Source organism: Melopsittacus undulatus, chromosome 10 (genome assembly GCF_012275295.1).
Source record: "Melopsittacus undulatus isolate bMelUnd1 chromosome 10, bMelUnd1.mat.Z, whole genome shotgun sequence".
In the NCBI taxonomy this organism is placed as follows: Eukaryota; Metazoa; Chordata; class Aves; order Psittaciformes; family Psittaculidae; genus Melopsittacus; species Melopsittacus undulatus.
In genome coordinates this window covers 12,895,186-12,947,186 of record NC_047536.1, presented here as the reverse complement: position 1 = coordinate 12,947,186, position 52,001 = coordinate 12,895,186, and the positions used below count along the sequence as shown (strand labels likewise).

At 50.7% G+C, this 52,001-nt stretch overlaps 1 protein-coding gene across 3 annotated transcripts; it reads right to left on the bottom strand.

Moving 5' to 3' along the window:
- Positions 1-28,901: 28,901 nt before the first annotated feature.
- Positions 28,902-49,671, bottom strand: FGF1 (fibroblast growth factor 1). Of its 3 annotated transcripts, none has more exons than XM_031047503.2 (4): positions 49,531-49,671; positions 33,050-33,243; positions 30,599-30,702; positions 28,902-29,769 (listed from the first exon to the last, which is right to left on the bottom strand). In XM_031047503.2, the coding sequence occupies exons 2-4, from the start codon at positions 33,216-33,218 to the stop codon at positions 29,575-29,577; spliced, it is 468 nt and encodes a 155-aa protein (XP_030903363.1). In that variant the 5' UTR covers positions 33,219-33,243; positions 49,531-49,671; the 3' UTR covers positions 28,902-29,574. The 3 variants fall into 3 exon arrangements, with proteins under 3 accessions (XP_030903363.1, XP_030903364.1, XP_005147346.1); XM_031047504.2 differs by lacking the exon at positions 49,531-49,671 and adding an exon at positions 33,361-33,402; XM_005147289.3 differs by lacking the exon at positions 49,531-49,671 and having other exon boundaries at positions 33,050-33,390.
- Positions 49,672-52,001: the final 2,330 nt, after the last annotated feature.

Below are 52,001 nucleotides of genomic sequence, written 5' to 3'. Positions count from 1 at the left end.
TGGTTTTAGAGCCAGACTTTCAGAAGCCAATGTGCCTTGTGGTCTGGAACTGAGTGCTACTGGTAGCAGATTGGAATGGGCACTGCACAGCGAGAAAGGCAGTGCTAGCAGAGCTGCATGGTGGAAAAGCAAGAAAGCTTTTGGGCATCTCATTGCCTAGGGGAAGGCTGGAAATGGGAGGGGGAGAGATGGGAGAGGCAGAACCCAAAACTGAATTCCTTTGGGATTAATAAATCTGAATCTGCACACTCTCTTTTTTCCTTCACTTTTCTTCCCGGTGCATGGTGCTTGTCTAGAGCCTGCTTCATGCAGCCATCAGTGTGTGTTATGCAGTGTGGTCACCCAGTGCACCCAGGCTGCTGCCTGCCCAGCAGCATGTGGGCATCTCTTTCAGGAGCTCTTCAGCTCCATTCAAGCAGAGAAGCTGCCTGTACCCTGAGGACAAAGAAGAGAGCTGTGAAACAACAGTGGAGATGCTGGGGGAGCAAGCAGGCGTGGTTTTCCTCTGCCTGCTTATTTTACTTGACACTGTCCTTAAACATAAGGTCATTTTATAGCCTGCCCGAGGGCTGCCAGACAGAGGAAGCTACCTTGTGAAGGAAGGAACTAGCCCATACTGTCTAAATATTGTCAATTGTGTGCTGAATGGAGGCCATGGCTTGGGGAATCTCAATAGTAGCTCTTTGTGCCGCTGGCTGCCTCCTGCCAAAGTACTTTCCATAATTAGGCGTAAAGCATATTTACATTCCTGTCGTCCTTGGTCCCAGGCACACACCTGTATGTGTGTGTATGTACATGTATGAGGTGCAACCGCATGTATTCTACGTGTTTAGGATATGTGTTTCTGCCTAGTGCTCCTGACAACGGCTGCAGCGACCACTGGAGGTGATAGGGATGTGGGCTCTGAGACTGTCAGGGGGTCATAACTTTGAGAGGCAGAAGAAATCCATTGGCTTCATCCCTGTGCCAAGCAAGAGTGTAATCCCCATATAGACAGATACTATATTTTGTCTGAATCGGAAGGTCCGGACTGAATGCTCCCTTTTTATGTTCATTGACGTTTGCATGGAAACCAGAAAAATGGGCTTAAGTCAAGAATGCAATAACCTCCGTTGAAACTGCTCTCCATGGCAGACACTCATCCGCTCACAGCCTTTCTGCCTGCGTGGAGATAAATGGTGGAGTGAAACACTGGGAAGAGCTCTATTGCTTGCATATTGATAACCCAGTGCTTGATGCACAACAGCTTTTCCGTGTGTGTTTCTCCCCCAACCCTCTCCATGATATCCAGGAGCCAGACCATGGTTAGTTCAGTTTGGGGCTGGGGGGGAAAGGACAACTGGAGACAGCAGCAAAGAGATTCCTGAAGCGTGTCCAAGGGAGAGCGGAGCGGTCACGTGGCGCTGGCTTCATGCCTGCTTCCAGCTGCTGGGTTTCATTAAAAGACAGCCAAAATACATTAATTAGTCTTCTAACATAACTTTCCTGTGCAGGCGATGCTATAGCCTCCACAGCCGTGCCATTGGGACAGAAGGGATGGTCTGTACAATGCGTGAGTGATGGCCATGAGGCAGCCTCAGTGTTGGGATGCCCACCTGTGTGAGATGGGGCAGGGGAGGTAGCCTGCTCCAGGTCTGGGCTTTTCCAAAGTTCGTGGTGGCTCCAGATCCATGGCTGTTTCCATCCTGCCTCTGCATGAAGTCTCCTCCAACAGCTCTTCCTACCACTGACTTCAGGCAAATACTCTCCAATGGCTGTATCTGTATTCCTATCTGTATGGCAGTCGGGAGAGATGCTCTCAGACTTACCAGGGCAATCCCTGCTCCTATTGCAAAACCACTTGTAATAATTGTGCGGAAATCCAAGCAAAAAGTCCCACTCAGTCTAATCATGAGTTTACTTTTTCTCCGGATGCTTTTGGAGCTTTCAGGCACTTAATGGAAACACCAATGCTCACACTTGGAGGACAGGCTGGAAAGTTTGCGTGGGCTTGTGTGCATGCCAGGGAGTCACTTTTTTGTCTCTTGGAAGCCTGTTTCATTATGCTTTTGTCAGACTTTGTGAAGGTGAATTGGGACTTTTTGTGTCAAAGTGCTCTGCAAATATAACCCGAGACCTTTAGGTCTCTTCAGTGCTGTAGTTTGCCCCAGGAACACCTACCAGGGTTGGGCAGGAGCGGGGAAGGCAGGGCTCGCACTCTTGCCCTTTGAGGGAAATGTCTGATGATTTGTCTCTTTAATTCCTTCCTTCCTCTGCATTCACCATTTCAGATGCATGCTCATGCTCTCTCTAACAGCCTGTTTTTCCTCTAACCACTTCCAGCTCCAAAACCTCTCCACGTCTTCTCAATGTAAATACACTTCAACTTGCCCAGCGCAGCCTGGCCAGACAGGAGTGACCTTCAGCTGAGAGCAAAGCATTTCAGTCTGACCTAGTTTGCTGGAGAGTGGGTTTGTTTGTGGCAGGGAGGCTGCCGGGCTCTTTCCTTCCCTGCCCTCCTCTTGGGGAAGGTGCTTGGGAAGCCCTGGGAGCAGTGTGGGGGAGATGTCCCCTGTGAGTGGCAGAGCAGGACTTAAGGAGGATGAAAACCTCAGGGCTGGAGGTTTGGATGATGTTTGGGTAGCGAAGATGCGGGCAGGCTGGGCACTGGGTTTCTCTGTAGTGTCAGCTTTGATACTTGTGGCTTTAGATGTTTGAATGTGTCTAAAAAACCCCTACTGTAGGTTAGTTACACAGAACACCCTTCACAAAACACTTTTCCTTTTACTACCTAAAATTCTTCTCTTTGGTTGCTTTCCTCAAGCCTGCTTGCGTGAAGGCAGCTGCTGAGGAAGGCACCAGGCTGCTGGTGCCCAAGGGCACTTGGTTGCACCAAGAAGGGCTCTGGTTGCTTTGCCAGATCTCACTCATCCACATGAAGCACTTTGGAAAACACAAATGCAAGGTTTCACCAGCTGTGTGTCTTTTTACATTACCTGTGTTCATTACACACAGGTAGTGAAGCAGTGATGGCCAGATTTTACCTGCAGAGACCTGCTTTGGCTTAACTCATGGAGGAGAGTTTGCGCTCCGAGTGTAGCCAGCAGGTGCTTGAGGTGGACAAAAATCAAAGGATTTTCCCATGGGTATTTTGGTGTTGTCTTTCTCTAACAGCCAGTCAGGGAGGGGTGCATCAAGTGGGATCATTCAGTAACTGTGCACGAGAATCACAATAGCTCTTTAGAATCTGCTGGTTTCTGCAGTACTGGTTTCTCAGGAGCACTGTGGGCTGGCCCCCGTGCAACTGTATTTGCCTTTGGTTAGGGGACATGTGTCTTTAAAACAAAGTTCTCTCCTTATCTCAAGTTTAAAGTGCAAAATTCCCAGGTTGGAAGCGAGTTAAAGTTTCCTGTTCCAGCTGCATCTGTGCTCAGTCTCAGAGCAGATCCTTGGCTGTAGTGTACAAAAAAAAGAGGAAATAAATGGGTATTGCAGGTAAAAAAGAACAAGTGAGGAAAACCATTCCTCTAAAAGCCCCTCGAGCAGTTTTCAGGATAATTTCCACTTATTTCTGAGTAACTCCAACCACTGCTCAGCCTTTAAAACTAACAAAACCAAGACCAACCCCACATCCCTGCTGATAAACACCACGGACTCGCTCGTAGCTTATCTAATGCCTGAACATCTGTTTCTCCCTTGCCGAGAGGTTCTCTTGCGATGAGTTCATGCAATTCCCTACACAAAGGTTAAACAAAGTTGAGAGGCTCCGACCGGTGGCTTCGTGCCATGGAGGCCTGTGCTGCAGGAACAGCTTCGCTGCTGAAATGTCCCCTTCTAATTCAGAAAGGAACTCAGGAGGGGGGAAAATGTCATCCTCAGCATGGGCTGCAGCTCTGAGCTTTCTAGTTGGAGGGGAAGATACTTCATTATGGAAAGAGTGCTTTGAATCAGCCACTTCTCCTGGGTCTGAAGAGCTGCCACAGGTGGGAAGGGATGCAGGGTGACCCCATCGTTGCAAGGGATGGAATAACTTAGACCTTGGCATTTGGTTTTCCAAGTCTTGTTCCAGTTTTCCTCTTATAAGTAATAGTTATCTTGCATGCCGTGTTAGATTTTTGTGGGATTGGCACCTGACAACTTGCTCATAAGACTGCTTGTGGCATCGAGGCAAACAAGATCCTTAGGATTACTTCATGGCTTGATGCTGGGAGACACCAAGTGAGTGTGACTGGTGCAGCAAGCCCTGCCTGCTGTCAGGCCGATGTTGAAGGTGGCTTCAGTTGGGTTCTTTCTCCTTTTGTAGCTTTGATCACGATGAGTTACAGAGTCAGCTTGATCCAGGAAATACCAAACGTGTATAATCCTGTAGCACTGGTTCAATATTTAAGGAGTTGTAAATGCAGGATTATATGGTGCCATGTAATCCTTTCTTTGCTCTTTCTGCCTTTTCTCTGACAGGTTTTGGTTGGATGGACTTCCCAGCCAGCTGCCACTGTTCTTTATCCCATTGCTTCCCTCCTTGAGTTTTCCAACCCACATGCCCTTGGGGGAGCAGGTTGGGACATACAGCCCGGAAGTCAGCACTCTGGGTAAGGAGAGGGGCTGCAACGAGTTATTGACAAACACCACATCCACACTTTTACTTTTCCATCCTTTCCCTTCCGTCTCGGCTTTCGGCTCCTCGGGCTCCCACATCCTGCGAGGCTGCACTTCACACACAGCAGCAGGAGCATCAAAGAGGAGCTCCTGAATAAAAACACTGCTTTATGACATGCCTTCAAAGTGCCTTTTTCAAAGTTCAAAGGACACAAGGAAAGGAGGGGATGAAAATCAAAGGAAGACTCAGGGGGAGGGAAATTAAAGCCTCAGAGGAACTTTATGGCACGCTTTCTGTAACACTTTCAATGCCAAAATCACAAGTGCTGCTCCCAGCACTGGCTCCTCTCTTGCCATCAGACTCACTCGCACTGATTTCAGTGCAGCTCTGCAGTTACCAATAGCTCCTGCCCCTCATGCAGGTACAGAGCACCCACAACTTCAAATTCTCTCATGGATTTTATGTAAGGCCAAAACTTCCCATTCTGTTGCCTACAGGCTAAGGGGAGATACTTGTTCTGTACCAGCTGGGAAGTGCTGGGGCACCCAGTGCCCCCCCTGACAAACTGCAGCTCCTGGGCAAGGAGATGAATCACTGTCCTTGGAAACTTCCTTGGGAATTGGGCTCACCTCGAATGAAAAGCTCTTTTTCTTTCCAGAAATGCATCTTACTCTCATCTCTTACTGATTTCTACTGTGGGGCCAGATGAATTTGTCCGTGTTTGGGAGACACCTAATTACTGTTAGGTGTCCACCTGAGCAGAAGCTGTGAGCAAGAAAAGAGAAGCAAAGGATGTGCCTCTGTGTGACCCCAGCTATCATTGAGACTTTGCTTTATGTATGAAGGCTGGGAAGAAACTCAAATAGAGGACATTCAGTTAGCTCTCATGGTTTTATCATTTCCTTGCTTCTCTGTGTCTGTTTTTAAACAGCACAGAAAAAAAAGTGATGCATGAGGCAGGGGGCAGAAATCAGGCTGGTTTTGGCCCAGAATCAAACCCTCTTTACTGATGGACATGTGCCCATTGAGGTGACCTGGAACTGCTTCACTGCTTTAACTGGAGCTAAAAGGGACTGCCAGGCTGGGTTACAGTTTTGGGAGCTCTCAGCCTTGCGTGTTTAAATGGAAGTGGGAAGACTGAGAGTCCAAATGAATTGTCTGAGCAAAGGAAGCGGGAGGCTCATGCTCAAAGGAGCTGTGGGGAGTTTCCTCAGGGTTCCTCGAGCTGCTGAGGGGCAGACTGTGGATCCGTTTTGGTAGCCACATTTAAACCATCAGCCAACAAATATGTTTCCTCCATAGGGGTGATGATGGTGTTTCCTCATCCGAGTGCTTTTCCAGAGCTCATGGAAGCAACACATGTGTTGTTCCTGCAGCAATGCTCAGTCCTCATCCCAGGTGAGCTCACCTCAAATGAGAGCTTTTCCCACAGATGCTTTCCAGAGCTGCTGCTCAGAGTAAGTCAGAAGCCTCCTGCTGAGCACCCTTCTCCTGGTTGGTAACACCCTGAGCTGTGCACCTTGTGCTGTGCACTCTGCTTTAGGCAGGCATCCAAAACCAGTCAACAGTGGTGTGGATGTGGGAGATAAAATCCAGTGTGTGCCGTACCGTTGTGGAGGTCTCCAACTGTGGTGTGTGGATGGTGGTTGGGAGAACAACCAGTGCAAAGCAGCAAGTCAAAGTACTTGGCTTTCACCAGAGAGCTCTCAGTTTCACTGCATATCATGAGAGGGCAGCTCAAGGTGAAATTCAGTAAGTGGTTAACATATCTCGGCAAAAAGAATTGGCAGTTTTATTCTTTGGTAACTCAAAGGGGGAATTTAAGGCATGTGGAATAACTAATCAGATTGGAACTTGCCTTAGAGACCAGGGCTGAAACCTGGAAGGTTTGTTTACGAGAGAGGATTTGCATCTAAGTGAGATCCTTTAATATAAGCTCTTTATATTAATTGGCTTGCAGCAGGCATGTCTCAATGAACAAATGGCTTTATGTCCCTCACAGTCACTGAGGCCATGCTGGGGGATTTCCTTCTCAAGCACAGCAGTGGGGACAGGCACACAGAGACACATCCTGCGCCATGCCAGAGCTTGGGACCATCCTGGCAGTGCCTGGAAGGAGCCCTGTGTGCTTACCAGTGCAATGACTTCTCTCTCAGCATCCCATAATAGCATGCATGTTAAAGGATGGGACAGTGTTCAGGAGGTTATTCATGGCTTATCACAGGAACTGGGATCCTGATGATTTCCATCCACCTCACCCAGATTCCAGAAATAGAAAGGGGCTCTTCTATATTCCCCCATGTCTTACTCAGCTATGGGTCCACCCCTGGTAATGTGGGCTGCTGTGGGAAAACCTCATGATCCTTGGATGTGTTTTCCCTACCAGAGGAAAAGCAGTGGGCAGCAGAGATGCAGACATCTATGGATGATATCAGTGCTTCCTCCTGACTGCCACACAGCTTCTCCCTGCTGTTGCAGCTGGTGAAACCTTCTGCTGGGTACTTGGGCCATGGAACAGAGCTGTTTGCTCTTGGGACAGTAACCAAAGCTTGGTGCTCAATGGCAGCACCGTGGGGCACTCAGAAACTGGAAGGTAGATGAGGTGTTAAGTGGATAGACTTAAGGTGGTTGGGTAGTGCTCTATAGTGCCTGCTAGAGTGAGGTGGAGACTCACCTGCAGCCTACAAACAGGTTCAGACCCTTCAGGGTCATTTGAACCCTGCTTTGAAGAGGCAAGGGGATGACATCCAAAACATGTTGTGTGTCCCCTATGTGGGAAAGGGCACGGTCATTTTGAATGAGGGAATGTCTTTACTAGGTGTAATGTCTTCCAGCAGTAACCTGCTTCCCTGGACCATCGGGAGCAGCCTGATTTCCATGGCAGTGGTGCATCATGCCGCTGGCAAGATTTGTCACCATCCCTTTGGGCTTTCATCCATGGGCATTGCTCCTCATTTGGAAATTCCTGCCAGTGCTGCTTCCCAGAGCTGCAGTGAGTGTGGTGTGGGGATGGCACAGGGGGAATGCATCCAAGTGGGATGCACTTCCCTGGGATCTCCTCACCCTGTTCCTTGGGGTGACAAGGTCACAGCCAAAGGTGATGGTGTTTGTGCCCAGAAGAAACACTGAGACTACTGGCATCTCCTCACTGTTTGCTGTCAGAGTGAGTGCATTAACTCCATGAGGTGGGTACTTCAGATGTTCCAGCTTTTTACCTTCTCCTTGTCTGAAACCCCATGGCTGTCAGTGTGAATTCCCATGTTCCAGCTCTCCCTGTTGCAGGTGGCTGCAGCCTGGCCTCCAGCTCAGGTCTGTGCAGGGGTTTGTTTAATTTTAGTCTGGTTTTTGTGAGTGTTGCTAAGAGATGTTCCCCCACGGAAGCTGCTGAACCTGCAGATGCAAAACTGGTGGGAAAGGGAGCAGAGACTGCCCGAAACCCAAAGGGCAAGCATGGCAAAGGGAAATCTGCTTGGGAATCCTCAGCCAGTGACACACAGGCGCCTGCAAGAAGCAGTGCAGAGCACAGGGTATTGCTTTTCTCAGTGAAGATCGTGGCACGCAGCACCTCCCTCCTATTTGAAATGTTCTTTCATAATGAAACTGTTTTCCTGTGCTTTTCTTAGGCTGCAAATGGTTATGCAAATTCCTAAATATTTTCCTACTTCCTTTTTCAGATGTCTAACATTATGTATTATTTTCTGATACTTACCTAACCCGGGAAATCTGTTTTCCATCGCATTTCAGCCAAGGTTTTCTTTTTAACCAGCCCTTCCCAGTATTTTCTTTTAACACTTTTGGTTTGCTGAGTGAACTTTGCAATGTGAGGATAAATGAAAGTGAAAATGTGTTGCTTGTCATATACTCGCTGTTTAGAGAGGGTTTTTTTTTCCTCTCTGGATTTGGAGAGGGAGATATAAATCATTGATTTAAAACCAGGGTAATTTAACAAGATTATAGGAGAGAGAAAATCCACTTCCTACCCAAAGTAATAGTCTCTTAGCTTTCCCCACCTACACAAGCCATATGCATCCTCTGAGCTGCCTGAGATCCTCTTTTGTGTTTTTCTGGCAAGACTGTGGTATAATAATTAAAGTCCATATGCAAAGCTTGCTCTGTGGAGCCCATGAGGGGGCTTTTCATTACTTTGTAATTGGCCAGGGAGTGACCATCCCTTGGCCCCCAGCCTGTGCTGCTGTGTTTGAGAAGTCCCAGACCAGAAAGGCTGCTAAAAGCTCCATATCCCAAGTCAGAGTGATGTGTTCAAGGGATCCCCTTTCTTGTCATCTCCCTGTTAACAAACATCAGCAAACTGTGCTTTTCTTTGCTGGGAGCTAAGCTCTGGGATGGGGAGAGCAGAAGGATGCTGTATCCAAAGGGCTCTGTACCAGTGCAGAGGGATGGAGAAGAGGGATGGTGAAGGAAGCATGGATCCTGGCTGGAATTACTGGTTCCCAGTTGCAGGGACCCTTTGCAGGGACCTTGGGAGAGAATGCAGGATAACAACGCTCCTCTCTGGGAGCACTGGAATGCTTAAAACTCAGGCATCATTTGGGCTTGGTCACATTGTCCAGATTTACTTCGTCCTTGCAGTCCCCCTCTCCAGAGGGGTGTACCAGTGATAACTCCCAGTTGTGCAGGGGCTGTGCAAGTGCATACTGGTGTTTCTGGTGGCCAAATACTGAGTCCTGGAAGGAGGTATAGTAATAGCTGTCAGCAGTGCTGCCACATTGAGCTGGTGTATTGCACATGATACCGTCAAACTAATACATATCCTGTTCTTGTTATTCCTATTCTTATCGGGAGTCTCACCAGGCACAGGGGCTAGAGACAACAGGTATTTTTAACAGATGTGTCAAACCACACATAATCCTTTGATTCTGGGAGCTGGAACTCAAATCCTGTTCTTGTAACACAAGCAGAGGCTTTGCTTTGGTTGTCAGGTTAGCAGTGACATGTCACAGAAAAGGGTGCCTTGGAGCCTGCTAATGCTGAGCTGCAGGAGAGGGCTCCAGTAATGAATTTTCAATGAAACATCCTTCTAATTCTAGCAAATTATTTTTACAAACATTTTTCCTGGGAAGAGAAGCTGGAACTGGAGCCAGGAAGGTGGAAAGTCGAGACTGAGACAGTGCCTGACAAGAGAATTGTGGAAATGGACTGCAGGCTGGTTGTTGTTTATTGTCTGGCAGAATAGGTCTTCAAAACACAGAGCAGCTCCTTCAACAATGCTGCTGTTGTGCTGCCACCGGCCTTGGATGTGTGTCATAGAATCATCACAGAATCACAGCCTGATCACCAAAAGAAGTGTAAACCCCATCTCTGCATGTCCCATGCTGTACCAACGTGAAGGCAGCCCATGTTTGTGCTGATGGCGATGGCTGGGCTGCGGGCAGGTCAGTGCTGCCTGCTTTCCAAGAGAGATTTCCACCTCCTGCTGCACTGGAAGCACGGGGACCTGTGGTACTGTGCTGTTTGTGTGCATGCCTCTCTGCTCGTGGCTCTTGTGCTCAGCTGGGGAATTTAATTAGAAGTTAACCATGGAAAAATCCATAATACTTACGTATAGGTGGTGTGGGCTGCTTGTAACCGGGGAGCAATCTTAATGCAACCCTGAATGGAGGTTCCTGTTCATCAGGAGGGAGGCTCTTCATTATTTCTGAAACAGAAAGAAAGAAACAGGCCACCCCTCAACCGAACCCTTCAAAAATACACCCCGTGGAGGGTCTTATACTGTTAAACCCAGCAGGGCAGCAGCGGTGCTGGAGGATGGGTTGTGGTAGATGGTTTCGGTTGAGGGCTTTGCTGGGGTTTGAAGCACAAGTTATCGGCACAGAGGAAAGGTGGGCTTCGGGAGCCTTCAGTAATACAGGCAACGGATACTTTATGGCGGGCATTTATGTGCTTAATAAGGAATTTAAGATAAAATGGTCTCAGGTGGTAGAAACTCATCTGGAAGCCCATCGTGGCCGTGGCCTCTTGGCAAACCCTGCGGTATCCTGCTGCGATTGCTCTTATGAAAGCACCTAAGGGTTAAAGATGGCTGTTTTCCCTGCCCCCCAGTCAGTAAAGGTAATTACACCACCATCTATTTAGCAGCAAAAGAATTTGCCATTGAGAAGATAGGGCCCGGCTTCACCAGAGCCCTTCAGCCGCCCAACAATATCGCATTACCCAGATTGCATAAAGAGCGCGAGCGATTTCCGCTGGCGGGTCCATAATGGAGGTATCTCTTTACAAAGCCCCCACTTCAGGCCAGCTGAATGCCTCCGCCGAGCCTCAGAAATCCCGCAGCCCTAATCCCTTTAGCAACAAAGATCTGTTTCTTTGCTTAGCATGAAGTAGACCTCAGAGGCCGGTGTGTGCCTTGGCCTGTAGGCCAAAAGCCTCCTGTTTACAATTTCCCTATTCCTGTTTTTAATGTTGTTCTGAGAGCAGCCACAAAGGGCCGGTTTTGTCCAGCAGGAACAAGGGAGCTATTAGAGAGGGACGGAGGAAGGAAGGAAGGGAGATCCAAAAGGAGCAGCCCAGGAGGGATTAGCATACACAGCTGTTCCCTCAGGGACAGGAGCTTTATGCTTTTTATAATTTCCCTCTCATTTACATTTTTTAATATCTGGTTTCCTTGTTTCAGCCCCCCCTCCCCCAGGTCTTCAGGACCATCTGCCTGTTTTATTGGATTCTCTTGGCTGTTTCTCAGGCAGCGCATCCAGCCCAGCGTGCTCACCGGCTCTGGGGCTAAACCCTGCAATCCCTACCAACCAGGCTTCAGCCCTCTCTCCTGCCTTGCTCATCTCATACCGTGACCCTCCATCCACATCCCGATATCTCCCGATGGTGGGAGCCGCTGCTGGGTGCAGTGAGTGGGAAGGTGATGCTGAGCATCCCGGGTCAGGATGACAGTGGCTGAGGGTTCTTGTCCCTGAAAGCACATTGTTCCTGCCTCTGTCAAGCCTGGAGGGGAGAATAGCTGAGCTGTTCACAATATTGTTTCATAGACTGCTAAAAAGCGGCTGTCTGTTTTCCAGAAGTGCAATGAAACATTTATGAGTACAGGACGTGGTGCCGTTCGCTGCTGCAGGGGAAAAGGGGCAGTTGCTTTTATGTTATGTGCACCACATCCCAGATTATGCAGACTATTGACAAAGGAAATAGCAGAACATGGTTATCTCATTTTCGTTCCCTTCTTTGCAGGTGGTGATTGCCCAGGTACCCCAGTAAAGCAGAGCCATTGGGATCCAACCTGTGCCACTGCTGGGATATGCCTGCAGACCCGCTCCAGGATGTCTGAGACACAGAGCTGGGTGAGGTGCTGCACCAGTCTGCTCTCCAGGTTTGCTCGGCTGTGACTCTCCCAAGCCCTGTGCTATTTCTGTATTTCTGTATGGTACATAAGTCCCTGTAAAGCTATGGGGCTACAGAAACCCATTCCTGCCTATACATATGCTAATTCACATTAGCTATCTTAAATCTGGGTGGTTTACAACTGAGTAGCCCAGAAGTGGTTTTTTAGTTCCGTGCAAGAGGAGAGGTCATATATCTGCCTCTGTACTTTTACAGCTCCATTTTGGTTATTTCCAGTGCCATAGCTCTCATGAGGAAGTTACAGCAGGTCCTTCCAAATAATGACCTGTTTTTTTCCCAACACAGGATCACTCCAAAGCTCATTAAGGTTGTTAAAAGCACTTATTTTAGGCAAATGGGCGCTCTAACCAGGATTGTAACCTGGCTGTGGCTAAATGCAGGAATAAATCAGGATTTGAGTTTTACTGTAATGTCTATGAATGTTTCACTGTATCTTCAGCATAAGGGATCCCATTGTACACATCGAGGATGTCTACAGCTTTTATGTGGTTTCGTCTGCACTTCTCAGGATTTAATATTTGAAGTTCCTTCTAGGGATGTATCAAAAGGCGGATTTTGAGCTCCGCTCAGAAAGCTTTCACATAGTCAGAATTACTCAGTGCTTATACAAGTCGTTTGCTTCTGTGGAGTATGTTTAATACATCTCCTGGAAATGGGGTGTTTTGCCCTGTTCAGCAGGAGCTTGGGCTGTGGACTGGACCCGAGCAGCAGAGCAGGGCTGTGGTTAACATCCTCCTGTCTCACTCGGGGACGTCCCGCCTAAACCCTTCCTTCCTGCCCGAGGTGGAATTATCATTAACTCGGAACTGGTTTTCAAGGAGAACTTTTTCCTTTCTTTTTTTTTTTTTTGAGGCTGTGGAGCTCTTCCAAGAATTTTCCAATTTTCACAAATGAAAGCAGAGCCTCCGCCGGGTGCCAACTAAAATGCACTTAGTTCGTACCAGGCAGCCAAGGCACCGCAAGCTCAGCAACACGACCTTTGAAATAGCCTCTCTAGACCAAGCTGGGAAGAGCACTTTCTCAAAAGCCACAACTGCAGCTCCTTTTATTACTCATAATATCCTTGATGGAGAGGAACTTAAAAATAATACTTAAGGAACTTAAGCTTCAGCAGCCCCCAGCAGACTCAGTTTATGTGCAGTGCAGGCTGCCTTCGTGGGATTATAGGCTCGGGACTGTGATTATAGTGTTGATGATAATGTGCATTTTCGAAATCATTACTTGGGTAAGAATAAAATAAAAGGAGGGAAGCCTTCGCTTCGCTGTTCTCATGCAAATGAATGGATCAGTGATTTAGCCATTTGTTTCTAAAAGCAGAAACACATTTCCGTGTTTTCTCCCCGTATTTATTAAACCAACAAGTATTACATACATATGTAAAACGCATTTGGACAACATATTTCAAATCAGTGTAATACTTTGAGTCATCACTCTAAATGGTGTTTTGTAGATGCATAATTATATTTTACTTTCTGGGATTTTTATATTCCAAGCTGTGCTGAGCTACTATTTAATTAAAACTTGGGATCCAGTTTCCTTAGGGTTTTGTGTAGGGAAATCTGAGCCCTAATTTATATGTTTTCATTAATATTGAGTCCGTAGCACATGAATGTATCCTGCAGGCTCTCATGACCCTGCCCCATCTGCTTGCAGAGCTGGCTTTAGGATGCAGATCAGGATGGTGGCCCTATTGAAGTCAAGAGATGAAAACAGCATTAAATCCTGTTTGCTTTAGTATAATCAGCAAAGATTTTGCATCAACAGTGTCAGGATGCTTTAGACTTGATTGAACGATACTTTCTGTCTGAGAATTCTCTCTTCTTGATTCCAGTAAATACGTTGGGCTATGGGAAAAGTTGTTCTGCTCTTCACCTTCTTTAGGGTGGAAACAAGATGTATTTTCCTTAAACCCCTCTATTTCCCCTTGTTTTTCTGTTCCTCTTGTTCCCAAGCACATTGGTAGTCAAATTTGTCACCTTATAAAGATGTGGTTCTGCTGAGAGCTCTGGTCCCTCCGGCAGCAGCAGGATATTGAAGGATTTGAGCTGCAATCTCCGAGCAGCCGCAAACTCCCCGCTTTAACCCAGCTCATTTCCATGCTCGACACCACTCGCTCAGCCCCTCATTTCCTTGAGGTAACACTTGGCTTCCAAAAGCTCCTGTTTCTGGCTGCTCAGTCTCTTTCTTCAGTTTATTTTTCCCCAAAGCAGGGAGCAGTGAGGGGCTGTGCTTTGGGCAGGCCCCTTCGTACTGGGGTGTGCAGTGGTGACAGTCCTGGTGGGAGCTCCCAGCCCACTCATCCCCAGGGCTGTAGCACCAGCTGTGGTGACAGTGACAGCTCTTCCAGAGCCGGATGGGGACCACCACTTCTGTTCTCCCAGCTAACGGCTGCTGGCTCCTCGGGTGCATTGTTCCGTGCTGGCAGGAACAAATGAGGGCATTGTCTTTGCTCCCGGAAATTTCCTGTCTTCCCTTAATGAGGTACCCAGCTACAGAAAGGGCCTTTCTGCTCCACCAGTGGTGAATCTTGACGTCCCCATATGGGGCTGGTGTTCTGGGGTGGTTTGGGTTTTGTTAGGGGGTTGGCTTGGGAAGCTTGCCCATACAAAATGAATGAATAAAGAAATAATTTGCAGCTGTCCGGATAGCTGGGACATCTCCATGCTTTGGCCAGGGTTTGGAAAGCTGATGGGGAGATGGAATATGGAGCTGTGTTCCCCTTCATCCCGGGTAAAACTCCACATTTAGGAACAGATGCTGGTGGTGAGTCTGGGATGTACCTGGCCCTGTGATCTCTGAGCAGGACATCTGTATGAGCAGGACCAGGCTCTCCCAGCAAGGATGAAGGGGCTGGGGGTGCTGCGGTGTGTTTGCCAAGACAGCCTGGAGGAGAAAACAGCAAGGAATCAAATAGAGAATCAGACTGTTGGTGAAGGAGGGAAAGCTGGAGAATGGAGTGGAGGCAGCCTGGAAGATCGTGGGGTGTTTTGTATCCTCAGAGGGGGGTGACAAGGCCTGGGGCAGTGCCAGAAGGATGGGAGGAGGCAGAGACTGTGGGAAGCAGCTGGGGAAGAAGCCGCCTTTGCAGGAAGCTGAAATGTTGTTATTAGTGCTCAGTTTCCTGGACAAGATTCTTGTCTATTTAAACACTTCTGCTCCATGGAGCTGCAGTTCTCCAGACACAATAACATTTGCCTTTTCTCCCTGGCGTTTTCCTTTCCGCTTGCAGCAGGTGGTTAAGGCTACTGTGCTCTGCCGAGTAAGTCATCCACAGGCTGCTGCATGGGGGCTTGCTTCACTGCGGGAACAAGGAGAGGCAAGCCATGGGGTCAAGGGTTTGCTCCTTCTGTCCACCTGCATCTGCCGGTGGAGATGCTGCTCCTCCACAGCAGAATTAAGAGCAATTAAGATCTATCAGATTTGAATAGAAAGGTCAAAAGCATAAATATTCATTAAAAAATTCAAGCATCTAGATATAATCCCTTATCACCCATCTTAGGAAGCCTCCCTGGAGCATCCCCAGGCTTCCTCAGCCAACACACTAACAATGGCAGGTTTTATGCTCCAGCAGCAAGGTGCACAATCTCACTAATGCCTAATAATCTTGGCTAATGGCTATTTTGCATTACTCTTTCCATCCAGGGATGCACAGAGAATGCCAAAGGGCTTGAAGGAGCTGCTGTGTGTGGTGAAGGATCCAGTTTCTGTGAAAGGTGATGTACACACATGTGCTAGAGCCATCTGTTTGGTAAGTTAAGTCCTTTGTGTCTCTGGCATCTCCACTTGCTCCTCACTATGTGATGCAGTACCTCTGTCAGATTGCTTTCCATAGAAATCTTCCATTATAGCAGTTAAAAATGTTTTTTCTTTTTGTGTTGGAATGTGAAAAACTCCCCCAAAATCGTATCTGACAGCAACAGCATAAAATTGTGTTTGTAGAATCCTGATTTTTTTTCCTATATCAGATAACTTGAGTTTAATATCACATATATCCCTGTAATGATAGAAATGAGATATCTATTCCATAGCAAGATGGGAGATATCTCATCTGCTCGCTTCCTGGTTATAATTGTTGTTCCAAGCCCTGTAAGACTTTGGACAGCCTTCCTGAATGCATGACAAATATAAATATATATTTATACTGAAGTGGACACAGAAGTGCCAATGTCTTGCAGCAGTTTGACTGTGCTGCAGTTGGACTCCTGGCTGTCACGAAGAACAGACAGGATGCACGGCTGCTAAAGCACTAAAGCACGTACTGTGCATCTCAGTGTAGGCAGTGGGAAGGGTTTCTGTGCTGGGATTCTGGAAAACTGAGTAATTCACTCCTGGGGAATGAATAAATAAAGCCAACCTACAATTGTGCCAGTTAGATGTATTTCTGTAAATCATTCAGCACCTTTGCTTTGAAAGATAACAGCACCCATTCTTGAAATGGTAAATACTTGGGGATGAGCTGTCAATGGGCGTGAATTTGGTTTGGTGATTTCTTTCAGGGCAGGCAAAGCCACATCTGTATGTCAGCTCCTCAGAGCATGATTAATACTTGTATTTCATAGCAGTTGGCTCTGTTCTGTGCTCTATTTCTGCAGTGAGTTTGATCCAGCATCCTCGGCGCTGTCCCCAGCCCCACAAAGCACAGAGCATGGTGCTGCTGGTGGTCCTGGTCCAGTGAAGATGGACTTCCTCTCCCCTGTGACAAAGAGCTGATCCCTCTGCTTCCCTGCTCCAGCAGTGACAGCAGCAGGATGCTTTGCCAGCAGCTAGAGAAGTAAATTTTTCCTACAGGAGTATGTTTTGGGTGTGTGAGTGCCGAGGTTAATAGGGGAAGGCAGTATCTGTTCCTGGACCTGATGAGTGAGCTGGTGAAAGGGAGGAGGTTTCGGAAGCCAGGCTTTCAGCAGGTCCCTGCTTTCCATCTGGCTGGGAGCACAGAAGCACTCAGCCTCCTGGCCAAGGCACGCTGCCCCTGGGCCCTTATCTCAGCAAAGTGCAGCGGTTGGATGCTTTTGTGTGCAGCTTTGGAGCTCTTCTAACACTTGTGAGGCAGGGCTCTGGCGCGCCCTGGGTTTCCTCCTGCTGCTGCTGCTGAGCTCCTGTGCTCGGAGCAATGTGAACGTGCAGATGCCTTGGTGAGCCCTGGGCCGGGCTTCTGTCCCCTTGCCCCGGGGAGCTGACAGGCCTGGGACAAGGGCAGGCACCAGGGACCTCTGCCAGCCTTGCTTAGCTGTGGGTTAAAAGATGTGATGGGCTCAGTACAGCTGAAAATATGTCCTGTGCAGCTGAGTGCAAGTGAGTGGTTCTGAGGGAGAGCTGGGTAAGAGGTACCCAAGCTCTAACATCCCATCCACAAAAGGGTGTTAGAGAACTTGTGATGTGCAAATACAGCCGTTCCCTGGATGCACAATCCAGAGCAGGGATGGGGAACGTGCTTGGCAGTTTGCACTTGAGATGCTTTTCACCTGGAAGTGTGGTTTTTACTTGTGTGAGATCATTTCAGGTCCCTCAGAAGTGTAATTTTCCTTGCCCATGTATTGCTAATTGTTCCTGGTGGTACAAATGAGCACCAGAAGCAGTGGTATCTGCAGGCAGGAGTCTGGGGAGGTGTGTGTAAGCTGGCATAATTACATCCTTTGCTATGTGTAAGGATAGCTGAAGTCAGCAGGGACTGAGGGTAGGTGAATGCATTCACGAGAAAGCCCATGTGCAGATGCACGGTGTTAAATAATTGTGGCTCACTAGGTTGTTCCTGAAAGGTTTTACTGTTCAGAAATAAGAAAGCAAAGAAACGGGTGTTTTCTTACTTATCCTTACTGCAGCCATCATTAATGCAGCAGTAGGGATTTCAATGGGTATTTTCTTACTTATCCATACTGCAGGCATCACTAGGGATTTTATTTTGCTGTGCATCAGGCTTTGTATAGATATTTCTGCAAGATGTAAAAGCCTTTTCAAAAGTAACCTTAAACATCTGCAGAATCAGGTAACAAATGAAGGCTTCCCCATGCTCCCCTCCTTCCTTTTACCCTCCCTATGCAGTTCTGAATGGGATTGTTTTAGGGGGAGGGATTCAGCGCAAAGGTAGGGCTGTGATCCGCCTTTCCACACCTCCAGCCTCCGTGCATCCTGCCGGGAATCCCCAGCAGTCTGCTTTCCCTGCTGTGCCGACAGCAGAGAGCACAGCTGAAGGAGATCATTCATCCTGCACCCCTTTCCCAAACCAGCCTCCAGCGTACGGAGTCTTTAGAAAGACCAGAATATTTCACCCTAAACCGTGCCTCAGCTCCCATGTAAGTAGGGGAGTGCTGATGACACCCTGCTATCTCCTGTGAAGTGCTCAGGGAAGCAGGGATAACAGCATCTGGAAGTGTACAGCATCACTGCTTGGCAGCTGCTGCTGTCCTCCTGCGCTGCCTGCGCCGTGCCGGCTGCTCCTTGCTGTGGAGGCTGCAAATAACCCCCAGAGCTTCTCCAAGCGGAAACAAGAACTGCTCTGCAAGACAATAGCTCCTCCAGCCTCTTCTTCTGCTTTTGTGGCTCTCACGTGTGAGTCGAGGGCTGTGATCTGGCAGGAATCCTGCCTGCAGGGCTGCACAATGGCTGTGGGATGCTCAGGAAGCATTGCATAAACCCCATGTTTCTGTTGGACAAACAGTGCCAGCAGAAGCTCTGGGATTCCTGGCTCTTTGGCCTTGCACAGCGTTTGCTGCTGCCTCTACTTTGCCTTTCCATTGGCAATCTGTGTTTGCTGTCCTCCTCTGCAGTTTCCTTGCCATGCAAAGCAGCAGCCGGGTACCTTTGTGGGGAAGGACAGAGCTCATAGCATCGACCTCGGGGAGACACAGCCTCAACACACCAGGTCATGGTGCTCCTCCTTGCTTTTACCCTAAGCCATTTGTTGGGCTGGGTGGTGAACAGGCTCCATGCATCGACAAGGCATCCTGTTTCTTTAGTTTTCCTTTCCCCTTTTTCCTTGTTCTCTTTGAAATTTAGGATGAATCTCCATGTTCTTCTGGTTGCCCACACAGACACTGGGAACCTCCATTTCCCTTCCTCTTTGTGCTTTTATGCCTGCTGAAGATGCAGATCCTTGATTCGGGGGCAAATAACCAACAAGAGAGAATGACTTGGCTTTATTTGAGTCTTGTTATTTGTATTGTTAATTGGAGCCGAGCCAGCATCCAGCTGGACAATCCTCCCCTTCCTCGAGCCTCAGAGAGGTTTAGATCTGCAGCTCACTGGATGCTGAGCCCTGTCTCAAACATGGACCAGGTCAAAACTGCAGCTCTTTATCTCCCTGTGGCAGTTTTGGCTTCTTTAAATGTCTTTGCACTGTGTGAGGGATGAAGAGTGGCTGCTGCTCAGTGCAGAGACAGAAAGGAACTGGACTAATGCTCATAAACATGCCTTTTTTTCCCAGTGTGATCCACATCTTCCTTCAGTCTCCTGACTGAATACTGTGCCCTTCACTGGTATAAAACAAAGCTATAGAATTACACTTTCCTAATTTCTTTTTTCCCTTTCCCCCCCCCCCCCCCCCCCCCCTTTTTTATTCCTCCTGGAAAGGACACACTTGTACCTCTCCCCACTTTGCCTTTCCTGAGGATATTGAACCAGCTCATGCCAAAGCCTACCCATGGCAGTGGGAGCCCAAGGAACAAGGGACTTTGTGCTTCAGGCCACCTTTGCCCCTCACTGCTCTGGGGAGCCAGTGGCCATGGGGACAGCAGTGGCTCCTGTGGAGTGCACGTCAGCCCTGGGGACACGCTGGACTGCTCAAGCACATCATCTTAAAATAGGCTTCATATGTGATGCAGAGGAACCCAAGCAAAACACCGAGCCTGGCCAAACCCAGATTTGTGCTTGTGGTTGCTGAAGCTCGTGAGAGCAGTTCTGTGTTTACTTAAAGCTGATTTCAAAGAGGGTTTTTTTTCCCTTTTAATTCTCATTCTTGATCCTTGGGCTGGGGGATGGTCATGGTGGTGATGGTGACTCCACACCAGCGTCCTTCTCTTACCTCCTGATATCACTTGGTGGCCTGGAGACGGGCAGGGTGGCAGGAGCAGGCAGTGGGACAGGCAGTGGGGCTGGCAGTGTCCCAGGCAATGTGCCCTGACACTGGGCAAGCTGTGGTCATTGCACTGGCCGTGCTCCCCCAGGAGGTAAATGATGGCAGGCAAAACCACAGGGTGCTTCTGGAAAAGTAATGGTGCTTTGGAGGCACAGACCTTCCATGAGGCCACCACCAAAGGAGCTTCTCATGTGAAACAGCCAATGCTTAGCTTGGACTCAGGACTTAATTCTGGGGGGAAAAGAGAGCTCACTGACCTTAACTTGGGCATCAGGACCTCTGCACTGCACAAGTGTTTCAGTGCTGGTGTTTTGTCCTTATTCCTCCATATGACAGGGTGAGAAAAATATCCCTAGTTCACAACGCTGGAGCATCCTGAACCTCTGTGGTGGGTCATGGATGGGCTTTTCTCCAAAGCCCTGGACTAGGATGTTAAATGCTGGCTCATGATTCCTCTGACACATCCTACAGGCAAAAGCAGCTGGTGAGTAGAAAAATGCCTCTTCAGGACTGGGTGTGTAAATGCTCTGTCCCAGAGTGCACAGAATCGAGGTCTTGGTGAGTGGAATTAAGGGGTTGGTGATTGTAGTTGCACCCTGCAGAACGGGATGTGCTGCCACTGCTTCATTGGCACCGCTCAGCGGTCACCCAGGGCACCCTGAGTGACTCTATCATGTTGAAAAGTGGATCTGAGCAGAGCTGTTTCTCTCACCTTTGAAAAGCCTGATGATAGTGAGTGTGGAAAGCACCAGTTCACTTTAAAAATAAGGCAAAAAAAGGGAAAAAAGCCAAGAACCAACCAAAAAACCCCAAAGCCCACAAAGCCCCTGCAGAGCTGGCAGAACCTGGAGCATGGTAATAGCAGCAATGGCTGCTGTGTCTCAGTCTCCTGTGTCATCCCACATAAGTCGGGTTTAACCCAGCGGGACAGGGATACCTAGAAAGTCACACACTGCCCTATTTCGGGAAAACCCATATAGAAAATAAACCCATGGGCTAAATAAAGCTCGGGCAGGAAGTGAAGGCTTCCCGGGACAGAAAGCAGCGGTGATGCTGGTCACAGCTCCCTGTGGCTGGCAGTGCTGGGATAGGGAAGCTCCCACCTCTGTTATTTTTGAGGAATCCTGGCAGCGAGGTGTGTGGCCCCCGGTTCATCAGGGAACTGCTGCAGCCTTCATCTGAGCTGGCCTGATCCCTGCGGAGCCGGAGCCAGCAGCTTTGTTGCTGGCCAGAGCCCATCGTCCCTTTCAGCAGTGATGTGATGAGCACGTGCCAATGCCAAGCCCAGATGCAGTTGTTCCCTGTGCAGATTCCTTCCTCTCGGTCTTTCTCTTTCTTCTTTTCTTCTTCCTTTTGACAGTTGCTTATTTGCAGACTTGTTGGAGTTAAAGGGGTTGCATCCTGGTGTCAGTTTGTGTTGACCCCATCAATAAATGCCAGCTTTGCCTGGGGCTGCCGGACACGAGGAAAAGGCACCAATGAGACAGCAAGAGTTTCTAAACAGGCTTAATTAAATCTGAGCAACACTCTGTGCAGGCTGCTGGACCCCTCGTGTCCCTGGAAAACACTGCAGGAGAGACGGGTTTTCTTGCTGTCAAGCTGGAGCTGGGCTGCTCTGGGTACCTGCACCCTGGGTGTGATGAGAACCACGTGAAGATGGTGCCAGGGGCAGGATATGTGGGGCAGAGGGAGCCCGCTGGCAGTCTGGGGGAAAGAAAATGGAATTTGAGCTTGTGAATGGAAACAGCTTTGGGTGAAAACCCTGGGGAGGACAGGGATGGAGGGTGCCACTGCCATCACATCGTTTGTCTGTGCAGGACATCATGGATGCTGACAAAGTTATTGTGCTGCCTAATTGCTTTTGGATAATGTTCAGGCCCCAAAGTGGGGCAGGAGCAATTCTCCAGGCTTGTTTGTAACTCCTTTGTGGGGTGTAATTTCTGGGTTGGCTGCAGGGGGAGGTGAGCAGGGAGACATGGGCAGCACCAGACACTGGACCTCTGGGCAGTGGGGAGGTGAGCCAGGAGGTGCAACCAGAAACAGTATTTTACTAAAGAGAAGCGAGGGTTAAACCATGCAGTTTAGCATGGAAGGAAAAGAAGGCTTTGAAGGATTAGGAGTAATGGGATGGAGCAGCCCCTGGCTGGGGGAGCAGGATGATCCATGAAGTTGTGGTGTGCATGCCGGGGATCCAAAGCATGTGTGCAAAGTTAACGTGTTTCACAAGCATTAGGAAGAGAGTACATTACAGAAACCCAGCCCCAGAGCCTACAGGACTCATTGCCTGGGCAGGCTGGAGCAGCGGATGGTGTTTAAGAGCTGTGGGGACTTTGCTCTGCTCTTTGGTGGAGACAGTGTTAATCGGCTGGGCTTAGTGGTGTGCGGGGGATGTCGGGGAGGAACAGGAGGGCTGTTAAGCACAAGGAAATCGCTGCTGTCTAGATGGGCTTAACGCAATATAAACTGCATGGAACACACAAAGTTAAATCCTGAAGTGATGACTGAGCTGGAGTTTCCCAGCCCAGAGATGCAGACATGAGTGGAGGGTGATGTTATCCTGCACGGCATTGCCCGGAGCTGATGCTGAAGTGCAGTGTCCGTGCACCGGCCGTTTCCTTTGGACAGGAAAGCATCTGCGATGTTTCAGAGCCTGTGAGGTGGTTGTGTTGCTTTTCCCTTCCTGCTACTTTGTCACTGTCCTTTTTTGCATAACAAGATTTCAGAACTGGAGGAAACCATCGAGAAAGGAGCCTGGGAACAGAGATGACCCAAATGGGAGCGAGCAGGCTTCCTGCCTGCTTCCTTCAGGGTCCTGCTATGCCCATTGCACTGCTGTGCTTGTCCAGGCGATGCACCCTTCCCTCCATCCCTCTCTCTTCACCTGAGCACCGTCACACCTGACATCTCCACATATTCCATATTTGGGGAATATTTCTCAGTTCCTTACCTGGGAGGCAGAACTGCAGCCTGTTTGCTCCCCACTTGACAGCTCCCAGCCCTGCTCAGCTGGGGCTTGTGAACAATGCCCATTAATTCATTTCTAGCTCTGCCGTTTACTTGTATGTTCTCTGCAAAAGCCACCCTGCAAAAGCTCCTGCCCATAAATTCCTCTTGCTCTTGCTAGGTTATACCTGGCATGTGGAAAAACCTGAATGGGGAAGCCTGAGTTGCCTGTACCCATCTTCCCTCTGTTCAGAGTGTTGACATGGTCAGATGTAATAAGGGCACAGCTGGATGCCCCTCTCTAACTCTTATTTAGAAAGCTTATTTGGCTAGAAAATGGTAGGATATTATTTTTCTATATGGGGGAAGTTGGGGAAAAGCTGTGGGGACTCTGAGGGAAATTGGCAAAATGGTGTTTTAATTTATAATCCATTACTGCAGAGTCTTGTTTTGGAATTACACCTTTGGCTACCCTGCATCTTGCCAACGATGCTGTGATTGTGCCCTGCACCCTGCCTGTTGGGTTTCATTTAGTTTAGAAAAGTAATTAAAAGAGGGTAAAAAAGCAGCAGCACTGTTACTGACTTGCTTTACAAAAGCAAAGGGCTTAGGCCAAACACACTGCTATGAAAATAAACAGAACTGCTTTTCTTTTTTGTTGCAAGTTCTTCCCGTATATTGAATTTCCGTGCTTTGGTGACAAGGATGGATCTGCCTGAGTGAGCAGCGATTGGATTCAGATGGCTTTGCCTTATGATTGGTTTTGCTTTGGAAAGCTGGAACTGTCCTTGGAGAGGAAGGTTTGGACCTGAGCTCAAGGCCTTGTTCTCTGAAGAGCAAAGCCCTTGCAGCCTCATTTATTGGAGCTGTTGGCTTTCCATGGCTGAGCCTGGAAATTATTTGCCTCTTTTATTTACCCTGTGCTTGAGGCGTGTTTTCAATACATGCAGCAAGCTGGCAACTGCAGTTGTCACTCGAAAGGCTTGACCTGTGTTCCCTGGCTCTTGCTGTGGGTCCGGGCCCAGCCTCTTGTCCATCAGTTACGTTGTTCTCCAGATTACATCCCTAATCTCTCTGGAGAAATGCTTCCAGGCATGGCGCTGGCTGGGATAGCCGAGCTGCCCTGGTAACCCCAGCAGCATGGCTGGTGGTGGCACCATAGGGATGCTGCTGCTCATCCCCTGCCCGTGCCATCGACCTCTCTCCGGATGTTCTCTTTCTCCTCCATTTCCCACTTACATTTAGTGTCAGCACAGTCATGGCAAAGCCCGTGGTAAATGCCATGTACAGAGTATGAGCTGTAAACTGAGACTAATTTGGCACCAAGTTCAATCATAAAGGATAAATGTGCTTTATGGTCACATTCAGGATGTAGCTGTAATGGCTAAATAAAACCATACCCCAAGTGATGGAAGCTGTCAGCTACAGCCCTGGGGAATTGGGCATTTGTGCAAGCCAATAGTGACTATTGCAGAGCAGAAAAAGGGGAAAGGACTGAATGACTGGAGTACGGAGAGAAGAGGAGGAGGGTGTGCGGGAAGGCAGTGTTCATGGTGGGTTGCAAGAGCATTGAGGAGCCCTGTGTTTCTCAAATGACAGTGTCATTTCCTCTGTGCCCAGGTGACTGCTCAGGTGTGCAGCAGAAGAGAGGAACAAATGAGCTCCAGCAGAACCAGGCCAGGATGCAGGATCAGGCCATGATGGTTCCTCAAGGCTGGAGTCCAAGTGCTCTGAAACCACCAGAGCCCAGAGCAGTGAGTGTGTTCTGCCACCGTGCTGGTTTCTCACTGGTGTCACCTCAAGAGTTATTTAGCTCCTTTTTGCAGTGGGGAAACTGAGGCATGTGGTGGCTCCTGAGACTGGGTGTGTTTTGGGCATGGCAGCAGATCTGGCACCAGATCTGAGCTGGCTGCTCCTGAAGTGCTGGCATTGGGCTCCTACAGTGAGCTGGGTCCAGAGCAGGGGCAGCAAGGAAGGAACCTGCTGTGAGCAGCTGTGGTGAACCCAGGATGTTCTTCCAGGGAGGGGGAGTGGAGATGTTTTGTGTCTTGGGTGATAAATGCACCGTGGACCAGCTCCGGAAATGGTGCAGGGGAGGATGTGAGCGACAGGATTCATATCCCGGAAAGGCTGCGGTGTAATGGCTCGGGAATTCAGCATGATAAATGCATTTGTCTGTAGTGTAACAGCCAATCTGCTTAATGTGGGAAGCAGAGTTTCCTGCAGCACTGAATTAGTGGGGAAGGGAAAACCCTGAGAGCCAGGAACTGCCGGGGAGAGAATTGAGCAGGTAAACCCATTACCAGGGACCACCTCTTTGTGTGGGGATTACACTGAGGTTTAAGCTGCAGCTTTCTGATGCTCAGTGTCTCAAGGAGTGAGGGCTGTAGCAGGGGCCTCTACCTCCCCTTGAGGGGCTTGACCCAAGGGCTGGGATTAGCAGTTGCCACAAGCCACCCTCAGCAGCAGGAACAAATTGCTGCACGTGCTTAGGGACAGCCTGATCTGCACGAACCATGGTGATGCCTCGAGTTGGAGATTTGCCAAATCCCCCCATTCTCCTAACATAAACCTTCACCATGGAAATCACTCCTCTTTAATGAACTGGCTTACACTGTCCCAGTACCCTGAGCAGAAGTTTGCTCTGACTCCCTCCATAGCTCAGGAGTGCTGCAGACACTGGCTCTATAAACAGAATCAAGGCATATGTGGGAATAGATGTGGCATCCCAAGAGCTTATTTCAGCTGGCACGTCATGAAGGGGTTTGGCACCATCCATGGTACCTGCACTAGAAGAAAGCTGAGGACAGTGTGGAGGGAGGTCTGGGATGCAGTGAGGGTACTGGGGACGGGATGCAGTGCCATGGGAAGAGCACTGCCATGAGCCAGGCTTGGGCTGTGGCTCTGGGGGCTCCCTTGGTCCTTGTTGGAGCCTCAGAGGGAACGATGCTTCATGGCATCGTGGTACCCCACAGCCCTGGCCTGGCCACCCACCACCACGTTGTCCCATAGCCTCGAGATGTGTGTGTCCTCTGTCAGTCTTTCCAAAATGCCAACCGCAGGAAAACAGCAAAAAACCAACTTTCCTTTTGCTTGGATTCCCATCAGTTCCCAGAGCTTAATAATAGATTATTTCAGGCTTCCTTGCTTCAGTTGTTTTGACTTTTTGGGCTGGGGCTGAGCAATGTCTCATGGGTGAAGCAGCCCTCTGGGTTAGAGGAAGAGGAAGGAGAAGCCACTTTGTGGGATGAGTGTTCTTGCTTGCCACTGTAACCCTTCCCTACCCCTGCTGCCCCCCCGCCCCGGGGGACCCCCTCAGCCCTGGCCCCATGCGGGGTGCAGGGGGGCTTCTCGGGGTGGGAGCAGCCCCAGCACCCAGAGGGAAGCGGGGCAGGGAGGCAGCGGGGAGCCGCCACTGCCCGGGCCCCTCCGAGCTCCCTCTCGCTCCATTTGTCGGCCAGATGCTGCTCCAGATGCTGCCGCTCCGCTGCGTGACAGCGGCGCCTCCGCATCGCCATCTCCTGGGCATCCGCGGCTGGGTTTGCACCGGGAAAGCGCAATTCCCGAGCACCCGCTCGCAGCAGTCCTGGGTGCTGTGCCTGGTGTTTTCCTTATCTTTCGGTGCTTGCTCCACCGCCCCATGAGCTCGTCCCCGCCCGCTCCTGTGGGTCCTGCTCCAAAACTAAAGCTGAAACAGAAGCATCCCTGCTGCTTGCCTTCACAGAATCGTGGAATGGTTTGGGTTGGAAGGGACCTTAAAGCTCCTCCAGTTCCAACCCCTGCCACGGACAGGGACACCTTTCATTAGACCAGGTTGTTCCAAACCCCATCCAACCTGGCTAAACCCGGCACTGAAGCCCAGCCCTGCCCAGCTTTTACCTTTCTTAGGCATTTTCATGTCATACATGAGGAACATATGGGAGCCATTAGACCCAGATTTACATTCTTCCCTAATGGATGGCAGCATGTCAGAGAGTTGTTTATTTAATGTAAAGTGTGATATTTTTAACAAACAGCTTCAGCTCTCCCCATGCGATAGTTTGTGTGACTTTTCATGCCCTTCTTCCCTGTGCAGGATAAACAGTTAACAGGAACTGGCAGTCGAGCTTTAAGTCTCTGCAGAGGACTCTGGAGCCAAACAGGAGGAGGGAGCAGACAGGACTCAGAGCCCCCAGCACCCCGGTGCTCTGCCTGGCTGGTGGCATGTTGTTGAGGTTGCAGTCTTTTAAGGTCTCTGCAGACCTATAGATGTGTGTGCACTGGGAGCAGGGGTTGTGGGACCACAAGGGACCTTCCCTCCAGCACTGCCTCCTTCCATTTATTTAGGATACAGAAGCTTGCAAGATCCACCAGGAGACAGCACTAAGTGGAAGCTGGAAAAAGCTGCGATCGAGCCCCATTTGGCTGCTGCTGGGTTTGAACGCTGTAAATTTAACCCAGCATCTGAACACTGCTGTCCTTTTCCCACCCAGCTGTGCCTCCCCAGCTCACCCTCTGTGCAGCAGCACTTGCTTTCCCTTCCGACCCATTCCAGAATCCCTCTCGCAGCACACTTGTGCTCGCTGCACTTAGTGGGAAAGATCTTTAAGTGCAATGGTTTTATTAAATCTCTGAAGCCTTTCTTCCCCCTGTCACCTCTCACCCTAAGGACAGAGCTCTCTGGAGCAAGCGTGGTTTCCCTGGGCAATGGGATCCTTGCGTGTCCATCTGTCTGGAGCAATTACTGCAGCTTTCTTAGGGATTATTTTTCAGACAAAGTGTTGACATTTTCCCCCTTTGGGCACTGAGCGTGTACCTGTGGTGGTAACTTCTGAGCAGCAGCAGTCTAAGGAGAGGAATGCCCTGTGGTTAATGAGGTGTTGGAAGGCAGCACGGCTAATGCTGGTCTTGCGCTTTTCCAGCTTTCCTGTTTAATTAGAAACCTGGCTCTCTCCTGCTCATGCAGTCATTCACTTTCCGACTTGAGTGACAGCCCAGCCTTTCACGGGGAAAGTGGCCACAGTGTTTAATGTGTTGATGCTGCTCTGTGTTGCCCAGCTTTGTGTTTGCTGTTGGAACACTGTCTGGTGCCTTTCCCAGGTGCCTGAGACATTGGCAATAGCTGGGTCCTTCCCTTGACGTTTCTCCTCCTGCAGCTCGTTGGGGTTTTGGCAGATACTCAGTTCTTACTGGCCACTGCCTGGTTTAAATGTCAAACTTCTCAATTCTGACCCACCACAATTAAGCAATTACAAGTTGGTGGCAGCACAGGAGGTAGAGATGGGAGGGATTCAGCCTGCTGAGGGAACCATGTCCCTGCAGGTGCTGGATGTGGGTACACGCAAGGATGAAGATGATTCCCCCATGGGGCGGCTTTTGTCAGAGGAAGGGTTGCAGGGAGCTATGCATCCACTCCTTGCCCTCCATTGGCCTGGAACCCCTTCACTGAGGACTGAAAGTGAGTTTCACCTCACTGTTCAGGTGATTAAAAGTGTGCACCTGGTTAGTGGTGGCAGCAAAGCTGATGAATCATTAATTGTTCAACTTTTATAGTGGGATTGTGTGCACTTGGTATGGGTTATATTGCATGTGCTTAGATGCTTAGATTGCCCAGAGAAGCTGTGGCTGCCCCATCCCTGGCAGTGTTCAAGGCCAGGCTGGACACAGGGGCTTGGAGCAAGCTGCTCTAGTGGAAGGTGTCCCTGCCCGTGGCAGGGGTTGGAGCTGGATCAGCTTTAAGGTCCCTTCCAGCCCAAACCAGGCTGGGATTCACTAATGATTCTATGGAATCAGGATGATGTAAGGAAGGCCCTTGGGAATGGGATGTGATGCACTGTTACCATCATGCAGATTGCTCCTGCTGCACCATCACACCATCAGCATCAGATCTTAGTCACCTCCACTGCACCCCACCCTCACTGGCACAACCTCAGGGGGCTTTGGTGCCTAGAATTACATATGAACAGATTGTAGAAGAGACATATTTACTCAATAAATAAATACAAATAACATATGGCAGGTTCTAGCGTGACGTATAGCAATATGCACATTGAAAGGGAGGGTAAGATGTCCAGGGCTTGGAGCTTTTGGCTGATTCTAGTTTAGCTTAATACACCAAGGATATCATTTAACCAGGCTGGCACTCGATAACATGACTGTTGCTGCAATATCAAATTGCTTAGAGGGCATATTAGAAGCTACATACTTAGATGGTTGAATATGTTAGTACAGAGTACCTGTGGGGGTTTGCTTTAGGATGGCAGGGACAGTAAAAGCGTGCATTCCTCTGTAACTGGGGTGTCCTTGGGGTGCCCTTGGCCACATTTTGGGTGCCTGCCCACAGTGGGTACGTGCGTGCCCCCAGGACCTGCAGCCTGCTCACAGCATGCACCGGCAGAGGGAAGGGGTGGTGGGTGCCGGTGGACCCTGGGAGGGTGTCGGGGCTTTTCGCCTCATCTCTGCCAAGCTTCGTGTGGAGCAGAGGAGCTCTGCTCTGTCTGTTTTGGTAAAGCCTTTACCTAAAGCTCAGAGCTCTAACATTTGGCTCTGTCATACTAGACAAAAGAGAGAGAGTGAGGGAAAAGGAGGAGGTGACAGCTGGAATTTGGGGTTCAGGGTCATCTCTGAGCCTCTGGGACAGTGCTTAGTCGGGCGAGACGGGCAGTGGGAGGAAGAGGATCGCCTTCTGGCCATAGTGAGTCCGCGGCCCCAGCTTGCTGTTCCCGTTCTTCTTCAGACCTACGAACCAGTTCTTATCTGCGTGCTTTTTGGAGATGTACGTGTTGTAATGGTTTTCTTCAATCCTTTCAAGGAACAGGCACTCCTCACCCAGCAACTGCTGAAAGAGAGCCCCGGGGAACCACAGTGAGATGGGGCGATGCTGTGGGGAGGAGGATGCACATTCCTAGTGCAGCAGTCCCAGCTTGGGAGCTCTTCTGCTGGGATGTGTCCAGACCCACCTCTGGGATCTCCGTGCCCCAGTGAAGTTCATATTCAAAGCATGGAGGTAAGTAGCCTGAGTGTAGTCCCCTGGGCTACTCCTGCAGTAATCCATCCATGATCTGGGCACTTCATTGGGCAATACCTGAGCCCAGCCCCACTCTGTAAGCTGGTCCTGGCACTGCCTCCTGCTCTGGCACTGAGCTGTGTGGTGGCAGCTGTGGGTTCAGAGCATGAGCACAGGGAACAAAACAGCCCTTTGCGGAGGCTGAGCAGCCGATGACCAGGGCTGTGTGTCACACACTTTGCTCTAAATGGGGCTATTCTTAAAGACCCACATTATTTTTGGTCAATCTGTGCCATACAGTTCCTAGGCACAGGGAGTAAGCTCCTGCCTTGCACCATCCTACTCACACTGGGATGTTGTGGATGCTGCTGCTGCCTCCAGCACAGGGTTTGGTGCAACCAGGATGCAGAGTTAAAATATGAGGAGGTCTTTGCTCAGTGGCTGTGGGCCATCACCTGGGGCTGCCTGGGTGGTAAATGGTGTTATTTGGTTATTTATTTCTTTCCCCCCAGAATAAAGCTGTATGAAGAGTGGCCATCCAGCTGCCAAAACAACAAACAGAGCCTAATTGCTGCCTGTGGTTTGCATTACTCAGAGCCTCGAGATTTCTGCAAACCTCAAACCCTCTCCATGTCTGGTCCCACCTAAACCTCCTACTTACCGAGCCATAGAGCAGCCCATTGGTGTCCATCGCCAGGTACTGCCCAGACTGGGTGCTCTTTATATACACCTCTCCCACGCTTTCCGCGCTCAGCTGGAGCTGAACTGAAAGTAGAAATAAAACAACAGAAGTGAGAGAAAAATAGGAAAAGGGGGGGGGGAAACCCAACAAAATGTTGTCAGAGATAACATCCAAGCTGCTAGGAAAGTGAGCAGGGTGGTTTTGTTCCAAAGCCTGGCTTATAAAGAGTTTATAGGAAACAGTACAGTATGCAATAGAAATGTGTCCTTGTACCCTCTCCTTCAAAGAAACCCCACAGCCATGCTTTAGGAACCAAAGACCAATTTTTTCCTTATTTTACATCAAAGGAAGAGCAGCCTTTTGGTTAGGGCTCTGGAATGGGACACAGGAGATTGGGGTTTTAATTCTGGCTCTAATTTACCAATTTCTCATGTGGTTTTGACAAGACACTTAGGGAGTGACATACACAGAAGTATTTTGAGAGCTAAACCAGGGATGGACAGACTTCAGATGCTTGAAAACCCCTGACCCAAAGCATCCCATCCAGCAGTGTGCTGTGCCTGGCTTTGTCCGGCACATCATAGACAAAGACTGGAGAAAGGGCTGGTCTTCATCCTAAGAAAACACCTCTCTTAGGAAGCCATGAACCACAACTTAGATTGTCCTAGTTTGTGGCACTGACATGACTTTGATACTGAACCGAGAGTGGAGCCTGCACAGGCTGGACTGGGTGATGCTGCGTTGGTTCATGCATCCCACTGCGCACCAGCTTTCCGTCCCTGGCACTGATCCTGGACCTCAACTGGGAATTCCAGGGCAAAGAAAGCTCCTTCTTGGTCTTGTACCATGGGAGGTGAGTGGGTCAGCTGCAGGCCAGAGTGTCTGGGCCACCTCCCTCCTCCAGCCAGCATCCTGTACCTAAACACAGCACAGTTAACATTTCTATTTGTGTGGTTACTTCCCCATAGAATGATCTTTAAGGTTGCTTCCAACCCAAACCATTCCATGATTCTTTGATTCTATGAGATAAAAATGGTGACAGTGTCCCAAAACCTGATTTCAAGAGAGGGGAGTGGGGGGACCCTCCAGCTGCTGATGGAGACACTCGGGTCTCTGGCCACAGAGGGAGGAGAATGTCAGGTTCAGGAGCTCACACACAAATTTGTGTGTTTTTCCAGATCTGTACAGATATTTCCTTCTGTGAAGTAATGGGATGAGACAGAGGAAATAGGGCTGTGTGTGGAAACAAGTGCAGGCTTCATCCTTTGAGGGTCTGCAACATCCTGGTAAGTTTTTATTTCCCAGTGCAAGCCTGAGATGCTCACAGCAAATTGCATGGTGAGGGGGTCCTTTTCCAGGGCTGGATGCCAGGGCCTTGGAGTGAGGCACTTCTGTTCTCTTTGGAGACCCTCCCTGATTCTGGGGCTAGTGCTGGGCAAGGCAATTTACAATGACAATGTGAAATCTTGACATCTGGAGCAAAACACATGGGCAGCTTGCAAAGTGCCAGCACAGGCTCTAATGCAGCCTTGCATACTGGACCCTGGATGAGCTGTGAATGTTCTGGTGCCTCGTCCTTCTCTGGGGTCTTCTCTCCTTGCCTTTACCCCCAGGTTTCCCCTATGGACCTGGCTTGCCTGCAGGGGCAGGACCGCGGCGCTCGGAGGCAGGCACCTCGCTGCAGGGCTGCTCCGCTGGCACACGGCCCTTCAGGAGTTTCCTCTGTAAATATTTGTCCGTTCCCGTATCCAAGCTTACGAGATCATCCCCAGGAGGTTCCTTTCTGGCACAGGTTTCCAAACACGCAGCCCCAGGCCGGCAGCCGGTGAGGTGTGAGCGTGCCGGGGCGCAGCAGGGCCATGGGCAGCAGCGCTGCCTGCGCTCACTGCCTGTGTGCATGGTGCAGCCTGAGAGGAAACCCTCACTCCGAGGCAGCAGGCTTGCTTTGCCAGAGGGACAAAGGCTGCCTTGGTGCCTGAGATAGGTTTCAGCTCTCATCTAATGGCTTTGCAGGGCATGGTCGAAGCACGAGTAGACACTATGGCTACTGTGCTGAATCCTCCCTCCCAGAGCAAATGCAAAGATACCATAGCGCTATGTGATGGCCGTGTGCATGTAGGATGTGAAGCTGCTCCTAAGCCTTTTCTTCCAGCTACCAGCTATGCAATTAGCACTTGGGCCCCATGCACTCTGCCTGCCTGTGACTACACTCATGACCAGTTTCAGATTTAACACTCCTGCAGATGGGAAATAGCACACATACCATGCCTGCCTGGGCTATGGGTGTGTTTGGTGCCTGTCCTGGGAGGCATGTTGGCATGAGGAGGAAATAGAGCTTGGTACAGAGCTCATCTTCCCCTGCTCCCCCCTTCCTGGCTGATAAAATCATAGGTGCAAGAAGCACCAAGAAGCCCTGTTGGGTTTGCTTACTGTGCTGGTCACTCCGGTCCCTGGTCCCATCCACTTTGCCATCTGGGAGGATGCGCAGGAAGTGGCCGCCGTTGCTGCAGTACAGGAGCTTGGGCTTCTTGTAGTTCCCTGGGGGAAGGTTGAACTTCTCAGTCAGGGCGGTGAAGGTGGTGATCTCCCCTTCGGCCATCGCTCAGCCTCTCCCTGCCACTGGGCTGCAAGAGATGTGATGGGGTTAGGCAGCGCCAGTGGCTCCAAGTGCTTGGCACACACTGCAGCTCCTGCCGGGCTTTTAAAGGGATGGGAGGGAGGCTGGGGGTCCCATCTGGTACCCGGGCTGGCTCAGGGCAGGTGAATCACACGGTGGATGATGGCTCTGGCAGTGACACAGCCCCAAGGTGATGCTCCTGCAGCGTGGGAGGGGTGTGGGGTTTGTCTCCTCACTGGGTGGAAGGACTCTGCCCTTTTAATTTTATCATCGTAAACTCTGTTTTCTTTCTGCTTTCTATTGACGTATGCACTAAAATTATACACGGAGGAAAAGAAGGCTGAAAACCACCAGTGTCTGATTGAAAGCCACAAGAGGCAGGAAGGGAGCCCAGGTTAATAACTCCCTCCACTATTACAGCTTTCAAACATGATTATGACTAGGTATTGCAACACGCACTGCATGCCAGATAGCAAATATCCCTTCGTATCTTGGCACTCTGCATCTCACCTGGTCAAGGCACACTCATGCTAAAGATCATAACAAGCATTAGATATTGTGGGAGATGACAGGGAGCAGGAGGCTTTGACTGGCTGGGCAGTATGCAGGAGATGTGCCCATACACTGAACTTTGAGTCTAGATTATACTATGTGCTCCCCTGGGTCTCAATAAGGCTGGTTAAAGGGGACAGGCAGAGCTGTGGCTGGTGCAGGGGGTCTAACTGGGCATGGGGCACTACCAGCTGCTCAGGAGCAACAGGCACTGGCTTGGGAGTGCTGCTTCCCATGGTGCTCCCGAGCTCTCTTTGGGGCCTGGGAAACACATGGAGATTGTTCTGAAACCTCCTTTTGGAATACACTTTGTGGCCAGGATCCATGTTTCAGCAGATGCTGTGCCGCAACCTGAAGGCGTCATCAGACCAGTAAGAGAGCAATGCTGTGAATGCTGGAGGGCGAGAGCTGCCATTGCAGCCACAGGATCGGGATGTGCTGTGGCTGGGAGCCAGATTCCCACAGGTCTTCCAGGTATATTCAAATTTATCTGATGGATTCTAGCCCAGAAACTACATTTAAAATCTCCCATGAATATGCTGTCTTCCATACACAAATTTCCATAGTGCTTGTAGAGAAGTGGATTTATGAACAGAGCAAGAGCCCAATACAAATCTAGATGCGGGAAATTGTTTTATATATCATGTATTCCCATGGCTTATATTATGGGAAATAGAATACAGTCACTGTTTATATGTATTTATAGATTGTAAAAATGTGTCTTCACCACTGAGTTGTGCTCCTCGTATATTAGGAGGGAGCTGGTGTACAGGGTGAGTTTGCAGTGGTACTTAAGAGTGACCTGGCAGATATGAAGGATTACAGCTATTTGCAATTCACACACACGTATATATCCATATAATCCCTAATTTTTTGGCTGTAAACTCTCAAGTATTTGCAGCTGCAGGAAGGGGAACCCCCCCCCCCCCTTCCAGTGGCTCCCCATAGCCTGTAGAAGATAAAAACGTCTGCAAGCTGGGTGGTTAGAAGATGAAACCTTGCAAATAAAGACATTGTGGTTAGGACATAGGCTCCGTGCCTTACTCCCAGATATGTCCCCTTGGGGTCCTGATCAGAACAGAAGGTTTCCTAGGAAAGGAAAACAGCTGCAAAAAGAGTATCTGCTGCCATCCCAGCCTCAGTCCCTTCTGGTAGCTGGTTCACACCAGCTTCTCTTTCCTCTTGACTGTCAGTCCCCAGTTTGCTGCGGATGGAGGTATTAAATCACATTAAACCAGCTGAGCTCACTGTCAATGCACACACACAAATGATTTTAGACTTTTCCCCACTGCCCTTTCTCCAGAGCCATTTTGATGTTGGTTTTCAAGTCCCCCAGTGCCTACCAAGTGTTTCTTTATCAGCCCAGCGCTTCCTCAGCTATATGCTGGCTTCTGCTGGCAGCTGTTTGGGTTCTTATCTAGGTCTATGAAGTGTCCCTGGAGCAGTCCCTCCCCATATCTGCACCTCCTCAATGCCTGCTTTTGCTCTGGGGCTATTTGCAAAGCCCAAAGGATCCTCCTTTCCCCAGGGAGTCCAACCAAGTTTTGCAGCCTCCTCTGCTGATGCCCTTGCTCCTGAGTGGCACAAAAGCCGTGTCCCCGTGAGCGCTGGTGTGTTCAGACTTCGTGTGTTTGGAAGCTGTGAAGTCTCACAGATCCCCCGTCCGACACAGGCAGGGTTTTGGGGAAGTGCTCTGCAGGTGAGAACGTGGGTTCTCACTTCATGGATATTTTGTGATGAGGGTGGTGAAGCAACCCACAGGAGCTCACAAGCTTCATGGCTCCTGGTGGCTTTCCAAAGCAGGTGATGGGCGAGCTAAGTATAGCTTCAAGCTCCTTTTTTACCACAGTCTTCAGGCAGGTGAAAGGAGGTATTTCTCTGAGTGTCTTGATCCCAGACTCATTTTTCTATCAAGAGATCAGACTTTTCTTGTAGCAGTTTAGTTTTTAATGCTGACTGTCTGCCAAAATTTGTCTGAAAGAAAGCCTTCACGCTTTCAATGTGGTACACGAGGCTTTAGTGCTGTAGAGCATTAATAGAGATCAGTGGCATTGTGTCATTTCCTGGAGCTAAAGCTTTCCTTGAACCTTAATCTGAGGGTAAGAGGTGCCCGGAAGTCTCCTGGGTTGATGCCGGATGGAAGCAAGAAAGAAGTATCCCAAAGCTCAGATCAGGATCTCGGCCAAGCTCGCACATCAGCCAGCGGAGCAAGGAGCAGGCTGGGATGCTCCCTTTGATTACCTGAAGGTCCATGCACTCCAGGGTGTTTGTGGATAGCTTCAACAGAGCAGCTCGACTGGAAATGGCTTCTTCCTTTACACATATTTCCTTTACAGTTTTTTGCTATTTTTAGGGTGAATTCAGTGCCCGCCAGTTGCTTTTGCCTGCACAGGAGAAGCTGAATGAAAGCTATTTTCCACTCCCATTGTCTCTCCTTGCTAAATACTATTGCTGTTCTCATACTTTTATGACCGTGGAGTCGGCACTTTACGCATACCACCACTCACGGCCTTGCTATTACACTGTTGGCAGGAACACGTTAAATTTTTATGGGAACTACAAAGCATGAGAGAGAGAACCTGAACCAAAGACAACATAAAGAGTCTTATTTCTTTGGGTATAAGCCCAACAAAATGATTGAATAGCTCAAAGTAGAACAGAAAGCTCCCTCCAGGATGCTAAGCTGAGAGATACCACACTCCAGTGGTTATTTGGTGCCCCAAGGAGAAAGGAAAATATCCCAAGAGGAGATTGGTGTAGGAGGGGATGGCAGCTGCTGAGCAGTTGATACCATCGGTTGCACTAGGACAGTAAGTTGGAGAGTGTTTGTCCAAGACCAGATGTGTTCATGGCTCTCCTCTTTCCTCCCATTCCCACAGCTTCCTGTGCAGTGTTCCCTAAGAGAAAACCACCGCTAGGAATGAATGGCATCATCACTGGGAGCTGGAACCAGGGCATCTGCTCTGGGGTGGCCCTGGCACTGTGCCCATGGCACTGCTCTTCTTCCTGTGCAAGGAGATGTCAGAACCCCGAAGATCATAGAATCATAGAATAGTTAGCGTTGGAAAGGACCTTAAGATCATCCAGTTCCAACCCCCCTGCCATGCGCAGGGACACCTCACACTAAACCATATCACCCAAGGCTTCATCCAACCTGGCCTTGAACACTGCCAGGGATGGAGCATTCACAACCTCCCTGGGCAACCCATTCCAGTGCCTCACCACCCGAACAGTAAAGAATTTCTTCCTTATATCCAATCTAAACCTCTGCTGTTTAAGTTTGAACCCGTTACCCCTTGTCCTATCACTACAGTCCCTAATGAAGAGTCCCTCACCAGCATCCCTGTAGGCCCCCTTCAGATACTGGAAGGCTGCTATGAGGTCTCCACGCAGCCATAGGTTTCTGAAGCAGAAAGGACTTTAACGTTTGGGTTGAACTCACTTCTCCACTGCAGCCAGGCCTGCCTGAGCTGTGGTGCTGGAGCAGTGCAGTGTGCGTGCTGCCGGCAGCGGCGAGGAGGGATGAGCCTGCCTGGGGCTGGAAGAGCTGTGAAGTTCTGAGAAGTTTGGGTTTGGTTCCAAGCTTTATCACTGCTGCTGCAGCCAAACCAGCGGCTTTGATGTGAGATCCCAAACCCCGCGAGCATCTGAGCCCGAGCATCGGGGCCCGGTTCTGCTGCCAGTAACAGGCGGGCTCCAAAATAACCACACACACTGGGGGCTATGGAAAAGGAGTCAGATCCTTATCCTTTCCTGTCAGTGCAGGCTTCACCCCTTTGCTTGTATTGTAAAGCCAGCACTGATGGGAGTTTGGCAACTTGAGGGCGGGGGGAGCTTTATCATGTTGCTAAAATGTCTCTGCCTGGTTTTCTTCCCAGACCAATGCTTCCTCTCTGCCCCTTGTTCTTTAGACTCCTCCTGACTTACTTGAATGGGTCCATTTTCTTGAGATCGGAGTCAGGAACGTTGCATGTTCATGACAGCCCATTCCATCAGAGGCTGATGGACCTGGTGCCTGCACCTGAGCACACTGGATCATCAGCACAGCCTCTGATGGTGCCTCTATCCCACAGCCAGGCCCTGAAACCAGGAGATGAACAGCTAAGGTGAGCCTGTTTTTTCCTTCAGTATAGAATACCTGGCTACCATGTGGAGAAAACCAGAAGTATCTCATGTGCCATGGGTTAAAATAAGATAAGGGTTTGATTCAAATGCATTAGAATTATCCTTCACTTTGGATACACTCCTTTTTGTGGGGTTGAAGTGTTCTGCATGCCCTCTGTTAAGCACCCCCTCAGAACAAGTGTGGCTGCGTTGATGAGGAGTGCATTTAATCACAGCTGTCAATGGATGATGAGCTGAAGATGGTGTTGGAGCCTCCAGCCAGCAGTACCCAGGACTCTGCTGAGGTTTTGTCCTTAATGAGATCAGTGTCTCCTGAACTGGGCTCTGGTGAGTTCAGTGGAAACACTCCCATTGTTTCGCTTGGGAACGTGTTGTTTTCTCCATTAAAGCAGAAATCCTGTTTCTTCCAGGGCACATGACTTAGCTGTGATCAGGCAGCATCACCGCCTGTGGGCTTGCTCCCCATTCCCACTCCTGGCTACAGCCACCTGGATAGCACAGTCACTTCCCAGGCAGTTCAGACAGTATGGATGGGAATGGAAGGCACTGTTTTAACAGGTAGAATACTTTTAAGGAATCCAGTTTCTGGCTTTTCTCCACCAATTGCCCATTCCAAGGTATTCCTGAAGTACCCTGTGGGCTGACAGGTACAGCTTTCGGGCAATTCAAGAACAGCCTGAACATACTGATTGAATATCCCTCAGATAAACAGGGCTTTTATTCATCCCAGATTTTCAGGATCCATTGCATGGGATGGATTTCCTCACCTAGGAAAGGATTAGAGGTCAGTAAGAGGTTTCCTTGTGCTCTGGTTGCTCCAGGAGCTGCGGCACAGTGGGTCTGGGGTTGTCGTCAGCACAGGCAGCCTGCAAGGGCTACAGCCCTCCAAAGGGATGCCAGTGCAAGGCACGGCTCGAATTCCTTGGACTGCGGATCCTCTTAGAAGGTCTTAATAAATGATTAGGCCAAGAGTATGATAAATATGTAATAGATCATTTTGTGCATGTCAGCGGAATGCGTTGGCTTCCTTCTAGTCACTGTTTGTGGCAAGGTGATTTTATCTCAAGCAATATGATTAAATGAAATAGTTATCTGCCAGGTTTTACCCTGTAGGAATTAATTTAGCTAATGCCTGCTGTTGTCATCAGCCTGAACCATTCTACAACATGAGGTTGGTCAGGCTCGATTTGACCATTTAATGCCATCCCAGCCCTGGTTTAGCTCCTGTCTCATGTTCCTGCAGGGCTTCAAAGCCATATGTGACCCGTATGTGGCTTTGAGCCTGCAGCATCCCAGCTGCTGCTTCAAGCTGGGACATCCAGTGCAGCATTCCAGCAGACTGGCAGCATTCATGGGAGATGGGAAAACAAAGTGAGGATCCACTTTCTAATTACCTTCCAGCTTCTCCCACCTCCCACCCACAGGCTTCTGCAGTCTGGTCATTAACTTAATGACAGTCCCAGCTCCAGCACTCAATCCAGCCCCAGAGCAGGAGCCTTGCCAGGAAGGTCTTGCCTTCTGTGTCCTGTCTGGATTCAGACCAAGCCCATGGACACGTACACGAGCAGCAAGGGCTGCAGCAACAAATCCCATTGCCTCATGTGGGAATTAAGTGCTAACTCCTAGTGTCCAGTGCAAGCCAGATGTGTGGGACCTGCTCTATGGAAAGAACACACTGGATGGAGAGTGGCAAAAGCTCAGCCAAGGATGGGCAGGAGGATGAATTGGACTTACGGGACACATTTGGGCTTTGCAGTAGAGGCAATTCCCTGATTATCATCTTCATTTTAAGACAGTGCAGGTGAATGCTTTCACTGCAGCACACTCAATGCAGGAGCTGCAGCTCTTCCCAGATACCAGGGCCTGAGCAAGGACCATGGGCCCTGGGTTGCGCTGCCAGGGCAGAGCTGTGGCCATGAACACTTTTACAAGTGCCTTTTCCCCCTTGCAGGCTCAAGCTGAGACAAGTATAAAGCATCATCCCTCCTGTGCTCCACTGCAGTGCAGCCTCCCAGCATCTTGCTTGTGTGGACCACTGAGCTGGCTGGAAGCAGCCACTAATGTGTGCCATAAGTGACACCATCCTCATGGTCTCACCTCTGGCATGCAAGGAGGATGAGGACCCAGGAATGATTCACCAGGTGCAGGTACCTTGTTTTGGGTGTTTGCCACTGGGCAGACTGTGGTTAAGTTCAGGGCTGTGCACACCTCTCCTGTGCTTTGCTTCCCAGGGGAAAAGCATCTGGAGACAGTGGAAAGGGATGCTGTAAAACTAATCCATTGTTGTTGGTTGAAATGTTTGGTGATGGTGTAAGAAACCCTCCTGGGCAGGGGGCACTTGGCATGGCCCAATGTGCTCATACAGGGTGAAGTGGCATCTTCTCTCTTGGCTCCTGCTCAGCATCCCCAGGCATGGGGGACCCCATCCACACCCTGCTCAGGACCCGGTTCCTGTCATACAGGGAGGTTAAGCTGAGTGACAAATGTCACCGTCCCCACTGCCACTCACCACTGGTGTCCAAGCAGGACACTGGGCAAGAGGCCAGACCACATAACAGGAGTGCCCAGGCTGTCTGGGCACCCACGGATGGACAAACAGCAATGCCAGCCATGATGCTCCCAGCCAGGGCAGGCTTCTCATGGCTCTGTTTTCCTGCTCTGGTTACAGGCACTTTTCTCCATCCCTCCTCCCTCTACGCTGTCTCTTGGAGCATTGAGACAACACATGACTGCTTGCAGCAGGAGCTGCTCTGCCACAGGCCAGCTCTGCCCAGTAAAAGCAGTGGCTGGCTCAAATGCCAGACTCTAGCCCCGAAATTTCACTGTATGCAATGCTCCTGTGGTAGGGCTGATCTGATTCTCCCATTGTACCAAGTCCTGTCTGAGCCTTCTGGTCCCATCCAAGCAAAGCCTCCTGCTGATGGCCCTGTTTCAGGTCTGGTCCCTTCTCCTCTCAGTCGCCCTCTGTCAGTCCCTAGCCCTCACCATTCTCCTGGTGCTCGGACGGGTCTGCAATCTCAGCGTGCTGCTGGTAACCAGGCATGAGGCTCGAATTAGGAGTGAAAAGCAGGAACCTTCGCGTGGTGTCAGATGCAGCACTTCCTGCAGCTGGCCCTCTGAAGGGTGGCCAAGCTCAATCAAGGCTTGGCTCAGGCTTCAAAACTGGGATTTGAGTTTGGGTTCAGGCTTTGTACCATGTCCTTCCCCAAGGATGCGGAGGATGCTGGAATTGAGGGTTTCTTCTCCAGGCCAAGTGAAACCCCACATCCATCCTCGTGGTTAACCATCAGTAGACATATCATCACTCAGAAATCGAACTTCCTCCAGCATAGTCTCATTCTTGGTTGTTCCAAGGAAAATCACTTGGTTTCTGGGTTCACCATAAGCTCAGCAGTGATTTTTTTCTATGCTGAAAATGTACAGGGAGTTAATTCTGTTCCTTCTGAAATATTTGTGTAAGGGCTATAAAGCTTGTCTTGTGCAGTGCTGAGAAAAGCTGGCTGCAGGAATTCGGTTCTTAATTCTGCTGCTCAATATCTTATTTCAAATGCAGTGTCTAGGAGCTATGCATGGGAACTCCTGGGTTTTTTTGTGCTTCCTGCTTTCCTGTGCACTCTCTTGCTCAATAATATAACAGTGTGACAAAAGCTTCAGAATAATTGTTATTACCAGGAAAATCCTACAAGAAATAATCATTTTCTTATCTGCATGACTTAGGGCTGGCACAAATGCCTTCCAGTGTAATACTGCAGTGCAGAGGAGCATGCAAGGAGAGCTTCAGATGAAAGAGCAGAGCAAGGTGAGCTCAAAGCTGAATCTGGGTAAGTGCAGATGAGTGAGTCAGCAAAACCCCCCAGCATCATTAGCTATGGGTAAGTAGCCACTGGAGTAAAGTGTCAGGAGAAGCCATGCGTTGCCACCTGTGGAGCCAGACCAGTCGCTGCTTTGACATTTTAGGCAGAAACTGGGGGAGTTCTTGGTTCAAGGCAATGGGAGGCTCTGGAGGCCCAACCTGCCCACTTGTCACCCACATCTCCAGCCTAGCAAGGAGCGTGAATTTCACACCAGGATGCACCAGAGCTTGGTAGAAGATGGAGTCCCAGTTCTGGTCCCTCCTATCCCAGCTGGGACACATGAGGCACCTGTAAAGAGCTGGGCACTGATTCTGTCCTTGCCATGGCATCAGTGAAGAAGGCAGCGTTACCTCGTGCCACTCATCAGCAGGCAGGAGCAGGGAGCCACTTCTGCACCGCTCCAAGGAAAACAGGGCCCTGCCTCGGACACTGCTGCTGTTTCCATCACAGCACCCTCAGAGGCAGGGGGATGGTTTCTGGGAGGTTTCTGCCCTTCCTCATCTCCGTAAACAACAAAGCACCATAAAAAGCATGTTGCAGGAGCAAAGGCTGCAATTTGAAGGACCTGGTGAAGCTCAGCCGCTGTAGCAGAGCACTCCAGAGCTCTTTCCGTGGAGGTGACACCCACGGTGGTTATTTCCAGCTCCCGAGTGGGCAGATCACAGCCACCGGGATGGTGGTTGTTGACCCTGGTGTTTCCACAGCCAGCTTAGGGAAAAGCTGTTGGGGTCAGGCTGCTCCACAGGGATGCAGCTGAGGATGCTGGTGATGACAGGAGGCAGAGATGCCCTGGGTCATCTAAGTGGGGAAAAAAACCCCAAACTGAACCAGAAACCTTTGGGACAGCGACTTGTGGTCCCGCAAATGTGAGCACTGCTATCCCTGCTGGTGCTGGGACATGGGGGCTGCTCACAGACCTGGAATAACTGGAGTGCCAGGAGCACTGCTGTGTATCCAATGATCTGGGTGCTCTATGCCCAGGGCTCCTGAGAGGAGCTGGAGCTGTGCCTTGGGCTTCGCTGACCAGCTCCGCTGGCAGCATCTGGCCTTTGGGGGATGTTATTGTGTGCAAGCACCATTTGGATCAGCCCTTTCCTGCCCACATAGCTCTGTGAATAGGGGATGTGTGTGCCCTAAAACCAGGCATGTTCCAAAGGGGAATGCTGCATATACCAGGGGTGATAATGCAATATTTAAAATTCAGCCAAGCTACGACAAGTGTCTCATGAATTGCACTGGGATGGAGATGCTCCATAAACAGGGAAAACATCAACATCAGCATGCAGAGACCCTGCATCAGCCAGAAGCTTTTTAGAACATGCTGCAGCAAAGGGAATGTTAAGGAAGGGGAAGGGAGGGTGTTTTACTTGTATTCTATGTCCAAGATTTGACCTGAAAATGAAGCTCAGATATAAAGGCAGATGGAAATTCCAGTGGAAAATGCACCCCGCCAAGCAGTATTCTCTGTGTAAGATAAACACGCCCCGTGAGGATGTGCAGCTGTTGGAGAATGAACGAGTGACCTCTGGGGAAAAACATACTCAAAGTGGGTGAAAAGCAGCTCTGGGGAGCTGCCAGGGAATGGCCGGTGCATGGAGTGAACAGGCTGCTCCATCTCCAGGTTGGATGCTGCATGGATGCAGTTGGTGCCATGCATGGCAGGGAGATGTTCAGGAAGCAGCCAGGTCATCTGGCACTGAGAGATTGGTGTAGGTTTTAGTTTTCAGGGGATTGATGGTGTGCAGTGTCCCTTGTGTAAGCAAACAGCTTGGATCTGGAGCTCCTCTGCTGATGCGCAGACTGGGACTTGTCATGGTAAAGATCTCCCCCTCCTGTCCACCCAGGCAGCGCCGGATGAGAGCGAACAGGGGAATAACTCACTCAGGGCTCCTGCTCTTGTGCGACCTGAGCACCGATCAGCCAGGCTCAGGGTGTGATTCGGGGCACCCTGAGCAAGTGACGGTGACCATGCCCTGAAGGTTGGCTTGCAGGCTGGGCAAGCTGCCTGCAGACCCTGGGCTGGGGATGCTGGGTGGGAACTGTGGCCATAAGGGTGACTGTACACCTTGCATGGGCCACTGCTGAGCCGTTGCCACACTGTCAATGCATGGGTAGAGGAGGAGGAAGAGGTCTGAGCTTGGTGAGGAAGGGCACGGGCAGCACAGGGCACCAGGAGCTTGTCCCTGAGCATCCCTGGGGATGTCTGCAGACATTGCTGGAGGAGAAGCTGCTCAACCATAGTCTTTGGTGGCTTGCAAAAGACAGCAGTGGGAGCTGCTCTGGGAAGTGCTGCTGAGCTTATTTCTGCACAAGTAAGGTCCCTGCACGGATGGGTGCTGGCCAGGCTCATCTGCAGGTGGGACAGGCACATTCACTGACTGCAGAGATGTGGGCAGTAAAAGATCTGAGGTCAAGGCTGACTCCCAGATCTCAGCTCTTGAAGCAGGGATCTAAATTAAGAGCCAGAACAAGGACTGAGCTGGTGAGCACAAAGTCATGAGTCATTTATGGACTGTGTCTAGACCGCTGTGGGCAAAGTGCAAATCCTTGGGAGGACAACATGGACAGGACAACATCGCTCCAGAAATGAGTCTGAAGGGGACAAAAGGGGTTTGGATGTCACCCTGTGAGTCAGTGGTGCAGAGCCTGCAAAACACTCTGTCTGGAAAGTCGGTTTATTGCCTCTTTTCTAATCTTTGCCCTCAGCGTTAGCTGTCAGGCTTGGAAATGCTGCATAGGAGACGTATGCTTGGTCCATCCCTGAGAGGCCCCTCATTTTGTGTGCTTTCTCATGCTCAGGGGAGCAGGTTTGGGATGCAGGGGCAGCATGGACCCCAGTAAAGGGGTTACACACCCTGTGATGGGGTACACAGCAGCCGGCACCACAGTAAGGGGTTGCACCCCCTACTAAGGGGATACACGGGGAGCAGGCACCCCGTTAGGGGCTCTGCAGCCGCAGGGCTGTGCGAGGCCGCAGGTCGGAGCCGCTTTGCCTGTTTGTTCCATCCGGGAGGGTTTGCTGCTCTGCTGCCAAACCCGCAGGGGTGAGCAGGGGCAGTTTATACACCTGGGCTCGGAGGAGGAGGGTAACTGCCCAGAGACCGTAATTACTGCCCTGTGCTGTAAAGCCCAGCACTGGTCAATGGAGCGATGCCGTGAGGCCGCAGGGAGCTGCAGGCTCTCTCACTCTGTACTGATGGATTCCTTCTATGCTCCTCAGGTTTAGAGCTTTCTGGAGCAGCCAGCAAGCAATCCTGCGTGCAATGTTATTTTAGTCACCAGATCACTTTAATCACTGTTATTCCCCTCTTCTCTCCTCTCATCTTTATCTCTCTTTCTCTGCTGGCATCACTCTGGATGATGCAGTTTTCAGGGGTGATTTCATTCCTCTTAAAGCGCCTCTGTCTCGTCCTGGGAAGAGTCAGGCTGGGGACTTGGGACAAATCAAAGGGGAAAGGGGCTTTTCTGAATTCACTTTTGAATTAGTGAAGGCTCAGAAATGTGGGGTTTGTCACCTGATTAAAACACAGGTTGGGCTTTAAGCTGGGCCATGGATGTGTGCTAAGATGCTGTGCTGGGGTTAATAGAACAGTATTTAGCACTGGCTGTGTATTAGCTATTCTTGAAAGGAATTTGTAAATATTAACCATGGCGCTCTCTGAGGGCCTGTGTTAGCTTTCATCTGCCACGTTTAGCAGCTGGGAAAATGGAGTATTTCTGTTATGCTGTTTTCCTTGGTGTGGGAACAAGGTTTCAGAAAGAAATGATGGGTTTGTGGCAGCCAGAGTGTTGCTGCCTTTGCTACCCCTGGCTGCAGTGCATCACTGTCTCTAACCCAGGCATGCAGGTGAGGGCAGTGCCACCCCTGCATATTAAACACGTTACAGCGTGTAGAGTACATGACATCAGCATGGCACTGATCTCTTCTGCTCAACTGCTCTGAAGGCCTCAGCGTCTGCTTTTGTTCTCCAACAGCATTAAAACAACAGACACTGGTGCTGAAAACAAGGCGCAAAATAGTAACTGCCATTGCTGAGAAATACTGAGTCAGACACCTCTCTTGTCTCACAAACAGAGGAGAGGGAGGATTACAGCATTCGCAGATGCCACGCAACATGAAGGGCAGAGCTTCATTGACAAAGCCATCGTCCCTCTCTTGCTGAACTGGTTTTCAACAAATTCTTCTGCAAAGAGGTTTCTATTGTGAGCAGTTTGAAAGACAAACGCAGGCAGGCCTCCAGCCCAAACAATGACCACTGGTACCTGCACTGGCAGAGAATACATGTGAGGTTTCTGAACACACCCCACCACAAGTCACTGCCTCTGGGTTCAAGGGGATGCTGCCTTGTGCCCAGGTTCAGCTGTGATGGAGCTTTCTGCAAATCATAGAATCACGGGATGGTTTGGGTTGAAGGGACCTTAAAGCTCCTCCAGCTCCAACCCCTGCCATGGGCAGGGACCCCATCCTCTGGAGCAGCTTGCTCCAAGCCCCTGTGTCTAACCTGGCAGCTGTATTTTCAGGGGTCACGGTGCAGTTACCCTGAACTGCTGTTTAAACAACACAGGGTGAGGCTGACCCTCCACTCTGATGGGAGCTGCCTTCTCTGTGCCTCCCTGCAGCTCTTCCCTGCTCCCACGGCCTCTCATGATGGATTGCACATGAAATGGAGCCAGGCACTGAGAGGCAGCAGCTCTCATTTGATAATCTTATTTCCTGCTAAGCAGAAGCCAAAAACTTCTGATTTAGAAGAAGTTTCTAATAGAAATAGAACTTTCTGTGATACGCATGTTCTCCCATGCATTTATCTCCTCAGCCCGCTTACCTCCAGCAGTGGGCAGGGATGTGGCTCCTCCATGTCCTGCTCCACTGATGGAGCCACTTGTGCTCTGCAGCTCTTATGTCTTAGGCAGAAGCTCTTCCCTGTGAGGGTGCTGAGGCGCTGGCACAGGGTGCCCAGAGAAGCTGTGGCTGCCCCATCCCTGGCAGTGTTCAAGGCCAGGTTGGACACAGGGGCTTGGAGCAAGCTGCTCCAATGGAAGGGGTCCCTGCCGGTGGCAGGGGTTGGAGCTGGATGAGCTTTAAGGTCCCTTCCAACACAACCCATTCCATGATTCTGTGATGTGATTAGGAAAGGTTATCAGAGTTGTACCAGTGTGTGCCAGCCCACTGTTCTGTTAAGGGAAAAAAAGCCACGAACCCAAACCACAGGTTATCTGGCTGTTAAAGGGGTGTTCGCAGGTGACATTGCAATTTGGGATACAGGACATTACAGCTGCCCTCAGGATACACGCACCACCGGTCTTCAAAGCCTTTGCCAAGTGCTGGAAAATGGATGGGCTCTGCCACAGCACCCATGAACAGCCTGGTCTGCACAGGCAGGGGTCGGTGGCATAGCCACCTCCAAGCAAACACTGCTCCTCTCCCACACAGCAAACAGCATGGGAAGAGTCTGGGTCCCCTGTCCAGAGGAGAACCACCCGGCACCCACAGCCTGCGCCCTGCCACATCCAGCAAATATTTACAGACAAATAAGACTCAAAGGGAAGAGCCAGGTCTGGCCAGAGCCGGACACAGTGAGTAAGAACCAACCCTCTGTCCCCATGGGGTGTGGAGCAGAGGTTGGGGTTTTACTGTGCAAGAATCATCAAGGTCCTTCCTAAGTGCTGAGCTCTGTTATTGTTTCACTTCTGACTTGGTGTCAAAGGAGCAAACAAGTGTTTAAGAAGGTGCTGGATGTTCTGGTGTGGGTCTGTTGTATGAGCGCATCATTGGAAGCACATTGAAATAAGAGACTGAAATAAACCCACTGCAGTTATTATCCTCACGGGCCTTGTGCCTGAGCCCTAACTCCTCATTACAACTATGCTCCGAGCTGTGAACTGCTATCCGAGCCAAGCCAAAGATGCCAAATATAAAGGCAAATTGATGCAAGCTGTAATTGCTGGGTGAGTTCAGGTGCCAAGCCCCACACATCCCCACTGCCCACTGGCACCACACTTCCCTGCCACCCTCTGCCACCTCCCCGAGCATCTTTGCTTGTTTGTGCCATTTAGCAAAGGGAAAGAGCCTGATAAAGCAGACACAGAGCAGACAGGTCCCTGTCATTGTCACCAATCACCCCTGTGCTGGGGGATAGAGGTCCTGAGCACCGCAGGGCTTTGCCATGGAAAGCAGCGTGCAGGAGCCATGTAGCTGATGGGGAATAAAGTGGAAGGAGCTGTAGCCAGCTGCATGTTGAGCTGCCTTGGTTAGGAGGAAGATCAAGGTCTCAGGAGTGGGAGGAAGGCCAAAGTCATCTAGGGAGCTTGGGAGGGAAAGTTTCTCCCCTGGGCTGGGGTGGAGCTGGGAAGGAAAGTTTATCCAAAGGGCTTGCAAAGCTCTGGGTCTGCCTGGAGACCTCGGTGGACCTGAACTCTCCCCAGCCCTAATCCAAAGTGCGTGTTCATGCGCATCCTGAGTGCTTGGAGCAGCCGGAGGAAGCGGGGCCCGACCCAGCAGTGCAGGGAGAACAATTGGACATTGTGCTGCCTTATCACCACTGAGCCCAGTCCTGCCCTTAGGAACCCATTAAACTTTAGACCCCTGTTTGTGCAGATCTTCCTGTGCATCTCATGCACTCCAAGGCGATTGCTGCAGGGCTGAGAGATGGCCAGGGCTCCCCAGTACTGCTGCCAGAACCACTTAGTACACTGGGTCCAGGAGCCAGTGGGGTGATGCTGGGGTGCTCGGGAGCAGGGAGCAAACCCTGCAGTGGGGTGGTGAGGTGATGTCTCACCAGCACAGCTGTGGCAGCCATCCCAAGGGATGCTGATGAGCCTGGTGGGGTGAGCTGGGGGGTACTGGTACCTCTGAGCAGTGTGGTGGATCCTGAGGCACCTTCAGTGTGCCACCCACATGGCAGCTACAAGCAGTGCTCAGCCCCCGAAGCCTTGGGGTGCATGGCCAAAGTGGGGCACTGAACCAGGGTGTTGCTGGTGTCCAGCCAAGAAACCAGCCAAGTCACACAAAATTAACCTGAATCCACTTTGCTTCCACCCTGCCTTGTCCAATGCCGCTGCTTTAACCCATTTTCTTCTTACCTCCCCACCGGCGTTTCCCAGCCTGGATCCTAACCCCTCACTGCTCTCTTGGACACCCCTGAGACCACCCAGCCCAAACGCTGTCCCTGCATCCCCAGAGCAGCCAGGGAGCCATGGCTGCAGGAGGAGGAGGAGAAGGAAGAGGCGATGCCCAGTGCTCGGGCAGGAAAAGGGCAGAGGGAGCAGAGGTTGGCTGCACACTATCGCTTCTCATGAGATCTGAACTTACAAAATCTCATGCAAGTCAAAAGATAGGTTTCAGTAGGAGCACGGTGTCTGGCTGGAGAGGCCCAAGGAAGTTGTTTTGGTTTTTAAATAAATATATATATATTGCATCAAAAATGAACCATTTTGCATCAGAAACAAACCATTTCATAGTGCTGTGTCACTTCAACAGATTCCCTGTATTTTTTAATGGTCCAGATACTGTGTTTTGCAATTTAAACTGTATTTCATGTTTCAGTTCTCATCCTAATCCACGTTTCTTGGGTTAATTTGCAGTAATTCTGAGGTCGCAATTTGAATGGATGCTCGGTTCCGGGTTCCCTCCTCTCTCACGGGGCTGCAGCCTCTTGCAGGGTTCGGGGGAGGCTGAATCCCTGCCTTATCCCCGTCCCCCCCCAGCCCAGCCCGGTCTCCGCGGGGGTAACGGCATCTCCCCCCTTTCCCTTCCCGGCACCTACCGCCGGCTCCGCGTCCTCCCGGCTGCGGCTCCGCTGTGTCGGGATAGGGGAGAAGAGGGATCAAACCGATCAACCCCCGGCGCTGATGGTGACGATGATGATGGTGATGATGCAGAGCTGCCTCCCCGCGGCGGGACCGATGGGGAAGGGGGGGCTGTGGCTGCCGGGGGGCGGGCGGGGAAGCTCGATCGCATCCACCTGCCCGTCGGGAGCTCTGGGCAGGCACCGGGGCGGGCGCTGGGGTTGAACCTCCCATCGCCGGGGAAACCCAAGCAGGGAGCGCAGGATGGAGGAGCAGCAGCGCTGCCGCCTTCGCTGTTCCCACATCTCCAGCCCTCCGGTCCGGGGCTGCTGTGCGGCGCGGTTATCCCAGCGGGGAAGACAATAACCCCCCCTCAGCTCCCGGGATGGGGCCGGCAGGGCAGCGCCGAGCACGGACACCGGCACCGCGCCTCGGGCTGCCGGAGCTTGGCCTTAAAAGCCGAAAAGCTCCGGAGAGCGCTGTCAGCTTGAGAGAATGCAGCCCCGTGTCCCCGAGGACTGAGCTGGCTGGGTCCGTGCCGCGGCTGGACACGGGGAACCGGCGGGTTTGGTTGCCAGCGGTGGGGTTTGGGTTCAGGCTCTGTTTGGGGTGCCAGCAGCAGGTTTGGGGTGCAGGCTGCTGGTTGCTGCGTGTGAGCTGGCTGCAGTGTTACTGAAGCAAGAGCGATGACTTCACCTCTTGGCCATTCTCCACCAGTGCTTTGATGTGGTGTTTAAGCTGCGTTATCTAAGGCTCGCTTAGAATGGGCTTTTAGTCCCGGCTCACATGGAGGCTGTGTATTTGGGCAGGCTGGGCTGGAAGCCTGCCGAGCCCAGCATTCTGATTGAAACACGTTCTGGCTGACTGCACTTAACAGCAGCCGGTGGGGATGGCTCCTAATGCACCCAGCAGTGCAGGTGGGCTCTGGGCCTCCCTGGCATCGCTGTTATTCCTGTTTTGTTTTAGTTTGAGCAAGCCCACCCAAGATTTCCTCCTGCTATTTCAGCCACATGTTGAAAATAGAAATTTAAAAAAGTAAGACAGATACAGCCAAACATTTCTGTGTCTCAAAAAAGAGTGGCCCTGGCTTTGGCCTGGGCTTTCCTGGATGACAGGCATGTTAGGATATGAGGAATATTGGGAAAAGTTGCTCCACTTCCTTATGCGAGGGAGCATCCCCTTGTTTTGGAGCTGTGGGTGACTGCCCCAGCCCCCTGCCCCTGTCTGCTCCTGTTGTGGTTGGCATTTGGCAGCTCTGAGGCCATGCAGGGCACCGGGCTCTGCTGCCGGCATCCTGCCAACCCCTGCGCTGTGTCCCTGTCTGCTCTGTCCTGCAGACAGCGAGCGGGGATGGAGCCAGCAGCTGGCAGTGCCGCAGGGACACGAAGCAAACACCAACCCTAGGGTGGGCTCCTGCACTGGTCACAGCCAGCCCTGCTCCCCTGCCCAGCCTGCCCACAGCACCCGCTCACAGCAGGCACCCAGGCTACTTCCCAGCCCTTGGGATGGCTGCTGTTGGCTGGTCCCTGCTGCTCCGTGAGGTGAGGAACCTCCTCACCTCCCTGCCGCAAACATCCACAGGCCACTCGGCCACTGCTCCCATAAATAACACACACTTCTTGGGGTTGTTTGGAAACCTGGCCCCCAGCTGTATGCAGGCAGTGCCTGAGCAGGCAGCTGAGCCCCAGCACATGCTGCCCCAGCGGCTCCTCTGCCCCCTGAACTCACAGTCACGCATCAGAGACAACTTAGGCAGATCCTACTGTAAGTTTAAAATGAGACCCAGGAGATTCCCAGGTCCCAAAGCTTTGGTTGCATTCCTTTTGGGATTGCTGAAACGGCTCAGCAAGCGCCACTCAGCCAGAACAAGCTGGGAACAGCAATGAAATAGAAAGTCCCCCCCTCCTGCTTCCCTGCCAGCTCCCTGCCTGTGAGCCCAGAGGGAGGAAAAGGAAACCCCAGTTGTTCCCCCAGCGATGCACACCCGAACTTGGCCGTGAGCTCAGGAACCAGGATGGCACATGGCAGATCCTATGGGAAGGGGGATGCAAAGCCCCCATGAGGCTGCCAGGATGCCCTGCCTGGGGCACTGGGAATGCTGGAAGAGGCACTCACCTGCTGGGATGCAGGGGCTGGTGATGGCAGCAGCACTGGAGGGACAATGGGAGGACACGGTACCGGGGGACAGGCAGCTCCTCTTCCTGCTCCTGCACCACTCACGGGTGCTCCAGACCCAGGCAGGGTTCCTCAGATGGGTGCAGGCATCGGGGCTTAGCTGGACCCTGGTCAGGAGCTGTAATCAGATGGCGGGCACCACAGGCACTGTGGCTGGTAGCGCGGGCCACACGCCGCTCTGCACCCACATAGGACAAGGAAGTATGGATAATCCTTCGCATTGCTATTTTTTTCCTCTCATGTGATCTTGTTTTTGGACTGCTATTTCGGGGCT

Bases quoted from the DNA above. Each gene is read 5' to 3' on its own strand.
- FGF1 (XM_031047503.2), bottom strand. From the start codon at position 33,218: ATGGCCGAAGGGGAGATCACCACCTTCACCGCCCTGACTGAGAAGTTC. The intron at 30,703-33,049 runs GTAAGCAAACCC...TTCTACTTTCAG, and splicing joins GGACCGGAGTGACCAGCACA to TTCAGCTCCAGCTGAGCGCG. The intron at 29,770-30,598 runs GTAAGTAGGAGG...GCTCTCTTTCAG, and splicing joins ATGGGCTGCTCTATGGCTCG to CAGTTGCTGGGTGAGGAGTG.